Source organism: Ictidomys tridecemlineatus, chromosome 6 (genome assembly GCF_052094955.1).
Source record: "Ictidomys tridecemlineatus isolate mIctTri1 chromosome 6, mIctTri1.hap1, whole genome shotgun sequence".
Taxonomy (NCBI): domain Eukaryota; kingdom Metazoa; phylum Chordata; class Mammalia; order Rodentia; family Sciuridae; genus Ictidomys; species Ictidomys tridecemlineatus.
Window position 1 is genome coordinate 159,446,203 of NC_135482.1, and position 66,300 is coordinate 159,512,502.

At 40.1% G+C, this 66,300-nt stretch overlaps 1 protein-coding gene across 4 annotated transcripts; it reads left to right on the forward strand.

Moving 5' to 3' along the window:
- Positions 1 to 20,743: 20,743 nt before the first annotated feature.
- On the forward strand, positions 20,744 to 57,130 carry Slc25a30 (solute carrier family 25 member 30). Of its 4 annotated transcripts, XM_078015976.1 has the most exons (12): positions 20,744 to 20,910; positions 21,143 to 21,296; positions 26,214 to 26,321; positions 27,714 to 27,861; positions 28,565 to 28,659; positions 29,507 to 29,592; positions 32,621 to 32,716; positions 33,404 to 33,528; positions 35,296 to 35,434; positions 36,593 to 36,673; positions 37,989 to 50,847; positions 53,752 to 57,130. In XM_078015976.1, the coding sequence occupies exons 3-11, from the start codon at positions 26,258 to 26,260 to the stop codon at positions 38,028 to 38,030; spliced, it is 876 nt and encodes a 291-aa protein (XP_077872102.1). In that variant the 5' UTR covers positions 20,744 to 20,910; positions 21,143 to 21,296; positions 26,214 to 26,257; the 3' UTR covers positions 38,031 to 50,847; positions 53,752 to 57,130. The 4 variants fall into 4 exon arrangements, with proteins under 4 accessions (XP_077872102.1, XP_077872101.1, XP_077872103.1 ...); XM_078015975.1 differs by lacking the exon at positions 21,143 to 21,296 and having other exon boundaries at positions 20,745 to 20,910; XM_078015977.1 differs by lacking the exons at positions 20,744 to 20,910; positions 21,143 to 21,296 and adding an exon at positions 27,446 to 27,474.
- Positions 57,131 to 66,300: the final 9,170 nt, after the last annotated feature.

Consider the following 66,300-nt stretch of genomic DNA (forward strand, 5'->3'; position numbering starts at 1 on the left):
CCTTTTCTTTATTCTAATTTTCAAAAAGCTTTACAAGGTATAATTCATACACAAAAACTGCACATACTTAAGGTATGCAATTTGATGAGGATATAACTGATATACCTGTGATACCATTGCCACAATCAGGGTAACAAACATATCCACCGTCTCCAAAAGTTCCTCTGTGTCCATTTGATTGACTGTGTGTGTGTGTGTGTGTGTGTGTGAGAGAGAGAGAGAGAGAGAGAGAGAGAGAGAGACAGACAGACAGACAGACAGACAGACAGACATGCCAGATGAGGTCCCAGTTTTCTCCACCAATCCCTAGAAGGCAGTAGGGTATCAGCTCAGCTGTGGCATGACCTACACAGCACAAGAATTTCAGGGTGGGTCACAAATAGAGCCTTATTTAGGGAAGCAAGGAAATTTATTCAGGAGAGCAAACAACAGAGCAGGATGTGTACTTTCTGGGAGAGGAAGGGTGGGGGAGGGGACTGTGTGGCTCTCAGTCTTCTTTTAAAGGAAACTTTGTAACTGATGAACATGACAAGCAAAACCTGGGTGGTGACAGCCTAAAGAGCCAGACTCCTGGATTTGGATTGTGGCTTAGCGACAGAGCATTTGCCTCGCACATGTGAGGCACTGAGTTCCATCCTCAGCACCACATAAAAATAAATAAACAAAATAAAGATATTGTGTCCATGTGGAGAATATCACAGAGTCCTTTACCCCTCCCCTGCTTCTCCTAAGGGCGCCAAGCTAAAGAACACAAAATTCAAAGTTTACAGTGTCCCGCACAGTGTCCTCTTGCCTTTCCTGAGTCACCCTGCCAATCAGCACCTGCCCGTCACCTATACAACTCTTCTTAAGCCAAAGCTTGCCTGCTCATGCTCTCTGCCCTCTTCCTCTTCTTTCTCTGCTCTCTCTACTCTCTTTCTCTTTCTCTCTGCCCTCCTCCTCTCCTCTCTCTGCTCTCTGCCTCTCCTTTTCTTCCCCTTTGGGCAGCCCCCCCATTATTCTCTGGTTGAATCTCCATCTCCAGTGAGTCACTCGCCTTTTATCCATGTATAACTGAAAAAACATTTAAAGAAAAGAAGAAGAAAGCAAGCAAGCTGGAATCCTTTTGTTGATGGAGGTCTGGTTCTTTTTAAAATCTTAAGGTTGACATTATCAAGTTAATATATAGTGCTTGGACTATAGCCATATCCTGGGTCTCTAACAATAGCTCCCTGTTGGCTTCTTTTAATCATTCTATAAGATAACAAAGTATATGAGCACTAATTAATTGGACGTTTAGTACTCTAGATTTCTTGGATCTTTTAAGGATTTAGGCCTAGAGGAAAACAGGCCTGAGATGATGGTGAGGGCATTTGTGAGTTTATAGATTTTAAGTTACAGAGCCTCTTTCCTCTTCTGCTTCTCTCTTCTTTACCTAACTTTATTTATTTTTTATCCTTGCATAATAAGACCTTTTCTTTGGGGGAGGGGGATACCAGGGATTGACCAGCCTTTTAAAAAATGTTTTATTTAGTGACAATTCTTGCTAAGTTGCTTTAGGGCATTGATTCATAAGAGAGGGAGTAACGACACAGCAGGCTTCATTGCATGAATGATTTAGATCTCCACTTTCTTACTGCATGGAACTATGTCACCAGGCCACATGAATACTGTCCATGTAAGAGGAGGTTCATTCAAATAGAAATCAGCCCTTTTCAGGCATATCTGAGAGCTTGAGCATTGGCATGTGACAAGGCTGTATCCCCTGTAAGCCTCTCTTTAACAAAACCTAAAGTGATTTTTGAAAACTTGAGATTGTATAGGAAATAGTTGGAGTGACTGAATTCTACCATGGGATGATGATGTGATTTGCTGAAAAGTTGACTTAGGAAATTATAAATTTATGAAATATATTTTATCAATTTTACATGTATAGTGCAAGTTTACAATACCCAGGTAGGTATTTCTCTCATGGAATAAGAATTCTGGAGGTTGGAAGTTTTTGGTGTTAGCTTAGATGCCCAATAAGAATCTTGACTCTTGCTATTTTTCAGTCCTATACTTCTTAGTTCCTGGGACTTTTTTCTAAAAGCTTGTTATTTTACAATAGTAAGATGGTGGCAACTATTCCAGCTACCATATTTGTGTTCAAGGCAGGCGTTTGGGGAAGGGGCAGAATCAGGGCACATTGTTCTTGTACCTGGCCCTTTTATATGCAGTCCTTGGTATCCCAAAGGCATTGGTTCCAGGACCCTCTAGGACAAAAAAACTCACAGGTTTTTTATATAAAATGTATTAATATTTCCATATAACCTACACACATCCTCCCATATACCTTAAATCATCTCTAGATTGCTTGTAATGCCTAATACAATGAAAATGCTGTGTACATAGTTATCATACTGTATTGTTTAGGGAACAATGAGAAGAAAAAAAAGTGTGCACATTCTCAATATAGACACAATTATCAGAGCCAACTGCCTGGTACACAAATGAGATTCAAGGCAAACAGAGCCCAAAGAGTGTTGGAGAGACTGAGGACCTGTGAAATGCCAAGGGGCCACAGCATAATGTGCCTACCATATCACTGTATTTGTCTGAATTCAGCCAAGGGCTCAGCACATGACAAATGAAAGTTTTTCTTTCTGGAGATTTCTGGAGTTTATTCCAAGTAATTTTTATCCCAAATTGGTTGAATCTGAGGTAATGAAACCAAGGATACTGAAGTTACAGATAAGGAAGGGTGACTATAGAAGAGAAACCGTTTTCAAACACTCCCTTCAATATCCCCCTAAGAGTTTCACTTTTGTCTCCTTGGGCAGGACTTGTCACTTGGCCATACTTAGCTGCAAGAAATGCTGGGAAAGAAGTATTTGGTGTTTTCTAGTGGAGACTGGCAAAGCAGAGGAGGAATAGGAATTGAGCTGCCCTACCAGTAAATGGCTACCAAGTTACAACCAATCCTCCATTAGGGAATAAAGGAATGGCCAGAATCCTTTTGTTTACTTCCTTTCATGGCATTTAAATGTAAATTAGATTCTGGGTTTCAAAGTACCTACATCCTCAGATTATTTCTGGGAATGAGGGTCAATTGGAAGGCTACATAGGGAAATAAAGGAGTTGGAAAGTTGTCCCAGGCCACAGTGGATTGCTCTAGGTTGTACTTGTAGCCCCGTTACTCCAATAGCACACAGTCACAATTCCTATTGGGCGACTCCTCTGAATTGGACAACTGTGGAGCCCAGCTCTGGGGCTCCACCATGATGGTGCCTCTAATATTTTGCCTCTGAATTGACTGCTCCTGCCCTATCAGAAGACTTTTTCCTTGTATTTTACAGCAAATATTCCAAGTGAATTTCTATAGTTCAGTCTTCACCAGGCAGTAGAGGTGCACCTGTTGCAGAGCTCTGAAGGCTACCTCCAGCTGCTATCAATGGCCTCCTTGGCTCATGTGTGTGGCTGTTGTGGTGGATTAATTGTCTAACCACTCTTGGTCCCTCTCGAAGGGGACATGGGTGACTTAAGCTTCCTGAGGCTTTCCAGATGAGCTAATGGAGCTAATGGAGCAAAGGCTAGCCCTAGGCCATCTGCTGGGTTTTTTTGTTTTGTTTTGTTGTTTTTATATTACAGTGGTTCCACTGTTGATTCATCTTTATTTACTTGTTTAAAATTAAAGCCATAAAAGCTTTCTGCTTTTACTATCCAGAGTGCCAGAAAGCCACTTCAAAATAAAACAAACTGTGATGTTATTGGATTTTTTAAAATTGAAGTGAAATTTGCATAAGATAAAGTCTAATTATTTTAAAGTGCACAAATTTGGCTAGGTGTAGTGGTGCACCTGTATAATCTCAGCAATTAAGGAGGCAAAGGCAGGAGGATTGCAAGTTCAAGGGCAGTCTCAGCTTCTTAATAAAGTCTTCAAATTAAACATAAAAAGGTTTAGGGATGTGTCTTGGTAGTAAATCTCCCCTGGATTCAAACTGTAGCACCCGAGGAAGGGGAATGCATAAATTTGGTGGCATTTAGTGCATCACACTGTTGTATGATCAAGATCCTTGAATTTGTGTATTAATGTTAGGGATGATCTCATCTTCTATATGGAAAAGACTGTCAATGCTGCCTGTCAGACTGACCCCAGTAGGGATAGTTTATGAGACTAACTAATCTTCTTGATAGGCTTTAAGGAAAAGGTATCTTCCTGAGCAAATGTAATAAGGCCACCCTGTCAATTTCTTGCTGTCTATTCTCAAATGGCTCTCGCAGTAAGATGCAGATTATTTGCTGGTCATTTATTGTTTAATATTTTATGGTGGCTTAGCCAGCAATTAGATTCACACAAAAGCAAACCAAACGATGATCAATGTGAGTCACCATCAAGGTCATGGGTAACTATGTCTGACATGAAAATAGAAGCTCTTCTTTCATTTACTCATTGGAAAAGGAATTTTCCAGCTTAAAGCCTCAATATGAGTTAGCAGAGGACCAGCTGCCACTCAACGTTTTTGTTTTTGTTTTTTTAATGGTAATGGGGATTACCCAGGAGCATTCTGCCTCTGAACTACATCCCCATCCCTTCTAAAAAATACTTATCTAGTGACAGGTTCTTTCTAAGTTGCCCAGTCTGGCCTTGAACTCATGATCCTCCTGCCTCAGTGCCCTAGTAGCTAGGATTATTGTAGGGACAGACAAGGCAAGGCACCAAAGATAGCAGGAAACATTTTTATTTGGCTGCAGCCAAGTTCAGAGGGCACAGCTTTTACTGTCATCAATCAATCTCCTGAACCCCGAGTTCAGGTAGTTTCAGAATTTTATACCCAGCATGTGAGGGGAGGGGCTCAGAAGTTCACAGTCTGCAGAAGTGAAAGAAAAAGCTGCTTTTATGTGAACTATTAAGGGCAGCACCTGAGAAGGGGAGAGCTTCTTCTCCCCCTTTTTTCCTCCCTCTGCCAGCTGTTACCGTGGAGCCCAATTGGTAACTTCTCTTATCTTAGAAATGTAAACATCTCTGTGAAGCCCCAGCTTAAGGCCAGAGGCCTTGTTTATACATTTCTACAAACTACTATACTGGATACATGTCTGTGAAAAACTAGTAAGGGGGTGTCCAGCACCTGGAGTGCCGATTTCTTCCCAGCCAGTGGCCAAGTTAAGATAGGCAACACGAAAATAGGAAGTTTATCTACACTGAACTCTTTTGTAGAGACTCTTGCTGACAGTCCTAAAATCAGCCACGGTGAAGATTTCTGGAGAAGCCCAGTTAAGACTTTTCAGTGGAGAAAGGGGGTGCCACTTCAATGGCCCCGTCAGAACTGCTCAGACTTTTCCTCCTTGCCAGCCCTGGGCCTCAGCATGCTTCCTCGATCCTTCCAATATCACCCCGATATGATCAGAGTCCTCCTGCTAAGCTCATGTTCACTTCTTATCAGAGGTAAAAACTGAACACGGTGATCTGTTCCTAGGGTAAGTTCCAAGAACTGAAAACCCAGTCCTCATAGGATCATATAACTTTTCAATTTTCCAACTGTTGAAAATAGTATCAGTTCTGACTCTGCTGTCCCTGGTTGTTCTGTGAATGTACCTAACCGACTTCCCTTACACTAAGAGGCAGGCTGCAGAGCACACTGGCTAAAATTACCCCATGGGAGCCACCTGTTTAATTCCTTTTCTGCTGTGTCTCAAATCTCAGATCACTTACAGTTCCCTAAATTCTTTTTCATGGAAAAAGTCATTATTCCATCTATTTTTGGAGGTTAAAATTTGCCTTTTAAATGTGGTTTCTGAAAAAAATTAAGTCCAATAGTTTGCTCTGGCAAGTATCTAATATGAAGGCAAGCCAGAAAGTTGGAGAATCAAATATTTAGCCAGATATTAGGCTAAAAAATAATTCAGACAACTCGATGGAGGCTTAACTTGATTTTTTTTAACATGTTAGATTGGTTGGTTTTCTTAATGTCTCATGGATATAACTAACCACAACAATATTTTGGTTTCAATTAAGATTTTTGAACTAGGACTGCTCAAAAAAATATTTAACAGTACTGAGTATAAACTAATGAGACAAATTAAAATATTGAACTCTTTATAGCAATTTTTCTGGTCTAAATAGGGTGGATCCCTTGAATGTAACATGATAGAGACATCTGGAATAATAATGGTAATAATAACAATGGTCATTGGAATGTTTATTATATGCAGAGTATTATTAATTATTTCATTTATTTCCTTTAATTCTTACAAAATCCACCTAAGAAAGTATAACTGCTCATTTTTAAGAAACTGAAATAAAGAATGTAAGTATTCTTAAGTTTCTTACTATTAGAATGCTAAGTTCTCTTGCAGAATCTACGTGGAGGGAAAGAATTCATTTAGACAAGAGTAGCCCTCTTGGCCATTTTTCCTGAGGGGACCTCTACATTTTTGTCCCCCCTCTTGCCTGTTTTGCTTGTCAACTCACTGGGTGCACACAATTTGGTGTGTGGGTGGGGGGAGGAACAGACTTCTATGTGTTTAGGGTGAAACTGGGTGAAGGTGAAGGTGAAGGTGAAGGTCAGGTTCATTCCCAGAAGGTGCAGAGAACCAACTGAGATTTATGCCTGCAAAGGGAGAACAAAGAAAATAAGATGTACATCCAATTAACATGGCAGAGAGGTGGGGAGTCAGGAAAAGTGCATACATTTCCTATTGCTGCTATAATAAATCCCCTCAAATTCAGTGCATTACAATAATATAAACCTCCTTTCTTTTAGTTCTAGATGTCAGACATCTGAAATGGGACTCACTGGGCTAAAACCAAGGATTCTGCAGGTCTGTGTTCCTTTCTGGTGACTCTCTGAGGGAATCTATTTTTTTTTAACTTTATTTTCTAGAAACAAATCTATTTCCTTAATAGCTTTAACATTGTTACAGGTCTTTTAGCAATAGGAAAGCTTGATCCTGATCTCTGCACTGTAGAGATGGGTAGGAGAGAGAAGAGTGGAATGAGTTACTAGTTACTATCATATGCCTGTCCCTATTCATTTCTTCTCATTAAATATATGGTTAAACCATGTCTTCCAGCGTCCTGTATTTAAGTGAGATTTTATGATTAGCTTTTGCCAGTGGACTGTGGCCAGAGGTGGAAAAGGAGCCAGTGTCTGTGCTCCATGTTCTTTTTCTTCCTGTTCTATGGAGATCTAGGATGCCAGGTGTAAAGATGATTGCATTATAAGAAGAAGCCTGGGCCCCGACCCTGTGTAGCAGAACCCCATTACCATTATGATTGGTGGGGGTGAGAGAGAGAGCAGAAATTAAGCTCCAATAAACTATTGAGATTTTAGGATTATCACTCATGGTAGTTATCTAATCTGGATTAATACACAAGCAGCAAACAAGTAAATAAAGTAATTTCAAGTTTTAATAAGAGCTATGAAGGAAACAAGAGCATAAAATAATACAGAATAACCAGAAGGGATGCTATTTCAAAAAGTGTACTCATGAAAGGCATTTCTGATGCAGTGACATTTCATCTGAGGCCTAAAAGATGAGAAGCAATAGTTCTGAGAAGAGCTTTCAGAATAAAGAAACTAATAAATGCAACAAACCTGAATGGGAAAAACATGGGACACTTTGGCAGGAATAGAAAAGAGGCCAGTGTGGCTGGAACCAGAAGCTTAGACAGAGGCTCTCCTTAGGGAAGGGTTCATGGCAAGCTACCAGCTTTGGCACAACTCCTTTCATGCAACCGCTTTTGTGTAAACATTCCATTTCTAAGAGGGTGTCTGCTGGAGAATGTATGCACAGGAAGCAATGCCTTCATCTGCTCTTCTTTTTTTTTTTTATTGGTTATTCAAAACATTACAAAGATTGCAGAATCACATGGGCTACACATTCACATTTTTACATAATGCCATAATGGTAACTGTTGTATTCTGCTACCTTTCCTATCCTCTACTATCCCTCCTCCCCTCCCCTCCCATCTTCTCTCTCTACCCCATCTACTGTAATTCATTTCTCTCCTTATTTTTTCCCATTCCCCTCACAACCTCTTATATGTAATTTTGTTCACAACCTCTTATATGTAATTTTGTATAACAATGAGGGTCTCCTTCCATTTCCATGCAATTTCCCTTTTCTCTCCCTTTCCGTCCCACCTCATGACTCTGTTTAATGTTAATCTTTTCCTCCTGCTCTTCCTCCCTGCTCTGTTCTTAGTTGCTCTCATTATATCAAAGAAGACATTTGGCATTTGTTTTTTAGGGATTGGCTAGCTTCACTGCTGAGGGCCATTGCCAAGTAGGAATGACGCATCGAAATTTCCTTGCTAGCGTACCCCATGTTAAATGGACTTGCCTTGGAATTTCGCTGTTGACATTGCATGTAAGATGACCTTGCTCAAGGACCAGGGCGGATCTGGGTTTAGAGCTGATCAGGTTTGAGGAAGTATCCCGCTCCTTGAGTTTAAGGCATTCCCGGTTTAAGACAATATGGGTTTTAGGGAAGTTGGAGGTTGAAGATTATTGCTGCTGGGATTAGGGTGTTCCTGCTGCTTGTTCCCGTTGAGTTCTCGTGAGATTCAAATGGGATTTGGAAAAAAGCCTCATGGAGTAGGTGAATTGGTGGGCAGATTTTGGATTTCCCCTGAACGTGTGTGGAGGCCGGTGTGAGTTCGGGAATAAAGAATTGCTGTTTGAATCTAAAAGCTGTGAGTGGCTCGTGATTCAGTGCCAAGCCGAGACATTGGCACTTCACTTAGCATAATCTGCTCTAATGCCATCAATTTCCCTGCAAATTCCATGATTTTGTCATTTCTTAGTGCTGCGTAGTACTCCATTGTGTATAAATGCCACATTTTTTTTATCCATTCATCTATTGAGGGGCATCTGGGTTGGTTCCACAGTCTAGCTATTGCTTCACCTGCTCTTCTAACTAGTGCCACCAGGAGGGGCATAGTGAGGAAGAGTGGCACAGTGCACAGTTGGCAAGAGAGGAAGCAGGGAGGTGGCTACTGCAAAAGTCTAGACAAGTGATTGTGGTGGCATAAACTAGGTTGATTGCCGCATTGATGGACAGAAGTAACCAGATTTTAGATACAATAATTGTTGTTTGCAGTACTGGAGGTCCAACCCAGGGCCTTTGCTTTGTAAGTAGTAACAATGATTCTATATTGCCATCTAGTTCAGAATGGATATGACCTTAGGTTGTTTTTGTTTTGTTTGCACTGCCAGAGATCAAATCCAGGGAGTCCCACATGCTAGGTAAAAGCTCTACCGCTAAACCACACACGAGCCTGAGTGCATTTTAAGTGCAGAGCCAGCTGGACATCAAATATGGATACTGAAGTTGAAAGCGAACGAAAAAATTAAGTATGATGTCTAATTTTTGGCTTGCACTTGAGAGGATGATGTAACATTTACTAAGAGACAATGTGGAAGGAATAGTCTTCAGAAACAAGATGAAGAGACTCTTAGCTGTGTTGGGTTTGAGGCTAAGTACACCCAATAGGAGGCATCTAACAGGAAGAAGGATATGGGTGTGGAGGATCAAACAGAGCAGTACTAGATTTAAATGTGCAACTGTCAGGTGTTTTCATAACCACAGTACTAGGTGAGACCATCAGAGAGAGTGTGGCTTGAGAGAAGGAGCTCAGTAGAAACCTTAGCATTCTAGTATTTAAAGATCTATAGAAAGAAGATCAGTGAAAGAGAAACTGAGCAGGGTGGGTCCAACCAGGGATGGCCAAGGAGGAACATGAGAAATGTATTATTTTCATTAATAAAATAAAATTTAAAAAATAATATGTGTTCTTAGTTTTAAAAGTAACATTACTCTACAGGGTTCACAGTAAAAGTTAACAGTAGCCTTCTCCACCCTTCTCCCTTACTGATTCCTGATTCCCAGAGGGAACCACTTGCACTTGGTCAGCTTTCTCTTCTGGCATTGCCTCCTTAATCTCTAAACAGCTGTTGTATCTGTAATTTCTTGCCCTTTCTCTTGGCACCAATACCCTTTCTTTCACTAAAGGTGGTTTCTCTTTATCTTGTACATACTCACTCCCACATGTGCTCACATGTGCACACTCATAGACACTTCTTCACTATCCTCCAATTCTGGTTAAAGATGGCCCCTGGTTTACCTTCACAGACTTTAACAATGGTGTGAAAGCCATATGCATTCAGCAAAAACCCTACTTTGCATTGTGATCTTTTCCTGGGCTGGCAATATGGAGCATCACATTCTCTTGTGGTGTAGGCAATGGAGACGAACCATAGCTCCCCTCAGCCATGAAATCGGCAGGGGACACAACACTAATCTACAGTGTACTGTGTTGCCAGCCTTTTTTTTTTTTTTTTCAGATACAGTTATTCAATAGATTACATAAGATATTCAAGCTTTTATCATGAAATAGGCTTTGTATTAGATGATTTTGCCCAATATAGATGCTCTGAGCAGGTTTAAGGTAGGCTAGGTTAGGCTAAGCTATGCTGTTTGGTAGGTTAGATTCATTAAGCACATTTTTTGTGGTAAATATTTATTTTAATTTGTTATATATGACGGAAGAATGCATTACAATTCATATTACACATATAGAGCACAATTTTTCATGTCTCTGGTTGTACACAAAGTAGAGTCACACCATTTGTGTCTTCATACATGTACTTAGGGTAATGATGTCCATCTCATTCCACCATCTTTCCTACCCTCATGCCTCTTCCCTTTGCCTCCCTCCCCTTTGCCCTATCTAAAGTTCGTCCATTCCTCCCATGCTCCTCTCCCCATCCCCATTATGAATCAACATCCTTAAATCAGAGAAAACATTCAGCATTTGTTTTTTGGGGATTGGCTTGCTTCACTTAGCATTATATTCTCCAACTCCAACCATTTACCTGCAAATACCATGATCTTATTCTCTTTTCATGCTAAATAATATTCCATTGTGTATACATACCACATTTTTCTTTATCCATTCATCTACTGAAGGGCATCTGGGTTGGTTCCACAGTTTAGCTATTGTGAATTGCATTAAGCACATTTTTGATGTGTGATATATTCAGCTTATAATGGGTTTACTGGCATGTAACCTCATTGTAAATCGAAGAGCATCTGCACCTCACAATTTTTGGTTAAATCAATAGTATAGTCTTTTTATTACTCTGACTTTATAAATGGTATTCATAGCTGAGCCATGTAGTATACCATGATTATACCTCCTTTTTTATATAACCTCTAGTTTTTCCTGGAATTAATAATTGCCTTCATTATAAAATAAAATTGGAGGCTTAATTTCCCAGGTATCTATTTCTAATTCATCTTTGAGCTCTCCTATCAATATTTTTACAGACATCAGGTAATGAAGATGTTGCATGGTTTTTCTTGGCAATGAATTTCCAGGATCTCATCTACCCCTGCTCCAGTCGGGACTATTTGCTGTTGTCCTCTGAGATTTCTTTGCACTGCCATCTTGGGGATTCCTCGCCTCCCTGCCTGTGCTAATCTCCTATTTCCTGAGCTCCATATCTTCCTTTTGTGTTTATTCTCTAGTCTTGTGAAAGCATAGACTCCTTAGCTTCCCTGATGATAAATGCATGAAAAAATCAGTTCTTTAACTATAAATTTTAAAAAATTTCCCCATTGCTACTTTGGGTAGACAAGTATTACAATTTGACAATAATTTCCCCTCAAGTTGAGGCATAGCTCCCTTGTTCTCTAGTTTCCAGTATTACTATTGAGAAGTTTGAAGTTATTCTTATTTTTTAATCCTTTAAATGTGATATCTATCTCTCTCTCTCTCTCTCTCTCTCTCTCTCTCTCTCTCTCTCTCTCTCTCTCCACCTAAATCATTCTGCAAAGGTCAAAGCAGGACACAGACAAATTGGGTAAGTGTATAACTGAGGGTACCCAGAGGTGAAGGGAGAGAAAATACTCCAGTGGAAAAGCTCAGACCTGAGATCCCTGCTTATGTTTCAGACACTCTGTAGGAAAGGCCATACGACAGTGTTGCTCCCACATCCTGGGCTCCATTCTCACATTTCTTCAAAATAAATAATTATCATCTATATCCTGATTTTTTCCCCATCATTCATTTATTCAGATGATCTGACCTGGTAAATCTATTGTTAGTTATATGATTATGTAACTCCAGAAAGGTTTAGGATTAAATATAGAAACGATGATCTAAATTAAACTCACAGTACTAATATTTTTAGTACTGGCTATAAAGTGTAAGACAATCTGCATGAGTTTATTATTTATGTGAAATATAATAGCAAAGGTGGAAGTTATTCTCCTTAAACAATCTAACAATTTATCCTATTATTTTAATTTGAAATGTGCAATTGATTTTTATACTTGTGGTTTTAAATAGAAACTGCAAGAGAATTTGGCTAAGTATATAAACTGCCTCGATCATATTCAGAGTTTGTATTGACAGCTGGTTTGTCCTATCAGGCTGCCAGGATGAGGAGAGATTTGCTGGAGGAGATGGTGTCCCAACAGGCCTGAAGGATGAGAGGGGATTAGCAAGAGAAAGAACTCAGTAAGTGCAAGGTAGCATATGCCAAGTTCCACAGCTGAAAGTGACTATTGGCCTGTTTGGGAAGCTGTAGGTGTTTTACAAACACTCTCTACACACACAAAATAGGCATTCCTGCTTACAGATTTTAAAAAACAAAATGAGGATGCTGCCTCACTTTGTTGTTCAGGTTTGTCTTGAACTTCTGGGTTCAAGGGATCCTCCTGCCTCAGCCACCTGAATGCTGGGACACAGGTGCATCTATAGCATCCTGATAAATATATGTTTTGTTTTGTTTTGTTTTTAGTACCATAAATACGAGTTTATAACAAAGAACCTGAAACCAAGAAAACTTACCAAAAGCAACATTCTTATAAAACAGTATTTCTCATACTTCGGTATATTTCCATTTGGATAATTCATTGTTGTGGAACTGTCCTAGGCATTGTAGGATATTTGGCAGCATCTCTGGTCCCTACCCACTAGATGCCAGGTTATAAAAACCAAAAAGCTCCAGACATTGCCAGAAGTCTCCTGGGGAGCAAAATCTTCTGATTGGGAACCTCTTCTATATGATATGACAAAGAATTTTACTGGCTCAATCCCAGTACACCAGCTGGGAACTCTTGTCAGTATAGGTGTTCTTGTTAGGAGCAGCAATCTCTAATTACTCAAAGGGAGAAAGTGACCAGATGTCTCAGTCAGATACAACTTCCTCCCTCCACCAACCACTGAAGACTCCTCCTAAAAGGAGTCTGATTAAGGCCTTTCAATGTGCATTACACCAAGCATCCAGGAACACCCAAGAGACTCTTTCCTGACAAGATGGGGGCCATATTACAATGCATCAGCTTCGTTTCTGTAGCCCAATGTAGTTGGACACACATCTATTAAATTTCAGCTAATTCCAAGGCATTTGTTATTCAGTGTGCAAATGCAGCTGCAGAGATGATGAGAGTCACCATGTGGGTGAGGACTGCCTAGCTCTTCACAGGGATGGCCGCTGTCCACCTCAGGGAATGCAGTGCTGGCTTACAGTTGTGCCACCTTGCTGTACCAATAATGGCATGCACAGTGTGTTAATACAAGGCCTAAATGAAAAGAAGCCTGAAGGTCCAGCTTCCCCACTAAATGGTCAGACTTCAGAATACAGGGTTAAAAGGCAAGTGAAAGGGAAAGGAGGATGGGAAACAGGATCCCTATATACCTAGAAAGCTGAGGCTTGTAAGGCAGCCTCGGGGCTTATCATAATCCTGAGCACACTGGAGAGCCATTGAAGACTTTTAAATTGGCAAGTGACACAACAAGATGAATTTCGAAGATATTTCTACAGGACTTAACATTTCACAAAACATGCACACTCCTATAGTTTAGATCTGAAATATCTCCCAAAGGTAGATATGTATTAAAGGCTTGGTCCCCAGCTTGGCACTTGGGATGTGGTGGAAACTTTTAGAGGTGGAGCCTAGTGGGAGGTCTTTAGGTGATTGAGGGTTTGTCTTCAAAGGGATTGTGGGACCTCGGTCTCTTCCTCTTTTTCTCTTTTTCTTCCCGGCCACAAGGGCAGTGGTTCTGCTCTACCACGTACTCATGTGGTACCACATGCTCCTTCTCAGATTGCTCTCTCTTGCTTTCTTTCTTGCCGCCCACACCACTAGAATCCTGAAAGCATTGTGAACTGGGACCTCCAAAACTGTGGGTCAAAATCATCTTTTTCTCTTTGTAAATTGATTGTCTCAGGTATTTGTTAGGATGACAGAATGCTAACAAACATACATTATCTCATTTAACATTCTCTAATGTAAACATTGTTTCCATTTTGCAACTAAGAATTTTAATTAACTGAGACATTAATTAACCAAGGTCAGAGAGCTAATGGGGTTGTAGCCAGAACTGAATAGAAACAAAGTCTTCATTTAATATTGCCATCTGGATGTGTTTACTGTAGTTAGATAAAAAAAAAAAATACAGAGTTGGAGATGTAATTCAGTGTGGAGTGCTTGCTTTGCATGTGCAAGGTCTTGGATTTGACCCCCCCAGCACCATACACACACACACACACACACACACACATACACACACACACACACACACACACACACACACATACACACATAGCTGGTATAGGGGTAACATTGAAGGCAAAGAATAGCTACAAAATAAGTTGTGTCCAGCAGGAACTAGCATTAAATATTTACTAGGAATATTTCTAGATTATACTGCTTTTTGTATTCTGGATATTTCTAAATTGGTTATGCTACCAAAACCAAGTTACAAGTCTTTGGAGAAGTGGTTTCCAACCCATGCACTAAGACCATCATGGGAACCCAAGTTTACTTCAGGAGATCTTCAGATTCAATATGCATTTTCATAACAGATGCTGAAAATACTACCATCTATTTTACGGAAACTTCGAGATTTTTAGAAATTCAGTTTACTCTCAAAGGGATTTTTATACTATGTCACAAAGTACTGTGCTATGTGTGTATGGGCACAGGCTATTGGGGCTGAGCGCGCCCGTGGTGGTGCAGTTTGGGTGACCAAAGGCTCTAGAGGAAAGGGAGGAATCTAGCATCTTTGTATGCATGTGCCGCAGAGTCAGGACTTGGTGAGGGGAATGTAGGGGTAGACAGAGGCATGTACTTGTTTCCCTGCTCTGAAAAAGAAAGCATTCCCATGACTTTCCCCACAGACTGGGAATTGTGTTTGTTTTTATGGTGATACCTTAAACAGACCTAAGTTGTATTGATCAAAACTCGGTGTGGACAAAAACACAGGAATTCACCTAGAGTTCAAGTTGGAGAGCAGGAAAGGGGCTCTTAGCCCAACCTAAAATCTAAGCTAGAGAAACAGTAGAAAGGAACAAGGGAGAGAGATGGCTCCAGGCCCTGGCCATGGCATAGGCCAGTTACCACCTTAAATCTTCTCTTCCCTCATCTGAAAAATGGAGCTAAAACTTCTTTGGCTTAAATGAACCAATGAATGTATTCCTGGAGAGTAGCACTATGCATCCATAGTTAAAAGTTTTTGCTTATGTGTTTATTCTGACCTAGCAATCCCACTCCCAGCAATTTATCCTGAGACTGTGCCTCCTCCAATACAAACAATATGTGTGTATATTTATACATATATGTATGTGTGTGTGGGTGTATATATATATATATATATATATACACCCACACACACATACATGCATTGTTTTTATTCAAGGAGGTATAGCTTTATTGTGTGTATATGTGTGTATATGTACGTGTATACATATATACACACACTTACATATATGCTTGTTTATTATGCCATTATATTGCAAACAACCTATAGGCCATCTATATTAATTTTTGATTACTGCATAATGAGTTACTAGAAATTTAGCAGTTTAAAACTACATCCATTTGTTAGCTCACAAGTCTGCAGATCAGAAGTCTTACTTGGCATGATTGGATTGTATACTCAGGGTACCACAAAACTGTAATCAAGGTGTTGACTGCACTGAATTCTCATTCTGAGAACTGAGGGGGAGAATCTCCTCCTCCCAATATTCTTTTTTTAAAATTTTTTTAAATATTTAATTTTTAGTTGTAGGTGGACACAATACCTTTATTTTATTTTTATGTGGAGCTGAGGATAGAACTCAGTGCCTCACATGTGCCAGGCGAAATTAATGCTGTCTCCAAGAGTGGTTGGGTCTCAGGAGACTAGATTAATTCCTGGGAGAATGGATTGCTGGAAAGTGAGTTTGGCCTTCTCAGCTTGCTCTCTCTTGCTTTCTTTCTTGCCATCGAGCTCTCTTTCCTGAGCTTCCACCAGATGTCCTAACCATGTGATGCCACCATCATGTTGTGATACAGCCAGGGAGCCCTCTCCAGGTGACATGTATTGTGTCATATGGCCACTAACATGGCATCCAAAGGTTCCTATCTCCTGTACTTCATGCTTGAATATAATTCCTTCCCACTTGAATGTGAGGTGAACTTATTGACTTGCTCCTAGTAAACGCAACAGAAATAATAAGATGTCACTACAGCATTCTCACTAAATGACTGTGATTTCTGTCTTGAAGGCTCTCTTTGTGTGTGCATGTGTGTGGTGGGGTCACTGAGGATGGAACCCAGGGGTGCTCTACAGCTGCAGTATGTCTCCAGACCTTTTTTCAATTTGAGACAGCACATCTCTAAGTTGCCCAGGATTGCACTTGCAATCCTCCTGTCTCAGTCTCCCGAGTTCCTGGGATTACATGCCACCATGCCTGTCTTGAAGCCTTTCTTTCTAGGGTGAGACAAGTTGCTGTGTTGTAATTTTATGGAAAGTTTCATGATGCAAGAAAATGAAGTGCCAGGAGATTGACAAAGAGGAGTTTTTCCCTTGAGTCTTCAGAGAGAATGTGGTCATTCCTGAAATATTGATTTCTGGCCTTGAGCCTTTGAAACTGTGAGAGAATAAGTTCTGATCTTTTCAAGTTTATAGTTAATTTGTGATAGTAGCCACAGGAAACTATTACATCAGCCAGTAGCCAGAGAAGACCTGAGTCCTGCCAACAGCCACTAATAAGCTTGAAAGAGGATCTTCTGAGGCCTGCCAGCAGCCAGGTTGAGTGAACTTGGCAATGGATCCTCCCTAGGTTAAGCCTTGTGATGACTGCGCCCCCAAGGGACACCTTGACTGTAGCCTATGAGAAATGTGGAGCCACCCAAGTGGCTCCTGGATTTCTGACCTGCAGAACTGTGAGATAATATAGGTTTACTGTTTTAACCAAGTTTGGAGTGATTTGTTATATAGCAATCGCCCTCCTCCCTCCTACTCGGGTTCTCTCTCTCTCTCTCTCTCTCTCTCTCTCTCTCTCTCTCTCTCTCTCTCTCACACACACACACACACACACACAACACACACACATTTTTTTTCCTCTCTCCTCTCTCAATTTTTGGGAGACAATCTATAAACTAATGGTGGTTGGTAACTGATAGGAGATGGTGTTTTGGTCAGTTTTACATCACTGTGACCAAAATGCCTGACAAGAACAACTTAGAGGAGGACAAGTTTATTTTGGGCTTGCTGTCTCAGAGGTTCAGTTTATGATCAGGCAGTTTCATTGCTCTGGGCCCAACATAAGGCAGAAAATCATGGTACAAGGCTTGTGGAGGACCACTGCTCCGCTCATCCAGGAGGCAGAAAGAGAGGGTGTGGGGACAGACACACACACTAGGGACAAAATATAATCCCCAAGGGCATGCCCCTAGATAACCTACTTCCTCCAGCCACACCCTACTTGCCTAGAGTTACCACCTGGCACAATAGCTCTTTCAAATTATTGATCTATCAAATGGGTCGACTCCGGTGATGAGGTTACAGCTCTCATAATCTACTCATCTCATCTTTGAACATTTCTACATTGTCTCACATGTGAGATTTTTGGGAGGCACCTCATATTCAAACCATAACTGATGGTTACTGATTGTGGATGGTTTCTGATAGGGGTGAATAAGAAGGGAGTTCAGAGAATGGGAATAGGAGTAAGATTTCTCAGAGTATAACTTTATAAGATTTTGTTTTAATCTATATATGAGTGTTTTATACTTTAAAAAAATAAAATTAAGAAGATGAAAAAACAAAATTCTAAAATTGACACAAATAAAAATGAAAACATAAGTTGATAATATAGCCATATTAAAAAGCATGTAATAATTCAAGCAATCTCAAAATATAATAACTAACTGAATGATTTAAAATGATATATTATAAAGACAAAAATGAACAGCAAAGAAATCTTAAGCCTAGAAGATTTGTTGCTGCTGGTGGTACTGGTAAGTAAGTTTTGTGTAAATTGTAGAATAGAACAAATGAGTAAATTTGTTGATGCTGATGGGAACCAGGATTTTTACTGGAGGAGATGGAAGATACAAACATGGAAAGGAGGAAGTAGAGAGGGGGTGGGGACATACCTGAGGGACTGGGGTTTTGGCTCAGTGGCAGAGCGCTTGCCTCACACATGTGAGGCACTGGATTCAATCCTCAGCACCACATAAAAATAAACAAAATAAAGATATTGTGTCCATGTATAACTAAAAAAATTAAAATGTATATATACATATATTTAATATTTAATGTCTTGTTACATGATATTTTATACACACACACACACACACACACACACACACACACACACCTGGGATCTGGGATCTGGGAAGCCAGTGGTAGTCGTGTGTACCTATAGCCCCAGCTTCTTGGCAGGCTGAGGCAGGAGGATTACTTGAGCCCAGAAGTTAAGGCCAGCCTAGGCAACATAATGAGACCCAATCTCAAAAAAAAAAAAAATTATAGACCTATATATACACACATATATATGTATCTGGGTAAAGGCTTGTATTGTTCATTGTAGTGAAGTATAAAAAGAACTTTAGGGCTCACAAAACCCTAAAATTATAAATATAAAACTAAAAGTGCACAATACAAGGAAATTTAAGGAGAACTGGTAGATCTCTTGCTAGAAAGCAAGGAAGAGCTCAAAGATTTTCAGACATTTGAAAGGACATAGGAACCAGGTCAGGGGGCTTCTACTGGTCAAATGTGAGCAATTTGAGCACCAACAAATAATAATAGCATTTGATTGTAAGGACTGAACATAAAAAGAATCCAGGAGTCCATACCATTTCTCAAAAACAAAGAAGAGGGAAAGTGTGAAAGGGGAAGAGGATGGGAAAGGGAGAACTCCTCTTTCATTTTTTTAAGATTGGAATGTCAGCTAAAAAATGTAGAAAAAAATGGTAGAGTTGGAAAGCCACCATATTACAATGGATATAATGTGTTCATAGGTGTATACTGAAGTCATTTAGTTGTACAACATTGTGAATGCCCTAATGCCACTCAATGGTTCACTTCAAAGAGGTTTATGTTATATGAATTTCACTTTTATAAAAAAGTTGGAAAAAATCACATGCATGCTATCTTTGTATATTATTTGTTGGGATAAATTATTGTTCTCTAGAATGACTTCAACTTCCGAAAATTTTAAGGTTCTGTCTGAAATTAAGCACATTTTTATTTTTTAGAAGACACATACTATCAGCAGTAACCTTTTTGATTGTGCTCCTTAATTAAAATTAATAGAATCTCTTTAATCATCACAATCTCTTTATGGGTTTGTTTTATTTTCAAAATGTTCTCCTTCCTTTATGACAGTGTAGAGCCTCAGGCTGCATTTGGAATGCTGCATTTGGAGTCAGAAAATGGGGACAAATATTCACTGGGGTTCAGCCTATCCCTTCAGATATTAATACAAATGCAGCAGATAGCTTTGTTGACAGATAGAAGCAACCTTGAGCAAAGGGGTTGGACTTGACATGGTGTATAATGATGTCAGAGGAACACTGTGGGCCTCCTGAAGTGAAGCAGTGGGAAGTGCACACCATCACTCCTACTTTTCTCACTAAAATATTTAACCTGAATTTAATCATGAGGAAACAATTCCATAAATCCAGAAGTGATGCAGTCTGCAAGGCAACTGACTGGACTTCAAATATGTGAAAGCTATAAAGAATTAAAAAAAAAAAAGTGAGAGTATTGTTCCAGACTGAGTTTAGGGATGTGAAATCAACTGCATCAAGCTAATTCTCCGTAGATCCTGAACTCTGTGTGTGTGTGTGTGTGTGTGTGTGAGAGAGAGAGAGAGAGAGAGAGAGAGAGAGAGAGAGAGAGAAATTTTGGGACAGGAGAGGAAATTTAAACATGAATGGTACATTTGATATGATTGAAAATATATTTAATGTCTTGTTACATGATGTCAACTTTCCACTGGTTCAGTGGGAAAATATATAGTGAGAACGCAAACGTTGAAAAATGTTAGCATTCTGATGACTCTGGGTAAAGAGCATTCTTTTCACAGTACGGTTCTTTCCATTTTTCGGTCGGTTCGTAGATTTTTAAACTAAAAAGCTGGGGTATAAAAATAAATGCAAATTTACTTCCTTCCAACAGTGGAGGTTCCCGCAGACCGGAAACTACCCCTGAGAAGGCTTCCTTTCCGCGGATCTAGCGGCTTCCCGGTTTCTCTTTCCCTGCGAAATCGAGATGTGAGGGTGAACGTGAGCTGTCCTCGCTTTGGGGGCAGCTTGCCGCGGAGCCCGGAGGGGGAGATCTAGGTGCAAGTCGGGCCCCGGCCCCGGCCCCGCCCCTCCACACTCGGCTCGCGGGCAGCCTGCGTCCTGGGCGGGGCTGGTGCCGGCAGCGACCAATGGGAGCCAGAGGCAGGGGCGGGGCCGGGGCGGGGTTTGCGCTGGCTCCTAGACCAGCCCCAGCGCTCCGCTTTCCACCTTCTGCGGCACCGCCCTATCAGGCCGCGTGCGAGCCTGCGTTGGAGGTGGTGGGAGGCCCTGGTGCTCTGGTTAAGTTCTTGGGCCGCTTCTCTTCGCTCACGTCCTCTTTACAGCGTGGTGCCCAGGACCCGAGGACTGGAGGTATCCTGGGGCCCTGATCTCCTGAGAGCTGACGCAGCTGGGCGTGCTCGGGTCTGCGGGTGTTCTAGGCTTCGCAGGCAGGATTGGGCTCCGTGGTGCGCGAGGTTTCGGGGGCAGGATCCGCTGCCCGGCTACTGCTGCCGTGGATCGGGAGGGTTGTGTTGTTGGTGTGGAGTGATTCCTGTTCTCCAGTCATTGGGATGCAAGCGTGAAACCAATTCTGGCATTTCAGCGTTTGCGCCATTGGTGGAGCAGTTAGCTCCTCCTGCCTGTGCGTCTCTTCCCCTCGTGGGCTCCTTCAGACTGTAGAGCCCCAGCCCTGCCGGCCGGCTTCGTGGGCTGAGAAAGAACACTCTACTCTTTGACTTGCTGGTGGAATCAGCCAGGTTGGTTCATACTTGCAAAAACCGGTCAAATGAATTTGATCAGAAAGTTCAGGTAGCTCTGGGTTTTAAAGTCTTTCCAGGTGTAATTTTATATAAAGCAATCGCAATGATCAGTAGTATTGTTCTGTCCAAGAAGAGCAAAACAGTGTTGAAACTGTTCTTGGATTCTACATTCGTCTCTATTTGTGCAGTAAGAAAGTTGACAGGCATGAATTTTAGCCCTGACTTTGCTACTGCCAATCTTTGTGACCTTGGGCTTAGTTAATTCATGGGAAATGAGATGGAATTTCCAAGATTCCTTTTAACTCCACGTTTGGTAAACTGTATTGAGCTTATTTTTCGTTTTGCACTTTTAAAAAGAATAGGAAAAGGGAAAAGTTCATGAAAAGGCAGTCCAGCAGGGAACAAAGAACTTTGAGAGCCCAAAAGTTTAGAAACTGATTACAGCTTAAAACTACAGATGGAAAAGGAAACACAAGTGAAATTGAAAGGATTTATCAAGAATTAGAGAAACTTGAAAAGCATTTCAGAAGTACAGCTATATTTAATTACCACTCCTTACACCTATACAAATAAGGTCAGGGGAAAATAAATATTAAGTAGTCATGTAAGAGAAAATATCATCAGAGAGGATGGATAACTTAGCATGTATCTTAAGTGTAGGAAGAATCTTTGGAATTTTTAAATTTGTATGGCCATTTCCATTCAGCAAACACTTTTTTAAAAATCAGAGGTTTTCTATCTTCCGTGCAGAAAAATCCTGCATTTATTCTGAATGTTAGAATTCCCTCCCCTCCCACCAAGATGTATATAAACACATAACACACACACACACACACACACACACACACACACACACTGTGTGTGTGTGTTGGGAAGTGCTGTGGATTGGATCCTGGGTTTTGTACATATTAGGCAAGTGTTTTACGGCTTAGCCATACCCTCAGACCCCAGTATTTTAAAACAGCCTTTGGAAGTTAGTGTTTTGCTGCAAAGTAGTACATGGCAGAAAGATCACACTATCTTCAGAGGCACATATGGTTTGAATACCCTGTATTCCTGAGTGAGGAAAGTTACTTTTCAGAGATTGAGTTGCTTCAGTTGTGAAATGTGGATAATGATACCTGTTTCTTGGGGTTGTGAGGATTCAGTTAAATCCTTTGTGTGAACAATGTGTAGCAATGCCTGACATTGGAATTTTTTTCAAACTTATTGGAAAGTTAAGCATCTCCAAAGAGTGCTCATAAACAAAGAAATGAGTTAGTTTACTGAACAGAGATCCAGCTCAAGATAACTGCTATGGCCAGTACAGGTTATCAGACACAAGTGACTAATTCTAACCTTAATGGGGACCTATTTTGTTTGGATGTTTGTCGACCTCCTGAGGCTTTCTGGTTCTTAAGCCAAATTATTTTTTCTTTTCAACAAACATTAACTTGGGACGTCCCAATGGTCTTAACTGCTTAGTGATTTAATCTTAAGGATTTAATTTTCTTTTCCTTAGGAAAAAAAAAAAGACCCACAAAGTTGTTTTTAACCTCTTACTAGATAGCTTTGAAACACAATGTAATTGAATAGAAAGAACTTTCTTATAATTTAACCAGGGATGCTGACACAGGAGTGTACACCCATTTTGGAAGATGTTTTATTTTGGCAGTACTTCTGAAAACTAATGAGATGTGATCCATCCCTAGTGATTCAAAATGGCATGGAGGCAGTTGCACAATGACTTTAGTTGAGTATTTGCATTAGTATTAACCCAGACCCTTTGGATTATAATCTAACTGAAAACTTAATATCAAAACTGACAGAGGAGGTGCTGGGGCTATAGCTCAGTGGTAGAGCGCTTGCCTAGCACGAATGAAGCACTGGGTTCGATCCTCAGCACCATATATAAATAAATAAAGGTATTGTGTCCAACTAAAAATAAAAAAATAAAAATAAACTGACAGAAAAAAAGAAAGTAAAACAACTGTAACAATAAGCTAAAGTTAAAGATCAGTTATAATCTCACTTCCCATAAATTTTTGGAGGCTGTAGTGTGTGTGTGTGTGTGTGTGTGTGTGTGTGTGTGTGTGTGTGTGTATTCATGTGGAAAAAAACTCATTTGTAAACAAGGTGAGTGAAAATGACAATCAGCTATAATGTCTTCATTGAAAAATTAATTCCTTAAAACAGGAATTTAAATGATCGCCATGTCCCATGGTATAATTGGCCACCATTTATTTAGTTTGCTGATTTTTCAGTAGCAATACAGATCCTTGGGCTGTGTTCCTGTGATCCTGGTTCAGTAGGTGAGGCCTAGGTGGCTGTCCTATTAAGAAACTCTGCAGGCAGGTTCAGAACTACCAAGGAATCCCAGGTTCCACAGAGGTGCTTAATGTGTATATGGTGTCTCATCCCCTGAAATTCAAATCATTTAGGAGGGTAGGAGTAGAGGGGAAGGGGAGCAACTGCTTAATGGTTTCCTGGTGAGATGATGAAAACATTTTGGGACTAGATAGAGTAGTAGTTGCACAATCCTGAAGTGCCACACAGTGTGAGTTCACCTCAAAGAGGTTTGTTCATGTTGTATGACTTTCATCTCAGTAAAAAACTTGCTGAAAAAATGAATACATGAATACCATCTTCGTATACTGTTTGTTGAAAAAAAATAAATTATTTATTTTTAGAATGATTATCTTCTGAGTATTTTGATTTTTTTTCTCTGAAATGAAGCACATTTTATTGTTTATAAGATATATCCTGTTTATACGATGTATTCTGCTTAGCAGATATTTCTGCCCTCATTAAAATTAAGAGAATATCTTTACCCATCACAACCTTCTTATGGGTTCTTTATTTTTAATGTTCTCACTCCTTTGTGACTGTAGAGCCTCAGGCTGTAGCCGAAAGAATGCTGCATCTGGGTCTGGACACTGGGTTGTCAGGCCAGTTCCACCCCCACCTGCTGTGTGGATTAGCCTGAGAGCAACTTGGTCCAACTGGGTTTTATAACCTGTGTGTGAGAATGATATATTTGTTTTCCTACCCCAAGCTCTTTGGGGTGATTCACTGAAATCATTTACATAAGACATTTTGTTAGTTATGGTATTTCATATGCCAGTGTTATGTAATCCATGTTTTGCTTTTTAACTTGGCAATTAGCAAAACCCAAAAATGAGTTGAAGATAAAAAATGAATCATTAGATTTATTATTAATGTGTTCTTAGAGTATATAACTTCTAATGTTAATCATTATATTAGTTATGTTAATAATCATATTATTATAGTTATAATTTATAATGTTAATTATTATATTAGTGAAGCTAAGAATTAGTTAAGTGCAGTTATTAAGTGTTTTCAAGGATAATAGGGAGATTAGAGGAATTTGGTGGGGCAGAGCTCGCTCTTTAACATGAAAATACATAAAAGCATGATGACCTTCAGGTTCTATGCTTAGGAGCCTTCTACCTTACTCATTTGTAACTATGATTTTTTTAATATTCTTAAATGAGGAATTACTATTATTAGATTTACATAGGGTCCTCTTTGTAAATCAGGTGTGTGACCCTGATCATGGCTCTGCTAAGAACTGACATTCTAGATTGTAGTGATTGGGGTAGGCTTCTGGGACATGTGGACTTGGGAAATTCCTAAACACATGCAAAATAAAAACTTTGGACATATTACCACCAGTAATGACTGTAATAAATTAGAAATTTTACTTTAAACTGATAAAAGTTATAGTTGATAGTATATACACTCCTATGTATTAACTTGTGTTTCCTGTTAATGGGCACAAGGCCTTTGTTTCCAACTCAGATCACACAACAACTGTTGTACATACCACAGATGTGCAGGAGCTGGGCTGTGGCATGTGAGTGTATTCCACATTGAGTGGAGACATATAAAGGGAAGAAAGTTATTGAGTGTCTTTCACATATATATATAATATTTAATCCCATCAGTTGGCCTATAGCTGGCATATGATTCATCTTGGTGAATAAATGTATATGCTCTACTCTTAATTGTTGTTTTGGCTATTGTGATGGTGGTGGTTGCTAAAGAAAAAACCTAGACTGAGAGGTTAACAGGAACTTCCCTACAAATAGGAATGTGGCCCTGACCCAGGTCTGCCTCTTTCCTTCATGCCAAGCTGCCTCCCAGCTAGTAACATCATGTGGCCAAGAGAACTGAGTTGGCATTTACTGAGTGTACATTTGAAGTAGGTGGTGGTGGGCTGGGGTTGTGGCTCAATGGTAGAGCACTTGCCTAGCATGTAAAAGGCATTGGGTTCAATTCTCAGCACCACACACAAATAAATGAATAAAATAAATGTCCATCATCAACCAAAAACAAAATATATATATATATAATTTTCTTTTAAAAGAAATAGATAGTGGTGACTTTTAAGTAATTATCATTTTACCATATGACACAGGTTTGGGACACTTTTCTGCTCCAGGGCACCTGAGGAATATGATGCCTCCCTTTAGGGACGGGCTAAGATAGTGGCAGGTGAATAGCAAATATTTATTGCATGAAGATAAAATAGACTACTCAGAAAACAGCCTCCCCTGCCCTGCACTGGATTCATAAGCACACATTGAGATATTAGCCTGGCAGATGACTTCTTGAAGCTGGAGTAAAAATTAAGGCCACTTGGGCTGGGCATATAGCTAAGTTGGTAACCCCTGGGTTTGATCCCCCCCACCAAAAAAAAAAAAAATTAAGACCACTGATGAAATGAGATTAGAAATTGCTGATTTGGGGCTTAGGGCACAGGGGTGCTTTGCTTTATTAAGGTGAGGCTCGCCCTGGGATTGTTGGGGGCGGGGGGTAATAGCCCTCATAGTTCCAAATAAAACCCAGGAAAGAAAAGAAGTTGTCTGTGTGAAAAGTTACAACATTGCATCCTCTTTCTTTTGTGCCCAGGAAAAACCCAGTTTGTGTAAGTCAAAGGAGAAGGGACAGCGAGAATGTCAGCCCTTAACTGGAAGCCATTTGTCTATGGAGGTCTAGCCTCCATCACAGCTGAATGTGGTAAGGAGCGCAGGTCCCCAAGTCACCTTGCCTACTTCGTTGGGATGGAGTTTTAATTGCCATTTGTTGTTTGATGTGAATGTTGCTCAAGGGCAGAACGTGAATTTAGGAAACATTAATCCCAGAATTTAAAAACACCTCTTTTTAATTAATTTTAAAGACAGATAAGTCATTTTGGCTACTTATTAGCAGTTTAGGGTTCAGAGTTCAGTGGGGACAAAGTTGAGCCTGCCAGCCAGACAGAAGTTTTACGAATCCTGTTTGGATTGCGTTTGTTTCTGTTTTCCTCGCCCTTTCCCCTACTTTTTCACAGATAACCCATTTGGCAGTAAAGAGGGAAGTTCAAGGGTCTTCCCTGATCCTGAGGAGATTGATTTATTAGATCGACTTCATTCAGTCACTTCCTAGTTGTGTATTGTCTGTATCCTATCAATCAATGACTTCATCATTTGGGTTCCACATCTGATTCTGTTGGTTTTTTTCTTTGGAATCAGTCATTCAGCACATGGATTGAGGCCTTTTTTGTGACTAGTGCTGGGCTGGATGCTTCATTTACTCAGTTGCCATAGAAGACATGTTAACCCCCAACCCAGTTTCCTGGGTCTCTTTGCTGGGGGGCTTTCAATGAATTAATTGATGAATTTCAGTGAATGTTTCATTATACTGAATTAATTAATCTTGATTCAGTGAATCAAAGTTACTGTTTGAAGAATGGGTTTTATATGTTTGGATTAGCTGTTAGATACTATGTGAAACATCTTTTCCTGTGTTATGAGATTTAATTTTAGACTATAAAACACTGCTTCCTAAGTAAAGATTCTTTTAGAAAATGAACTTTTTTTGAACCTCTTTGCAGTCACATTGTACCCAATTTTAGTTTTTTTACATACATTCAGAATAGTCACTTTGATTTTTTAAGTGCATTTCTTGTTTGTAATAGTAATTCTATTTACTTTCTATAGCAGTGCAATCTCCTCAGACCCTTTGTAGAGTAAGATGAGGTGTGAGTAAAAATGTAAAGAAAGAAAAATGTATTTTTTGTGTAATTGTTTTCTTTTTTAGTTGTAAATGGACACAATAACTTTATTTTATTTATTTGTTTATTTTTTTTATGTGGTGCTGAGGATTGAACCCAGAGCCTCATACGTGCAAGGCAAGTGCTCTGCCACTGAGCCACAACCCCAGCCCCATTTGTGTATTTTTAAGTTATGCTAATCTTTTGGTTTCTTATTTTTTTTTTAAGTAGAAGATTACACAATATCTCCCATTTCTTAATGTTTCTGACCTCATATTATAGTCTGAATGCTTCCTTAGTAATATATCACCATGGATACTTTATTTAGTGGAATTTCTTTTTATTAAGTGAACTATTTCTTTCTTTAACATTTCAAGGCACATTCCCCATTGATTTAACCAAGACACGGCTTCAGATTCAAGGCCAGACAAATGATGCCAACTTTAAAGAAATTAGGTATCGAGGAATGTTGCATGCTTTGGTGAGAATAGGCAGAGAAGAAGGGCTGAAGGCTCTGTATTCAGGGTGAGTGAATTTTTGTGTGTTTATTTTTCAAACAGATAGACCTAAGACTAAGCGTTCATCAAGAAAAAGTAAAGATTCAAGGTATATTTGAAGATCAATTAGCATGGTAGACTTTTCAGTTTTAATTTCAATGTTGTTTTCTAAATATATTATGTAGTGTATGTTTTGGTGAAATTGTGTTTTTCCTGTATTCAATAGCCTCTTGGTATTCTTTTTCACACTTTGAAAGAACAGTCCTTTTCCTTAGCTCTCTGAATTATCTAGGTTTTTTTGCCATCATGAAAATGATATAGTATGGCTGAGTTGCATTGAACTAATTTTCACTATTTAAACACTGTTCAGTATTTAATGAATAGTGTTCTGTAGGTGCTGGGTGAGAGGGTGAATGAGCCAAGGTCCTACTCAGTCAGTTCTTGCATGAAACAGAATTTACTTGGATAGTTTAAATGAAGAAAAAGGAAAGCCCTTGCATTTTCATACAAATGGGCAAATGATCTCCACTTACATTTTCATTGAGGTTAAATATGAGGGGCCAAGCTTCCACTTGATGAACTTACTGGTAATTGGCACAAATTTTACTGAACCGACTTGTATTTTTGTTGGATCTTGACTTTTAAGAAATCCATTTTGGTGTAGTTTGAGTGTGTCTCTGCATGGTTCTCCCAGAGGATATCAAGTGACCCCTTGCCTGTTGGTTTGGCAGGATTGCCCCCGCCATGCTACGCCAGGCTTCCTATGGCACCATCAAGATAGGCACTTACCAGAGCTTGAAGAGATTGTTTGTTGAACGCCCAGAAGGTGAGTGGGGAATCTATTTTTCACCTGGGGTCCTCCAGCAGATGAGGGTTTTTGATCTTTTTATTCACGTGGTTTTGGAAAGAATTTTTCTTTTTGACTTTACTATGACTAAAGAGAAGTCTGAGTGTAAAGTCTAAAAGAATTGTGCTATGTCAAGTCAGGCACCAGCTGAATTGAGAGGAGCAATACTTAAAAGGAACCATCTCTATAAACGAGATGGTTTAATTAGTTGTCCTCATTTCCAAAATGCCTAGACTACCATTGTTGTTACCATTTAATCTGGTTTAAAATTTTTAAAAATCATATTATTATCACCCACTTTTCAGGACACCATTGAATACAGTTCTTAGCATTAAGAGCTCTTGAGTTCTAATCCTCCATGTCTAATTGGTTCCATGACTTTGTTTTAATCCACAGAATTCTCTTTTCTCTCTCTTTTTCTCCCCAGTGGGATGAGTACCAGTCACTTATATGAGAGTGGTGAAACGCTTTGGAAATGCTTTGGCATATTTCAAACTAAATACACATGATGTGCTTTTAAAACTGTGCCAAACAAATCTCCATGTTACCTCATAGCAATGTGTCTTTTTTTTGTTCTTCTAACAGATATAGCTCATCTTAATTATGATGGTCTGACTTTACACACAAAATTGAATTTGTAGATGGTAACTCACTTTGCATGATCATTATTTTTCAGATACTAAGAGTTAGCTAGCAGAATTCCTTTGAAAATGAGTTGATTCATAAAGGATAAATTTATCTTAAAGTGAATAAGTCACTTATTTGGGTTATGGACAGGAAGAATTCTGTATATATGGAAAGTCAAATACTATGCCTTTGTTTACAGATGAAACCCTACTGATCAATGTCATATGTGGAATTCTCTCTGGTGTCATATCCTCAGCCATTGCTAATCCAACGGATGTTTTGAAAGTAAGCAGTGCTAGTTACATCTGAGAGGAACATTCTATATTTTCTTACTGAGAACAACAGATTTTAGATAATGAAAATCTGTCAATATAAAATTCTGTGTATGTGCAAATCCATTTATACTGTAAAGGTTATAAAGACTAAATATCCACTAAGTGCATTTTCCACTGATAGAGATGTGCTCAAAAATAGAGCTCATTTTGGAAACAAGGATCTTGGTGACTGAGCAAGAAAAAAAATTTAAGCTTGAATAGATGCATTTGATTTCTTTTTTCATAGAAAAATCTTCCTTGTCTTATTGATTTATTAACAATAGATAGGCTAACCTGGTGTGGTGGCGCAGGCCTGTAATCCCACCGACTGGGGAGAGTGAGACAGGAGGATCACAAGTTCCAGGCCAGCCTCAGCAACTAAATGAGACCCTATCTCAAAATAAAAAAATAAAAAGGCTTGGGACTTAGCTCAGTGGTAGAGCATCCCTGGGTTCAATCCCCAGTACAAAAAAAAAAAAAATGGGTTACAAATACAAGCTGCTCATTAATAACTATTTCTAAATGCATTTTCTTACCTTTTAATTTGTTTTAAGAAATACAAAGATATTTACTTATTGTAATTAGATGTAACATATTAAGATGACCTTAGTGAGAATACTAGTATTTTAGGCAGGTTTTTTTGTGAATGTGACCCAAATACCTGACAAGAACAACACAGAAAGTTAATTTGGGGTTCACAGTTTCAGAGGTCTCAATCAGTAGACAGCTGACTCTGTAGCTCTGGGCTCAAACTGAGGCAGAAAATCATAGCAGAAGAGTATGACAGAAGAAAGCAGTTCAGGACATGGCAACAGGAAGCAGAAAAAGCATATCGGGAACAAAATATAAGCCTCAAAGGCATTAGCTCCCCCTCCCCCCCAGTGTCCCTCCTCTTCTAGCCACACTTTTCCTATCTACAGTTACCATCACTTGGATTAATGCACTGATTAGGCCAAGACTTTCATAACCCAGTTATTTTACCTATGAACTTTCTTTCATTGTCTCACACATGAACTTTTGGGGAACACCTCATATCTAAACCATAACAACTAGGGACACAGCACCTGCCGGGTTTCTGTTCTCGTGACTAAAAGTCTCAGGGGTCACTCCAGTTGAACTGGGCTAACTGGGATGCGCAAAATAACCACACAAGAGACACAAATACCTTTTTCTTTGGGGGCTGTGACGGCTCCTCTGACCTTAAGGGTCTGCAGGAAGAGAGAGAGAGAGAAAACACACACACACACACAGCTTTTATTGAGGAGAAGCTATTCAAATGAGGCAAGGGGTCAGGTTTCAGGGGGCTGAGTCTATCTTCATGATGTCCACTGTCAGCAGGTTGACTGACATCTGGTTAGGCCACACCCAAGGGCACAGTAAGAGAAGGAGACACACACAAGGCACTTCCAAGGAACATTCTAACCTAAACAGGGGAGGAGTTATATTACAAAGGAACAAGTGAGCATGGCTCCACCCCTGAGGCTATAAGAAGACACAGTCACTAGAACCCTAGAAGAGCAGGGCAGTTTAGCAGCATGGGTGCCTGATGCCTTATCCCCAGCAGGGGAGTTAACTCAGTCACTTGCTAGGTTGGTCTCCCACAAGCACTCTTAAATCCTTTTTGGAATAAGCAAGGGCATAAGTAATTAAATAAAAACTCAGTGATAGAGCGCTTACCTCGCATGTGTGAGGCACTGGGTTCGATCCTCAGCACCACATAAAAATAAATAAATAAAGATATTGTGTCCATCTACAACTAAAAAATATTTTTAAAAAGGGGGACTGGGGTTGTGGCTCAGAGGTAGAGCGTTCGCCTAGCATGCGTGTGGCACTGGGTTTGATCTTCAGCACCACATAAAATAAAGATATTGTGTCCACCTATAACTAAAAAAAATCAATATTAAAAAAATTAAAAAATAACAGGCATGCATTATTTTCTGAACCCCCTTGAGTTATTCTTTCTCCTATCCCCACATTTAATTAAGTATTCTATTTAACAAAAACTACATGCTTAGCATCTCAAATGACTAAGAAAAGGTTCCTGCTCTCAGAGACTTCGGTCTAAGATTCTAAGAAGCATCAAAGCTATATGCAGCTTGTTGAGCATACCACATGTTAGGTACATGTGCTATAGTGAAGGTACAGCATGTGTGAAGAAAAAATACAAGGCTCTTTTACCTTCTGTTTGAGGTAAGAGAGCTAGAGCAGGATATCTTTATTTTTTAAACATACCCCCGGGCTTAGGAGAAAGGCAGTTCCTGTATTTTGGTTTATTTTGCCATGTTAGTGTGGCAGTTAACCATTTCTTTTAGAAGCTGGTGGTAATGTGTTTGCTCCCTAAACAAATATGAGTAACCACTTTTTTAGTTGAAATCTTTTTCATTTTAAAGAAGGCAAGGAGCTACATCAAACATGATATTTTGGTGGAATCTTGGTCATGTGGATCACATGGCCTTTTGAAGTTCACTAGTAAGTTCAAGTGTAACAGAGTCTAACAGTATCATGTGGTCGTCATGTGGCCAGCTTGCCTGCATACCTTTTCGTTCAGCGGGCTGGAAATAGTAGTGACTTGGAGCATTTTAAGACCCATGCTTGCCTGTGCTTCATGCAGCGAAGTGTACTGGATAACTCTTATTAATTATATTAGAATTGCCATCACTTTCTTTCCTGCTTAGTCACCTACAGGGAAATATGTTATTTTCTGTCCTTCCCAAAGACTTTTAAAAATTTAATTTATTGAGACTTAATGAAGTGCTGTATGTAGGACCTCCTGGACTCTCCTTGGTGCCTTTTGGAGATTCCAGAGTTCCCAAGAACCAATCATTGTATGTTTTTAGTCTACTGAGAACCTTTAAGCAGCATTACAATAATAATTTATATTACAGTTTTTTCTAAGGTTATCAAGCATGAAATTGAATGATTTTCAGAGGCATACAAGGGTGGTGGTGGGGAGAATGTGCAATTTTCCTTCACTTATTGGTCTTTAAAATCATCTCTAGATACGAATGCAAGCACAAAACAGTAATATTCAAGGTGGAATGATAGGCAACTTCATTAACATTTACCAGCAGGAAGGGACGAGAGGACTGTGGAAGGTAAGCTTAAAGAACAGATCCAGCTGACTTAGTTCTTACCATTTTTCCTTTTTAAAATTTGTCCTATTTCCATCATTTTATTTTAACCCAAGTGGCATAAAGGAATAACGAAAGAGTGGTGTCTTCTGCCCTCAAAGATATGATCTTCCTTATTTCCTTATCTGTAAAATGGAAATGTAAAGAATATATCATGATTTTAAAATGCCTTTTGAATAATTCATATGTAAGAAGTTTTGTGAAAGTTGAGCATGTGTTTTCTTTTTGTTGTTTAAATCCTTATAGAGAATGTATCTTGGTTTGAGTTCTACTGGCGCAACATAGTTTCAAGGCCCTGAAGTGAAGTCTGGGTATTAGGCAAGTGCTGGTGTGGAGTGCTAGAATTCTAATGACTTGTCTGTTCATAGAAGAGACCCTAAATATCACGTAGTATGATCTCTCAGTATGACAAGGAGACTTTAGGCTCTGAGAGGTGACTTGTCCTGGCCAACGTCTGGCCCAAGATCGTACAGAAGGTGCCAGAGTCAGAATTAGACCTTAGAGCTTTGGAGTGCTTTCTCTGTGGCCTTTTTAGTCTGTCAGTCCACAGGAGGAACACATGAAAAGTGGTTATAGTGTGTGGAATAGAACTTTGCACGTTTGCATTCTATGGAGGGCTATCCAAATCATCTTATTATTATTTTTATACAGGGTGTATCCCTTACGGCTCAAAGGGCTGCTATTGTTGTTGGTGTGGAGCTGCCAGTCTATGATATCACCAAGAAGCATCTGATTCTCTCAGGCCTGATGGGAGACACTGTGTATACCCACTTCCTGTATGTTTATGGGGTTTTTTAAAAATTAATATTTTAGGTATGCAATTTAGGGTGACAATTTAATATAAATTTATAGACACTTTAGAGAAAGTTTATTATAAAAGTATTATATTTTCACATTTGAAAATATGTAGCACAGAAGTCAAACAGGACAGAGTATAAGTTCTTATCCCTATACATAGGCAGCTATTGTTAACAGTTTCATATGTACCTGTGTGTGTATAAATGTGCATATAAATGTCTATAAAAGTATGTTACATGTACTTCATTACTGGGATCAAACCCAGGGCCTTGAGTGTGCCAGGCAAGTGCTCTACCGCTGAGCTTTACCTCCAGCTATTTGTATATGCTTTTTAAAACTTAACAATAAGTTGCACACGTCTTTCCATGTCAGTTCTTTCAGACTTAATTTATTTTTAATAGCTTCAGAATATCATGTTACATAAACATATTATAGATTATTTAATACTTCAGTAGCAGGGGTGACTGCCCTGACAGGGACTTTTGGCAAAGCATGGAGACGGATCTGTGACCACTAGGGAGAGCACTGCTGACCTCTGGTGGATAAGAGCCTCCATAACAAAGAATGAACTCATCCAAAGTGTGATTAGTGCTGAGGTTTAGAAACCTTCTGTGAGTAATTGATTCTCTTGAAAGAAACACCTCGGACAAGTAAACCTTTAACATTGTTCTTGAGCAGGAAAAAGATTCATGAACCAGGTATCACACTCATGACCAAAAGTGGTTCAGAGAGCTCTGATTCACAACGTGTGCAGGCAACATTTATAGTCAGAGAAATGGAAATGGGATACATACAAATGGTTTCATTTAGTCTTTTTCAACTTCACAATAGGAAGAAAGTGTTCCCATACAACCATTCTGTTTTTCACTTTGAGTACAGAATTCAGTAAATTATATGAGATATTCAACCCTTTATTATAGAGTAGGCTTTTAATTAGACAGTTTTTCCCAAGTGCAGGTTAATATAAGTGTTCTGAATATGTTTAAAGTAGGCTAGGCTAAGCTGTGATGTTCAGCAGGTTAGGTATATTAAATGCATTTTTCACTTATAATTTATATTTCCAATTAATGATGGGTTTATTGGAACACAATTCCATCATAAATTGATGAACGCCTGTATAGAAATAGCCTGATTGACTGCAGTTCTGCATTGACCCTATTTGGACACGTTTTGGCAGCTTTCAGCTTATGATTGTCTGAATGTTTGGCTGAGACTTGGCTACTTGTTACTAGTAGACTGTCACATTAGTTTGCACGTTTGTTTGCAGGTAGGTTTCAGTTAGTCATGTACAGAGGCAGCTTTAGGGTAAACACAGTTCAATCGAATAATACCTAATGTGGTCTGTGGTAGTCTTGTGAGAGTGGAAGTCTAGCAGAACCTAAGACCCCTGATAGTTATTCCAGTAAGGAGAGCTTGTTTTTTCATTTTCATGAATAATATGAATATAATATGGCTAGAATACTCTGATGCCACTTACAGGTAAATAGATGAAATAGTTCATCCTTGGAGTATGTTCTCAGATTACTCTTAGCTGTGGCTGGAATTTAAAAGCCAATAAAATCAGTGCTGGTATTTAAGGAAGTTTGTCTAGCTTTCTAGATATGGACCTTATATTTGATATATTTCATGTCATTACATGTCACTTCACTTTTGGGAGGAGGTTGTTTCCTTCTTTGATGGTATTGATGTGTGCTGAGTGGTGGCTAACTTTTGGCGACTTTTTTTTCCCAATTAAATCTTCATAGCTCAAGCTTCACCTGTGGTCTGATGGGGGCCCTGGCCTCAAACCCTGTTGATGTTGTAAGAACCCGTATGATGAATCAGAGAGTTATTAGAGATGGCGGATGCTCTGGCTACAGGGGTACCCTGGATTGCTTGTTACAGGTGAGAATGAATGAATGTTTGTGCAGGGTTGAAAATTTTTTTGTGTGTGTGCCACACACACACACACAAATATATATATGAAGTAACTAAATTTTGACAGCTATTAAAACTAAGATGGTTGATACTCTGTAGGCCTTAGATATACATATGGCACTTCACTTTTGCTACACAGGGGTAAACTATTATAAATATAAAATCTAAACAGATATTTGAAATGAAAAGCTCATTTTCTATATGCCTCCACTCTGCTATGAAGAGTAATAAAAAGGTATTTTTGTATCTCCTTCCAAAATATACATTCTTCAGGGCTGGGGATGTGGCTCAAGCAGTAGCGCGCTCGCCTGGGATGCGTGCGGCCCAGGTTCAATCCTCAGCACCACATACAAAGATGTTGTGTCCACCGAAAACTAGAAAATAAATGTTAAAAATTCTCTCTCTCTGAAAACAAACAAACAAACAAAAAACCTTTTTCTTATGTGTCTAACACATAGAAGTCAAACTGGAATGACTATCCCTTGTCCAGACATCTCTCTCAAAACAGTACATCAATCTTACTATAATTCTCAGCTTAAATAACTGGGCCTCCTGTTTATGAGTACGTGAAAGTTTTCATCTGTCTTTCCATTCACTTGGCAGCAGCCAATGATTAAGAACTACTTTTGTGGGTCCTATTCTCTGGCATGATCTTTCTACTATTTGTTTTGTGTAGGGTTTATTCAGCCCTTTGTGTGGGGTCATTTGGCCTAGGCAAAAGCCTTTATAGGGATAAGGCAAAGATTATAAAAGTCCTTCCACATAGGATTTAATTTTTTGTGGAGCTGGGGATCAAACCCAGGACCTCGCACATGCTATGCAAGTGCTTTACCCTGAACCACACTCTCAGCGCTAGGATTTAATTTTTAAAAAATTAGATGGGGGCTAGAGTTGTGTCTCAATGGTAGAGCACTTGCCTAGCATGTGTGAGGCACTGGGTTAGATCCTCAGCACGACATTTAAATAAATGAATAAAACAAAGGTCCATCAACATCGTGTGTGTGTGTGTGTGTGTGTGTGTGTGTGTGTGTGTGTGTGTGTGTTGGATGGCTGCAAACACTATTAATGCATTTGACATAATTGGAAAGTTGGAAGTTAATTCCATTTTTCTTTTGTTTTTAACAGACATGGAAGAATGAAGGTTTTTTTGCTCTATATAAAGGGTTTTGGCCAAATTGGTTGAGACTTGGTCCTTGGAATATCATTGTATCCTTTTATCTCGTAATAGATCTGAAAAAAGATAGAGCCAAAGAATATTGCTTATGTAAACTGTCATTATCAATTATAATTTGGAAGTGGTTTCTTACCCTTTTTGAGTTCCTCTCATTCTAAGAAATAACTACTCAGTTTCTTTTTTAGAGTTAGTTTCTACTCAAGTCTCTGCTAGATACTATGGTCTTAGTTTAATAATGGTATTATTGAAAGGTAATTAGATTAGTGAAATTTCTCATCAGATTTTATGATTTCAGAGAGAGACAAGGATTGAGTTTATATCTAACTGCTCTGGAGAAGGATACGGTTGGCAACAGGGTCTAAAAATGCTTATTGCTGAGGCTACCTAGAGATAACAAGAAATCAACTCTGGAATTTCCAAAGTAGGAGGCAGAAAAGGAGTGTGTTTTATTTGACTTTCTTATCACTATGACCAAAAGACCTGACAGTGGAAAGAAAGTTTATTTGGGGCTCACAGTTTTAGAGGTTTTGGTCCATAGATGGCTGACTCCATCGCTCTGGGCACAAGAGGAGGCAGAAGTCCATGGCAGAGTCAAGCAACTCAGGATGGGGCAACAAGGAAACAGCGAGAGAGCTCTACTTACCAGGGACAAAATATAAACCCCCAAGGGCATGCCCCTGTTGACCTATCTCCTCCAGCTACACCCTATCTGCCTGCAGTTACTGCCCAGTTAATTTGTATCAGTGGATCAATCCACCAATTAGATTGCAACCCTCATAATCTAAACATTTCACCTCTGAGTTTTCTTCATTGTCTCACACATGAGATTATTGGGGATATCACATGTCTAAACGTGAATAGAGGTGAAAAGGCAGAATGAAGAAGCAGAAGGGTTGGATCTTGCCCTTCTCTTAATTCTCTTTATCTGCTCCTTCCTCACAAGAAAGGCTGCCTAGAAGAAACCCAGAGGAGAGCTTCCCAGGGATTGCTAACTGTCTCTGTCTTTCACAAAGAAGTTTACTGTTCCAGAAAGCCTTCATACTAATCAAAATCACATAATCACATACAAAATGACAGAAGATAATCAGGGTAGGTGTCTTTCCAGAAGAGGCCGAGACCGGGGGATTTGCAGATCTCAGTCCTCAGCAGTGACTTTCTGTTCCATGCTGACCTTCTGGGCAGGCTTTTGGGAAGATGGTTAAGGCTGTAGCTCCTCGTATTTAATCGTGCCTGGGCACAGGTCTGCCTGTACATATTTATTAGCAGGTGTGCGAGTTGTAAGTCTGTTTATACTAATTGAAATTGGTAAGATGACATTTTTTTGGCAGCCTTAACCCATCACTGCAGTTCTTTGTGACATATGAACAGCTGAAGAAATTGGACTTGTGACAAGTGAGGGCTACACAAGACATCTGTCTGAAAACGCTAACTTCTGCAATGGTAGAGCTTCCTGTGTTTCACTCTGCTTCTCACTGCTCAGCTCATCACAGATTCTGGGATGGCAGCAACAGATGAAGAAGGCTGGGGTGGTTCAGACTGCTGCTGTTGGCATTGGATGCTCTTCATCCGTGTTTAATGGCCTAAATTGTAACATCCAAACACTAGTCCTTACCATTGAAGTGCCCTTCAACATCAAAGATAATATACAAAGAAATTTTGCAAGAAAATCAGGTACCATGTACTGTTTTCTTCAGGGAGAGCAGCTTCTGCTGCCTCTCAGCTTATAGCTGCAGATGTCTGCTGCTTTAAAACAGCTCATGGAAATGATGCAGTGGAGCCTCCAAGACAGTGTTATTGTTCCTGAAGTGCTGGGAGCTTTTGCTTCTTGGCAGCTGAAGACATTTCATGTATGGAGACCTGGACTTAACCCCAGGAATAGACAGTGCAGGAAATAGATCCTTGGGATATTGCACTGCTCTATAATCTCCTATCTTTTCTGGATCTTTCACTTATAATAAGTGATTTTAAACCATTGAAGACTTGACCTTTGTGAGGAATTGTTACAGTGTATTAATACCAGTGCTGTGTTGGCTTCCAAGGTTACAAGGTCTGTAGGTGGAAGATGTTTTCAAGTGCTTGCCTCCTGTTTTAGATAATGTGAGTAATTTGCTCTGTGATTTTGGGCAAAATTTATGACTTCCCAATCTAGAAAATGGGAATAATTATATCTAATAATGTTGGGGTCAAATGAAGAAAAAAGAGCAGGTGTTGCTATGTGGCCTGAAGTGAAGTATGTTTACATCATGATGAAGCTATAATCTCTAAACAGTCTGCGGATGCGAAGAAAGTCATATTGCCATGGGCTTCTCACAGTAATAATGAGTGAAGCCCTCTGTTAAAAGAAGAACAGATAAATGAAGGTTTATATTAACAGAATGTTGCTAATGAACTGAGTTGAGTTGATTTTTCCAATTTCTAGCTTTTACTTTTAGTTCATGTCATGTTTGTTAAAATGTTTCCTAGTGGATGGAAAATACTTGCTTGAAATTTTTTAGATTTTTTTTTTTTTTTTTTTTTGTGATGCTGGGGATTGAACCCAGGACCTCAAAGACAGCTGAAGAAGACATTTCATGCATGGAGAATCCATATCCCCAGCCCAAAATAGTTTCTTTAGTGTACCTGTTTATCTCATTTCCAATAAAAGGTACATGATATTTTCCTTTTTTCTTTTTTTAGTGTTGTAGTAAATCATTCTCCTTCCTTCTTGTCTTCTCTGTATTTTCAAAATAAAAGTGTCCCTCAGAGCCTCAAGAATTTTCTGTTTCTAGAAGGTAGCCTAAGAAATAGGGGTGGATCCTTTCTGGTTCAACCTTTAAGAACCATAATAAATTCTAACTTGGGCTCCAGGGCAGGCTATTTCTACAGAATGTGCCAGAGAGATTTCCAGTTTGTCTAGCCCCAGGACTCCTTCCTCCTTGGAAGAGAGGGAATATGAGTTTTCTTGAAGGATCAGGCAATTTTCCTCCAAGCCATTTTCACCTTCTCGTCGTCTTTATTAGAAAACATTTTGGAAACAGAAATTGGAAAACATTTTGTGAAACAGAATTTTATTTTCAAATGTAAAAGTCATTAAAAAAAAAAAAGGAAAGAAAAAAGGTCACTGATGGTTTGTAGGTATTGACTACCTAGACCAAGATGAAAGGCCACATGCCCCTGGCTTCACTAGATGGCAGCAGAGGACCCTGAACTGTCTGCAGGCGCTGAATGTATCTTATAGGAGATTTTTTCTCCTTAGCGGACATTCCATTAATGTGAGAGACTTCTGTAAAGAGACTTCCACCTTTGAGTTGAAAAGATTGCTTTTCTCAAACCCCTCTTTGTTTAATGTTGAAAACATTTTATTTTTAAAAGCATACATAAAATTTCTAAAATGGAAACAAGTTGTTTTGAAAACCATATAGAGTGAATGTCGGACAATTTGTCATTATTATACATTTATTCAAATTATGTGTGTCTCTACCAGGTGAAAGGAAATTGAAACCTCATGTATAAGACAAAAATGTAGCATAGGTTTATTAAGTGCCTTATAGAACAGGATCCTAACCTGCTTTTTTTTTTCAGTCTTCTCTTTCTTAATTATGAAAATTAATGCAATTGTGGAAGCGTCTAACCACGAAACAACTTAAGGAACTGGGAGGCTTGGTCCCCTTATTTTCAGGGGATGATCACTAGTACCCACCCCTTGGATGTTGCTTACGAATGGCAAAAGAACTTCTAGGTTTTATAACCAAGTTGAAGAAAATGTTTTTGTAAGCTTATGAATTTGTGTAATTGATGCTAAATGTTGCTGATCTGTCATATAAAAAATGGCTCCTGTTCATATTTATTCATGTGCTAGAAATAGTATTCATTATTCAAAGAGTACACACGTCACAAATATCTATATCTCCAGCTCTTTATTTAAATGTTGTTGGAATATGTAGTGTAAATCTTTTGTTTCATTTATTTAATAAATTAGAGTAATATATAATAACAAAACAGTTTGTGGTTATTTCAGATAATTAGAAACATTTAAACAAAGGTAATACAGAGTCCAAAAGGCTGGAGAAGAAACCGTGTCTAAGGACATTTCTCTCTGCTGGAGAAGTTGAGGGATCATCTTGCTCAGTGCCTGGTACCTGAGTGGAACATCCCTGCCCCCACCATTGTATGAAATGTCCTGCAGCTCAGTAGAGGCCAGTGAACTTGATCCTGCGGCTGGTTTGGCAAGTCAGCAGCCTGGACATTTAAAACACCAATATGACTGAGGTCACCATTGTCAATTGTCAAGTCCCCTCAACCTGTCTTCCAACATTGGGTGTTGCTAGAAGCAGGACTGGGCTTCTTGATCCACTATGGACCAGGCAAGGATACCCAGTTGGCAGAAAATAACCAGTGAATAAATGTGAACTTGGTTCATTAATTTTTTATTTAAAAATATTCTCTAGGTGCCTGTCTTAATATTTGGATTAAACAGTGGTTTATGGAAACATCAATGGGTAAAATGGGGAAACTTTTTTCTTATAGACTTCATTTTTTAGGATTAAACTGTGGTTTATAGAAACATCAGAATGGGTAAAATGGGGAAACTTTTCTTATAGACTTCATTTTTTAGGTCCATAGCAAAACTGAGTAGAAAGTACAGAAATTCCCTTTTGTCCTCTGCGTCCCCCAGTATCAGCATCCCACACCAGAGGGGTATATTTGTCAGAACTGATGAACCTGCATTGACACATCATTAGTACCCAAAGTCCATAGCTGACATTAGGGTTCACTTGGTTTTGTACATTCTGTGGGTTTGGACATAGGTATCCATCACTGTTGTATTTTGCAGAATAGTCTCATTGCCCTAAAAAAGGGAGATGTTTACAGTGCTGATAATCAAACCCAGGGCCTCGTGAATGCCAGGCAAGCACTCCGCCATTGAATCATATTTCCAGCTTAAAACCTTGTCCTTGTTCTCCTATTTAAGCATTGGATGATATAGCCTTACATGGTTGACTACATATGAAGTTCAGTGGGAACAGCTGGCTGCTGGTGTGCCTCAAATGCCTGTGGACAGGGGGACTTTCACTTGTATGATGGCACCTGTTGGACATTTGGCTTTCAAGCCAGGGTATGAATTTTTAAAACTGGCAGCTGGGAAAATGTGACAGGGTAAATTTTTGGCACATTATAAGGATATCCGTTCTGGAGCAAAGCAGGGGAATGCAAGGCAAAGCTGGTGTAGTAATCTGTCTCACAAACTAGATGCAAATAATGGAATTGAGAACACCAAGAGCAAAAACTTGGAAACCAAAGCAGGAGTATGAAGTTTAAGTGGTAGCACACTGCATGCTTTATGCTTAAGTTATATTGTAAAAAGGCCTTCCCAACTACATACATTGTTTAAAATACATAACAACAAAAAAATCAAACAGATACAAGGAGATCTTACCACCATCCCTTCATCAAAGTAGCTGGAGACCCTCATTGAAACACATTTTCAAGTTAAAAGATATGCCCAGGACAGGAGATCTAACCAAAATTTTATTTATTTATTTGTTTGTTTGTTTATATATTTATTCTTATTGGTTCTTTTTAGTTATACATGACAGTAGAGTGTATTTTGACACTATACATACAAGGAGTATAACTTATTCTAATTAGGATCCCATTCTTGTGGTTGAACATTACACAGAGTTTCACTGGTTGTGTATTCATATGTGAACATAGGAAAGTTATGTCTTGATTTGTTCTACTGTCTTGCCTATTCGCATGCCCCCTCCCTTCCCTTCATTCCTCTTTGTCTAATCCAATCAACTTCTATCTCCCCTCCTCCACATTGTGTGTTAGCATCCACATATCAGAGAACATTCAGCATATGATTTTTTGAGATTGGTTTATTTCGCTTAGCATGATAGTCTCTAGTTCCATCTATTTACTGGCAAATATTATACTTTCATCCATTATTATGACTAATATTCCATTGTGTGTGTGTATATATATATATATACACACACACACACAATGGAATATTAGTATATTGCATATATACATACATATTGGTATGGATGTGGATATATATGTATATATACATGTGATGTGTGTGTGTGTGTGTGTATCCATTTTCTTTATCCATTCATCTGTTGAAAGGCACCTAGGTTGGTTCCATAGCTTGACTATTGTGAACTGAGGCTCTATAAACATTGATGTGGCTGTGTCACTATAGTATGCTGATTTTAAGTCCTTTGGGTATATGCAAAGGAGTGGGATAGCTGGGTCAAAAGGTGGTTCCATTTCAAGTTTTCTGAGGAATCTCATTCTTCTTTCCAGAGTGGTTGCACTAGTTTGCAGTCCCACTAGCAATGTATGAGTGTACCTTTTCCCCCAAATGCTCACCAATATTTATTGTTACTTGTATTCTTGATAATTACCATTTCAACTGGAGTGAAATGGAATCTCAAGTGTAGTTTTAATTTGCATTTCCCTAATTGCTAGTGAGGTTGAACATTTTTTTATATATTTGTTGATGATTCACATTTCTTCAGTTCGTTTGCCCATTTATTGATTGGATTATTTGTGGGTTTTTTTTCCGTGTTAAATTTTTTGAGTTCTTTGTGTATCCTGGAGATTAATGCACCTGAGATGCAAGTGGCAAAGATTTTCTCCCATTCTATAGGCTCTCTCTTCACATTCTTGATTGCTTCCTTTTCTGTGAAGAAGCTTTTTAGTTTGGTACCATCATATTTATTGATTCTTGATTTTAATTCTTGCACTTTTGGATCTTGTTGAGGAATTTGATTCCTAAGCTGACATGATGGAGTTTTGGGCCTAGTTTTTTCTTTTATTAGGTGCAGGGTCTCTGGTCTAATCTGATCCACCATGAGTTGAGTTTTGTGCAGAGTGAGAGATAGGAGTCTTAATCTCATTTTGTTACATATGAATTTCTAGTTTTACCAGCACCATTTGTTGAAGAGGCTATCTTTTCTCCAATGTGAGTTTTTGGCAACTTTGTCTAGAATGAGATAATGGTATTTATGTGGGTTTGTCTCTGTGTCTTCTATTTTTAAAAAATTATTTTTTAGTTGTAGTTGGACACAATAACTTTATTTGTTTATTTTTAATGTGGTGCTGAGGATCAAACTCAGGGCCTCACACATGTGAGGCAAGTGCTCTACCACTGAGCCACATGTGTCTTCTATTTTATACCATTGCTCTAAGTCTGTTTTGATGCCATACCATGCTGTTTTTGTTACTATAGCTCTCTAGTATAATTTAAGGTCTGGTATTGTGATGCCTCTTGCTTCACTTTTCTCACTGAGGATTGCTTTGGCTACTCTAGACCTCTTATTTTTCCAAATGAATTTCATGACTGCTTTTTCTATTTCTATGAAGAATGTCATTGGACTTTTAATAGGAATTGCATTAAATCTATATAGCGCTTTTGGTAGAATGGCCATTTTGACAATATTAATTCTGCCTATCCAAGAACATGGGTGATCTTTCCATCTTGTTATGTCTTCTTTCTTTTGTTAGATTGATTCCAAATATAAATATTTTTGCGGCTATTGTGAATGGGATACTCTTCCTAATTTCTCTTTCAGTTGATTCATCACTAACATATAGGAACACAATTGATTAATGGATGTTAATTTTATATCCTGTAATTTTGCTGAATTGATTTATGAGTTCTAGAAGTATTTTAGTGGAGTTTTTGGGGTCTTCTAAATTTAAATATAGAATCATGATCAGTAAATAGAGATACTTTGAGTTCTACTTTTCCTGTTCATATCCCTTTAATTTCTTTCTTCTAATTGCTCTATCTAGAGTTTCTAGGACTATGTTGAATAGAAGTGGTGAAAGAGGGCATCCCTGTCTTGTTCCAGTGTTTAAAGGGAATGCTTTCTATTTTTTTCCATTTAGAATGATGTTAGTCTTGAGTTAGCATTTATAGCTTTTACAATGTTGAATATGTCCTACTATCCATAGTGTTTCTACTGTTTTGAGCATGAATGGATGCTGAATTTTGTCAAATGCTTTTTCTGCATCTATTGAGATAATCATGTGATTATTTAAGTCTATTGATGTGATGAATTTCATTATTGATTTCCATATGTTGAACCAACCTTGCACCCCTGAGATAAACCTCACTTGATTATAGTGCACTGTCTTATTAATTTTCATTGGCTTTAATTCACCAAAATACTCATGTGCAGGAAGCCATCCGTGATTTACATGAGGGTCTTCTCTGGGTATGGTAGCCAGGGAGACTTAGGTTTGGAATTGCAAACTATCTGTGGCTCTCCCAGGCAATAGATTGCCCAGTGCATGTGACCTTTATCTCAGCTCTAGGAAGATTCCTCATAGTAGCTCCAGAGGTGGGCGTAACCTTTGGGAACTAGACTGCCCACCTTTAACCTTTTTTGGTGAAGAACATGCTATGGAAGGCCTTTGATGTTTCCCAATATAAATAAAGCAGGTGCGGGCTCCATTTTGCCATAGTATAGAAGCTGGATCCATATGATGGACATGCCCATCCTGCCCCAGCTTTTGAAATTATTCTCTGTGTCCTGTGATTTTTTTCGTGGTTCTGTTTTTCCAGGCTTTTATTTCTCAGCCAGCTCATTCTACCGAGGGGAACCCCATTTCCACCGCCCGTGCAGGACATGGACGGGACTCATGGCTCACTTAGTGTCAAGGCTAAAGCCATCCCGAAGTTCTTTTATTCCATTCCAAGCTTCTTTGCTAATATCCGTAAAACACTCCACACATCTAACTTCACACAGTGATTTGTGTCAGTTACAGGAAAGCTAAGAAAGTTTTCAAAAGAAGTGAAAGCAAAGGCAGGGGACTGATCCAGATGCAAAGTCACTGCAGGTGGTCAGATAAAGGTAAGAAAACCAGACAGCTCGCTTAGGAGAACAGGACTGCAGCGCCAAGAACTTGTTCAAGTCAAAGATGTCGAAGCTGGCAATTTTGAAGTGGGCTAGCTACATCAAATAGGGAGATCAAGCTGAAATGAAGACCCCGGGGACAGTCAAAAGTTTGTCACTGAGGACCTCAGGACGTGTTCACTGAGTGGTCTGATAAGATGATGGGTCCGTGTGTCGCCATGCCACTGTCTCAGGTAGCCCCTCCTTTTATGTGTTTGAGGGGACTGTATCATTTGGTGGTCTGGGTTCCTTGATTTGGGTTTCATACCCTCATACATCCATGTGATTCTGATTTAATTCGGTAAGTTTACACGTCATTTTTTATTAGCATGATTAATTTATCGGTTTGTGATTTTTGCCGTGCAAGTCTGGGGATTATTCTTTTCAATAAATTTTGTTATGTCCAAAATCTGGTGGTCATCTGTTTTGTTTGCCCAGATGAGTCTCCACATCATTCTGCTTTAGAACTTGCACTCAAAATGGAGCAGCTCATGGCAAACTGCTCCTTTATAAAAAAGAAGTTGTAACTCAGGCACTCCTTGTTTTTACACCATGGAGTAACTCAGGGCACAATCCACTCTCCTCACCGTCAGCTAGTGTTCAGCTTAGTCTGAGATGAAGTTTAACAATTTTTTTGCTAAATTAGTAAACATTACCAACTAGCACAGTGGCACATGCCTGTAATCCCAGCAGCTCAGGAGGCTGAGGCAGAAGGATCTCAAGTTCAAAGCCAACCTCAGCAACTAAGCAAGACCTTATCTCAATTTTTTTTTTAAAGGGCTGGGGTTGTATTTCAGTGGTTGAATGCCCCTGGATTCAATCCCTGGTACCAAAAACAAAACAAAACATTTTAACCATTTTTAAGTTTGGCATTAAGTACCTTCTCATTGTCATGCAACTGTCACCACCACCCATCTTCAGAACTTTGAGATAAATGGTTTTGGGGGGGATCTAGTTCCTCAATTCATCGAGCAGTATGCATCCTTGTGATCTTGGTAAAGGCCTATGCTCAAACTTGCTTCTGAATACTTAAGAATTTTTCATACTTGTGAGAGGTTCCCACAATTCCCCAAACTGATCTAGAAAAAGAAACTACCATATGTCAGGTGAATGGTTTTCATTCACCCAGGCTTCCTGTGCTTCTTAATTCTTACATATAAGGAATAAAGCCAAATACTAGCAATTAGTGATTACCATTAGATCTTCCCCAAAGTGCTGCCCAAGTATTTCTATGTCTATCAAGAAGATTTCACTGAACAAAAGACAGCGATTCAATTCATTGCTCCTTTTGAGTTCTTGAATATTGATGGCTGTAGCCAAGAACCTCAGGGAGTCTGCCCACCATGCTTCAGCTGTAACTATCTTTGCTGAGCAGCAGGGAGAATTGAACAGAGGCATAAATCCCACAATTGGGGCAGGGACAATGGAGTGCTGGACCTGATTCACAGCATGTGTTCTGCCAGAGCAGATTGTCAAATTTCCAGGAATTTTGTGAACGGGTGGTGACAAACTATTAAAAATTAAATCATGTAGACTTAGAGTTAAATACATTATATGAAAAGCAAAGGTAATAAATGCTCAAAGTTTACCATTTCCTGATTTTCTGGTATCTGTGCCATTGAGATGATTCCCATCTATCGTGGCTGTACGGTGGAAATACCGTCTCCTGACGTGCTGTTGTGCATCTTCTTGCAACTCCATTTTGGGCGATGTCTTGTTGGTAGCTTGATATCGACCACAACGGGAGGACTTACACTGCAGGTACCAATAATGCTGCAGATCAAGGCTTTGTCTTGTTTTTGCTGCTGTTAAACATTTACCATCACACCTCTTCTCTACGGAGTAGGAGGGGAAACAGACCCACTTAGAATACTCAGTCACCTGCGCCTGGTAGGAGCATGCTTACACAGTCATTCTTATTGTGCACCCTATGTTTACCTCCACATTAAGATTATCAAAAAAAAAAAATCCTTTCCCTGTGTCCCCCAAGAGGGCCCAGAGGATATTCCCTTCAATGAGTTAACTTAAATGTGCTGAGGGAAGCCCCATTTCCTTTAGACACTTTGCAGTAAGTGTCCTCTGCCTGATTGACTGATGATGAGAAATGCAGCCATTTCAAGGTGCTTTCTGATTTTAGAGACCAAGTCACCCTAGCAGTCAGCATGGCCACATTGGTGAAGGGAATGCTTTGACTTGTGAAGGTCTTTGGTATGTCCCTAGGATGGATAGTCAGCCTACTAAAATATAATTTGTTCTGAATAATTGGGAATTCTCAGGTGGCCAGAGATCTAATTGGGGTCACCAAAATAGATTCCTGGTCACTCACCCAGTTCCAAGATCTGAGCAAGTTCACAGACCTGGAGCCCTTTGGCATTGCTAAAATATATATGAAAGATCTTTCCTCAAGCCCTTGGAGCTCCATGCCATGGGGAAAGAAAACACTTGGGACTATTTAGGAATTACTGAATGTTGGCTGATGCTAATCTCCAGGAACCTTACATAGTTGTTAGGCCAGGTTTCTTCGGTAACAACCCAAATGGTGTATAGTAATGAAAGTTGATTTCTTGCTCATACTATATGCCCACTGTAGTTTAATTGCAGCTGTTTTTCATGTTGTGTTCTAAGATCCTGGCTCGTGAGCAGCCTTTTTGCGGAACATTGCTAGTCTTATAGTACAGGGAAAATTCATCACAGCAAAGAATACATCAGTCTTCAGAGCTTCTGGCCAGAAGTGACCCATGTCTCTTCTGTTCACATTTAATTTTCTCAAGCAAGTCACATGACAAGATCTAATGGGGTTTGGGAAGTATATGTTTCTTCCATATGGAGGAAATCAGACTATTTGGCATGCAGTGATACATTTTACCACACAGGTTATTTCTCTTCATTTAACTTGCTTATTTGGCCTGTGCAAAAGCAAATGGGTCTTAAAGAATGAGATCCATTTGGAGAGTATAGAAAATTTGATTGATTGCTGCTGCTCTTCTGAAAATATTATGCTTATCAGAGTAAATCAAGATGGTTCTTGGGCTGGGATGTAGCTCAGTGGCAAAGTGTCTGCCTTGCATTCGCAAAGCCCTGGGTTCGACCCCCAGTTCCAAAAAAGACAAAAAAAAAAAAAAAAAGAACCCCACCAAAAAAAAAAAAAAATAAGATTAAAAAAACAAAAAACAAAAATCAACCCTTTGGGCTGGGGATGTGGCTCAAGTGGTAGCGCGCTCGCCTGGCATGTGTGCGGCCCGGGTTCGATCCTCAGCACCACATACAAACAAAGATGTTGTGTCCGCCAAAAACTAAAAAATAAATATTAAAAAAAAAAGATGGTTCTTGGCATTTGTGATGCAGTTATTGATCTAGAAAAGGCTTTTCTCTTTTACAGTGGTTAGCAGGCACCCCTGGAGACTGCTTTCATGGGTCAGGAATGGCTTAAGCCTATGACAAATCTCCTACTTTGTCATCACCAAGGTTTTGGTGGTCTTAATAATCACATATTCCACAAAACGTAGAACTGGTTCACTATGTAGATAACATGATGAGCATGTGACATTTGTAGGAGTCTGGTGGCCTGAGGCTGGTATCCCCCATCAAAGTAAAGCCAAGTTGCTGTACTACACACCTCCTACACTTGAGTGGAAATACTTGATGGTCATGTTTGGACATAACACACAGCACAGTTGAGCATGCTGCCTTCACCCATTCATGAAGCAGTTTGTACAACTTGCTGATTTTGAGTGGGACCCAGAAAAAGAAAGAGAGAAAGAGAAAGGTTGCAGTAAGTCCAGGCTGTTGTACAAGATGATCTATCACATGATCACATGGGACATTTGCCTAAACTGGTTAACAGAGGTGGAAATGCTATCAGCAAGCCCTGGAGATAGGAGACTCACAGTGCAGACCTCCAGGGGTGTGGAACAAAACCATGTCTTCCTTTGCAAATAACTTTTTCCTTTGAGAAACAGCTCTTCACTCATTACTGGGCCCTGGTAGAAACCAAACATCTGATCACATGACCTGAGCTGTCTGCCATGAACTGGGTGCTATGGAATCCCCCAAGCCATGAAGTTGGGTGTGCACAACAGCACTTTGTCAGCAAATGGGACCTTGCAAGCTTGTTTGGAGGTTCTAGCAGGGGTGGGCAGCTACTCATATACCCTTGACAGAAGAAAGGTCCTCCTGTATCGGGGAAGGTCGTCCTCTTCCATCGAGCTCACAGCTTCAGGAGAGAAGCACGTGGAGAGGTGAGGGAGGAAGCAGTCATCTGCCTAGCCAGCCAGATCAGCCGAATCAACCCTGGCCATCAATGCGGTGACAGATGTCACAGGCAGATCACTCTCACATCCGTTTGTCAGCAAATGGAAGTTGTATGGTATACAAAGTAGTAAGATTGAGCACTCCCTGAGGCTAGAGTAGGTGGCTCAGACCACAGCACACGGTTCCGCTGACTGATGTCTTTCTCTCAGATCACCCCTGTGGCATCACGGGGATTTCCCTGTGGTCAGTTCACAGAGGAATTAAAAAGGAAGGCCCAGTTTATGGATGGTTCTGAACAATTTATGAGACATAAATGGCCTCCTGGATTGCGACAGCCCCTATCAGATGTGTCACTGAAAAAATAGTTGGCAAAGAAAATTCTTCCAAGTGTTCAGGACTTTAATAGCACACGTGTACTTCCAGGACTGGAACCTTGAATCCATGATTAAGGACAAGGTGGTTGACCTCTATTTTCACTCAGATCCAGATCCAGCACATCTCTGCTCGGTGCTTTTGGATGCTGATGCCTGGGTGTAGACTGTGTCACTCGGTCTCCCTCGCTCTCTAGCTTCTGGTTAGGTTTAGCTGGTGAAAAATTACCAGTAGGAAACTTGAGGGGGAGGAAAAAGAGGGCATTTGGTTTTCATTTTCTTCCATCTTCACTGCTGAGTCCCTGGCAATAGATGTGTTCCTCTACTGCCTCCCTGTCAGCAGCTGTAACTTTCACGAGGCTCTGGTAACACTATTTTCTCTTCAGCTCTACAGGTGGTAATTTTTCCCACTGTTGCTCTTCCTAACATTCATTACTCTTGGTCTCTTTAACTCTGTGATTACTTCTTTCATTAAAGTCTCTATTGAAATCATCTCAATAAATTCTGTTTCTTGATGGGATCCTGGTTAAATGTAACCTTTCCATTCTTTCCTCCCGAGGATTCAACCTCTCATATTTTCTATCCTCTTGTCTTGTGCTGGGTTTGGAGAAATTTCTCTACATTTTGGTGCGTTGGCCAGGAAAAACGCATCGCCGGACAGGGAGACCCTAACAATGGACTGCTTCGGGGGTAAGTAAGGCGCCTTTCTTTCTCTCTCTCTCTCTCTCTCTCTCTCTCCCCCTTTCTCCTTCTTGTCTTTCTTTTGCGATCGCTCGGTTTGGTGTCTGGCCCAGTGGAGGACGTGAGTTCTCAGGGGGCATTCGGGTTCGGTTTCTGGCTCAATGGTGAGCGTGAGCTTCCAGGGACCGTGAGGTCTCAGAGCCTTTCTGGTTTTGGGTTGGTAGCGTGTGGTTCCCAGTGGAAAACGTGAGTTTTCCCTGGCTGTGGCTGGCTGTGACGGATGTGTCTTTGGAGTCATGGGCCACGATCCCCAGAGGGACGCCCTGGGGACACGGGGAGGGACAGAGGTCCCTCGTCTGGGGGGGGTGAAAACACCCCCGTCGGTGCTGCCAACTCGTCTGGTTTTGCCGGCAATTCTTTTGTTTTCTCTCAGGTTGAGTTTACTGCCTGTCTTTAATCTTTGCTTCTGGACTTGTGTTAAACATTTACTGTGTGTGTGTCCGTGTTTGCGTCACGTTTGTGTTGTCTCTCTGCGCTTCAGAGTGGCCCATCCTCAGAGCTGAATGGCCCCCAGGAGAGTCCCTCCATCTCTCTCTCTCTCTAATCTGCAAAGTCAGAGATATTGTCTTTCAGCCGGGCCGCATGGCCATCTAGATCATGGCTTCTAACCTTTCAGGACCTCTGCGAATCTCTTCCTGCATGGGTGGGGTCCTCGCAGTCTGCTGGGAGGATTCCACCAGGTGGTATGGCGGATCTGTCCTGTCCCTTTCCGGCCCCTCCACGCGCCTGTCCTCTCCGCCCCCTGGCCGTCTCCGGGAAGGGGGGGGTGCTCCGGAGGGTGCGGGGACGGGCGGACGGAATCAGGGGTGAGGTCGGCGGGGGACCGCCCCTCCTCCCGCTCCTCTGCCGGCAACCGGCTGCCACCACAGCAGGGCGGGAGGGGTCGGAGACGGAGTCTGCAAGGGACTGCCCCTTGTCCGCCCGGCAAGCAAAAAAAATATATATATGCCTAGTGCCTAAGGTCAAACCAAACTGGAGGAGAGCTAATATTGCAAGTGAAAGAAAAAAACTGAGGAATTCCCAGCAGCTGCCAGAGCCTTTTTCCGCTTTGGGGAAATTTCCTCATTTTTTTTTCTGCACTGTAAGGATTACTCCACCTAAATGCAGTAAGTCAGTCACACTGAGAATTGCCTCTATGTGAAAATATCTGGTCCACTCATGGGAAATCTAAGGTGCCACTGATGGGAGTCATAATTAAATGAAAGTTCAAAACCTGGAGAGATATTTTCTTATCTGGTTGTCTGATTGTTTCTTAGGGATAATCTAGGTTAAATGTGTGTCTAAAAATTAATTTTTATTGTAACAATCTGGCATCTGAATGGGTTTCTAAGGCACTGCACTATCTTGCAGTTAAAAGTTGGGTTTAAGCAATTGTTTAGTTTGATTTCAGAAAGTTCATGCTAAAAAAAAAAAACTTAAATACTTGGGATAAAAAAAAAATTAAAGGGTTTCAATTTTGAACGGGGTAGCCTGAAAAGATTTCACTAAGGTGTATCAGTGCATTAACTGGGATAAAAATAGTAAATTGTGATATGATATCTGTTCCCCTCAGCGTGTAAGATTCAGGAAAAAAAGATGTTAAATTACAACGTTAGTCTGGCTTATTACAATAACATTAGATAATTAAATACCAACAGTCTTAGAAATTTTCAAAGCTTAATTTCAGATATACATGGTAGTGTGTGGGCAAATTTAATGTAACTTAATGCTACTTTAAAAACTTCAGAAAAAGCAAAGTGGCTTAGAGGTCCTAAAGAAATTTCTTCTGATGGTAGAGATCCTATTTCTAGTTTTATGTGAACGAGTTTTTCTAGTGTAAAAAGATATAAAATTTTGGGAATTGCTTCTTAAAATTGTATCATAATTTTCAACATCCAAATCTGGAAAATATAACTTGAGGTTAAAATGCCTTAGACCTAAAGTGTCTGCTCAAAATAGCAGTTTTTCCCTGCTCCTTCCAGATCTTAGCCAGGGCTTAAGCCGGTATGCAAACAGAAGCAGCTTGGAGCTCAGGCCCAAGGAAAAAAAAAAAAAGAGTAAAAGTGTCTTTTTACCTGAACTCAAACTAGACCAAACCAAGAAGTAAATTGTATGGTATTTATCAACTACTGGCCAGTCATCTTTTTTTTTAGGACTCTTGTTTTTTTCTTAGTTCTGTATTTTTTTTGAGCTTGTGATTCTGATCCTACAGACCTAGGTTAATATTTTTCTGATCAGTAGAGTTTTTTGGAACATTGCAATGGAGATTTCATCTGCGAAAAACTACGAGGCCTTTATCATTTTATGTGTGCACACTCCTGTTATGTGTTGTATGTCAGTATGTCTGTATGTGTGTATGTCCATATATCCTGCAGTGATATAACAATTGACAGATGGGGAGCGCTCATAAAAATTAAAAATAGATCCAAATATCTTTAATTCACGTGATTCAAATGGTTCAATTTAGATTGGGTAAACAGATAAAAGTAAAGATGTCCTTAAAATTAAACTTATAAGTTTCTCTAGGTGTTCAAAAAAGGCCCTAATAAAATGTTAACTCTGCTTAAATTTAAAGGCTTGCAAGTATTGTTTCAGAATGTGAACAAAAGGAGGTTGATAGATAAAAGAAAAAAACTAAATGGTTCTAGGTATGGATCTAATAAAAAAAAATTTGTGTCTCTAGATAGGAGAGTCTATGTGACTAAGTAATCAAGAGGGTTTAAGAAGGGATAAAGGAGGTTTATGTAAATTGGTTATGTGTATAAGTTTTTGAGTAAGTTACACAACTATGGTTAAACAACAACTGTTGTCTTTCAATACTTTTCTTGTGCTCTCTTGCTCTGAATAATGAAGTTCCTTCAAATCCGATTGCAGAAAGTCTCAAATCAAACTTCCAACCAGCTTCTGCTTAGGCACTACCAGCCCCTGATGACCGATAGACCCCCAACATCTTCAAGAGAACAATTCACTCAGTGCTGAAGCTCACTACCAGGCACAATGGAATGCAGCAGACATGGGACAGCGGGAAACAACAAGTTCAGAGAACCTCTTAATCTGCCATCCTGGATTCATGAGTCTTTATGTCCTTTTGAGCTTCCTCATGGTCCTTGGCCTCTTTTCTGTCAGCCCCCCAACATGGAACTTCTGCCAGAAATTGATCTTTGCTCTAATTTTCATCTTCATTCTGTTTTTATTCGCTCTGATCTTCTTCAGGTGCTGGTGATGATATCTGGAAAAACTTGCCAATAGACGGGTTGCCTGCCATTTATCCAAGCCCTGCCATCTCCCCCTTAGTCATTTCTTTAAAAGCCAAACTTGGTTAGCATAAAATCATCAATGTAATTGTGATGTTATTAATGTGTTCATATCTTCCAGGTATACAAGTCTGTAAGATAAAAGCTTTGCAAGCTGGTGTTCTAAAGTTGTATGGTAATTTTAGGCTCAAAGAAAAAAAAACATGTTGGAAATTTATTTATCATTTGTGTTCTATAACTGGACTTGTTATCAGTAAGATATGTAAAGTTCTATGTTACTTTCTACACTGAGATATAATTTAAATGTATTTTTAAGTCAATGAGAGCCTAATCTGGGTAAAGGTTTTATTGTAAAACACAGAAGTACTTTGCTACTTTCCTACAAGAGGTTAAAAGCTTTCAGCCTTCCCTTAATTCATGTTTTAGGTGTGATATTATGTTGTGGTAGCTAATGTCCATGTAAACTTGAGCAACAATTTATGTAGGCTTTGTAAAATGATGTCTAAAAAGCAAAGATCAGCTTCAGAACTATAGTATTTAAGATTTATAAAGAGACCAGCGTTACTTGAGATAAGACTCTATGTCCCATCTCACTGCATGTGAAAGTGACTATGAAAAAAATAGACCAGATTTCAGTGCATTTAAGGACATGTCCAAAAGTTGGTTTCTGTCACGATTGCCAGGATCTCAAACAGGGGATTATAATGTATAACTCTGCCAGAATTCAAGGTAGCTATTACATAAACTAAATATGTTTTTATCCTAGTTAGTTTTGTTTTGTAGTTTGCTTTTAGATGGTCTAAGGATTGCCTGTTAATGTTTTAAAGAGGTACTGCTTTAAGAGCTCACAACCTGGGTTAACTTAGGATGGGGAGTTATCACATACAGGATAGAGAGGTAGACATTGAGGTTCAGTGCCCTTAATATAAGGCTGTTGACTTATTTGCTGGATGTTTAAGATTAAGTTTTTTTTTTTTAAACTTTAATATTTATTTTTTTAGTTATCGGCGGACACAACATCTTTGTATGTGGTGCCGAGGATCGAACCTGGGCCGCACGCATGCCAGGCGAGCGCGCTACCGCTTGAGCCACATCCCCAGCCCCCTAAGATTAAGTTTTAAAATTAAAAACTTGGCTCTTGCCCTCTGAGTCAGTCTGAGTCAGGGAATAGGGAAGTTTTCCAAAGGGCTCTGCAACTCTAGGCCACATAACCTCCTGATCAGGGAGATTAATGAGACCAGTGGAGGACAGAAAGCCAATCAGTGCATTTGCTGTGAAGAGGAGGGTCATAAGAAAAGGGAGACATCCCTGATGCTTCTGAGGGAAGCCGTATGGTCAAGCAAGGCCTGGACCCATCCTAGCGCAAATGGCACTAGCAGAACTGAGAAGCTGCTGTGAAGTTCCCGAGGATTCCCAGGAAACTCAGCTGACTTAACAATAGATGGAAACAAAGTCAGTTTGACTTGCTTCATCTTAAACACTTAGCAAAGACAGTTAAAGAGCCAAAACACAGCTATTCCTGGACGTTTTAAATGATATTAATAGTTAAATGTAATTTCCACAAACAAGTAGACTGGAGACTACAAAAAAGATTCTTAGACAGAAATGCCTGATAACTGTCAAAAAAACTGCCAGAGTAGTTTTTAGTTTAAGGCCCACAGATATTCTAACCAACGCAGGTAGGCTTGATGCTTGCTAGTATGGTTATCCAGTCCTGAGTAGCAGAATTAAAGATTTCTCTATTAGACACAGAGGTCATACTGGTAAAAGGATTTTGCAGGATCAGATGGCATTAAATTAGATTATATCTTAAAAAAAAAAAAGATATCTGTAACCCTAGATGTTGGTGGTTGTGTTTATATCCCTGACATTTCTGACAATGTGACAAATATCCTTAAAGATTTATATGCTCAGATGGAAGCCATGTCCTCAGCAACTTTGTCGTGGAAACAATGTCTTAGCTCCTGGTTCTTGGTATTCCTGTGCTATGGCATTCATTGCTGCGTCAATATGGTTCCAGTACTAATGAATTCTTGTTTCTCTTGTAGACCAACCATCACTCAAATGCCCCTCCAGCCTATTACTCCTCAATTGGACTTTTATCATGGATCGCTCGATAGACCCGATACTTTTAAGGGGGACTCCGAACTGCTTGCCCCACGCCGTCCCTTTTCAGCCTGAAGAAGCCAGAAAGATTCTCTTCGTCCCCCTTCCTCACAGCAGTAAGGAGTTCCCAAATTAGAGGGGGGAATGAAGCCAGATTTAAAGTTAGGTAGTCAGTGTAGCTAGACAAATCGGGATCTAATACCGAGTGAAATCTAAAATGGAGGCCATGCTGAAATTGATTCCAGGAAACGCAGAATAACTCATGGTAATCAGGCAGCAATATGCCCCACTGGCGGAAATGGAAAATGAGACCTTCCAATAATTATGATTCAGTACTTTTAAGTTTAAAAGTAGTCAGAAAAAGGAGTGGGGAGTGTAAAGGTAAAATTTCCAAGCTGATTCTAAGCCGCAGAGCCTGAGTTAAAGTGTAAAGGACCAGGCTTGTAAACCTGCTTCTAAAACTGCAAAGCATGGGTTAAATTCCTGAGGCAGTTAGGACAAGGCCCTACTGGCCATTTAGTGATTTATGGACTGGGGTCCTGTGCAACTCCTCACGTAAGCATTCAAGACCCTGTGCAGTTTGTCACGTAGATATTCAGGGTCCAAACCAATCAGTTTCAATGTGTACCCCACCTAGGAGCACCAATCATTCCTGCCCTGATTGTTCCCGCCAATATATGTACTAATCATGTTTCAGAATTGTTGTTCAATTTTCCTGCACCTCATGATGATTTGTTCTGATGTATGCAAAGCCCCCCACCCTCTCCCAAAAGTGTACTTAAACTCCGCTTGAACTCTGCTCTGGGCTCTGAGCCACTCTCCCTTCTTGAGTGGGCACAGAGTCCCAGTGCGCTGGAACAGGATCCTCAATAAACTTCCCCCTTGCGATTGCATGAAGTGAGTCTCTTTTGTGGTTTCTCCCCTCCGCCGCTCCGCTGCACCCCAACAATCTGTCTTTCAGTTTACTAATTCTCTCTTTGACTGCTTCCCCATTTATTTTAATTCCAACTATCTGTTTCAGTTTTAAGGTTGTTTTAAAAAATATTCTAGTTTTTTGGCATGGGGCTTTAACTCAGTGGTAGAGCACTTGCCTAGCACATACAAGGCCCAGGTTTTGCTCTTTAGTGCCACAAACAAAAACTATGTATTTATATATAATACATATAATGTATATTACATTTATTTCTAAACCTATGATTTTATTATAGTTTTACAGGATTATTTCATAATCTGCTTGGTTATTTTTGATAGTCTTCTCTCCCTATTTGGTTTACTCTTTCCATTCTATATGCATATGACAGCCATGCTTTTATTTTTTTTCCTAGAAACTATTCTATAACATGCAATGGAGAAAGGATAGCATCTTCAACAAATGGTGCTGTGAGAACTGGAAATCCATATGCAACAAAATGAAATTGAATCCCTTTCTCTCACCATGCACAAAAGTCAACTCAAAATGGATCAAAGAGCTAGGAATCAGACCAGAGACTCTGTGTCTAATAGAAGATAAAGTTGGCCCTAATCTTCATCATGTGGGGGCAGGCCCCAAATTCCTTAATAAGACACCTATAGCACAAGAGTTAATACCAAGAATCAACAAATGGGACGAATTCAAACTAAAAAGTTTTTTCTCAGCAAGAGAATAATATGTGAGGTGAATAGGGAGCCTACATCCTCGGAACAATTTTTTACCCCTCAAACATCAGATAGAGCTCTAATCTCTAAGAACTCAAAAAGTTAAACAACAAAAAAACAAAAAACCCAATCAACAAATGGGCCAAGGACCTGAACAGACACTTCTCAGAGGAGGACATACAATCAATCAACAAGTACATGGAAAAATGCTCACCATCTCTAGCAATCAGAGATGCAAATTAAAACCACCCTAAGATACCATCTCACTCCAGTAAGATTGGCAGCCACTATGAAGTCAAACAACAATAAGTGCTGTTGAGGATAAAGGGAAAAAGGTACACTCATACATTGCTGGTGGGACTGCAAATTGGTGCAGCCAATTTGGAAAGTAGTATGGAGATTCCTTGGAAAGCTGGGAATGGAACCACCATTTGACCCAGCTATTCCCCTTCTCAGACTATACCCAAAAGACCTACAAAGAGCATACTACAGGGACACAGCCACATCAATGTTTATAGCAGGACAATTCACAATAGCTAGACTGTGGAACTAACCTAGATGCCTTTCGATAGATGAATGGATTAAAAATGTGGCATTTATACACAATGGAATATTACTCAGCACTAAAAAGTAACAAAATCATGGCATTTGCAAGGAAATGGATGGCATTAGAGCAGATTATGCTAAGCGAAGTTAGCCAATCCCTAAAAACCAAATGCCGAATGTCTTCTCTGATATAAGGGGGGTGATTCAAAATGGGATAGGGAGGAAGAGCATGAGAAGAAGAGTACCACTAAATAGGGAGGAGAGGTGGGAGGGAAAAAGAGGGAGAAGGGGAGTTGCACGGAAGATGGAAGGAGAACCTCATCGATATAGAATGCATATATGATGTTGTGATGAGAAAAAGAAAAAAAAAGTGTGTCACATTAGATTGGATAGAGAGAAATGATGGGAGAGGAGGGGCGGAGTAGGGGGGATAGGAAGGGCAGAATAGAATAGACATTATGACTGATGTGTGTATATAGGTGACTCTATGACCAGTGTGATTCTGCAATCTGTACAATTAGAAAAATGAGAAATTATACCCCAATGATACAAATGTATGAATTGCCAAGATCATTGTAATATCATGTGTAGATAATTAAAAAAGAAAGAAAGAAAGAAAGAGAAAGAAAGAAAGAAAGATAGATAGATAGATAGATAGATAGATAGATAGATAGATAGATAGATAGATAGATTGAGATATTATTCCTGTAAAGCTTAGGGACTGGCCTCTAGATAAATTCTGTATTTGTGTTCATTATGTGTCCTAAGGAATTAGCCTTTCTCCTGCAAGAAGATCCTTAGCTAGAAAACTGTGATATTTTAAAATTCCACAGAAGCTGCCTGGTGAGTCCTGAGATGGTATAGCCTGTGCTTTTTGAGAACCTGACCTTTTTTCTACCCCTTCCTTTATCTTATCAGCTGCTGCCCATGAGTCATCTAGCAAACAGGCAAAGAGGGAAGGGGATCATGGCAAACTCCAATGCAAAGGGGACATGACAGCCCTGGTCAGTCATGTTCAGTTTAATTCTGTCATTTCCAGTTTAAGTCCTAAAGCAGTAAGGACTAATTCTTGGGATTTCTCCTCCTGCTTCTCTTTCTTTCTTCCTTCCTTCCTATCTCTGTGTGCGCCAGACGTTAAGATCTTTCTGGGAAAAGCAGCCCTGTCTATCAGGGGATTCTTAATGTGTTACTCCCCCCCACACACACACACTTTTTTTTTTAATGGTCACTCAGTAAAATCAGGAAATAGATGTGAAAAGTATGTTGTGTGCTCTGCATAAACAACTATCTAATTCATCCCCAACCAGACCAACTTCAGTTACTGCAATGGGATGATTCGGGACACCCTCATCAACGCTATTGATGACATCCAACTTGCGGTGTGGTGATCCATGGTGGGGAGTCACAACAGGAGAGGCAGCTTTGAGCAGGTGGTGGTGGTGACACAAATCCTGTAAGGCCCTTGATTCTCATCTACACTGTGTGTGGGGAGGGAGTAGGTGTGGGCCGGCTGGAAATAAAAAACGAGACAAGCAGTATTAAGAAATAAACACAAAAGATGTGAAGCGCATATTCAAAGCCAGGGCTTGACTGGTGGAAGAGACCTGATGAGTCTGATCCTAACAAAGATAAAAGCCCTTGAATTCTTTATTTATAGTGAAAGACATCAAAGGGATTCAGTGAGGAGCTTCTTCAGGAAAACAGAATAAGAATGGGGAAAACAAGATGTTTGGGACTTGGCAGGTGACGCCCATCTCTTAGCAGCTGCGTTTGAACCTAGGGCTGTGAGCTAAGGTAGGGCTTTGGCATGACTTGGGCTTTCTTGAACTGAGGCATTTCACCCGGGAGTTCCCCCAAAAAAGCAGCTTCCCTGCTTTATGCTGGCTCAAACAAACCTACAGTTCATACATGGCTTCCAACATCTGACTACAGGACAGCCCCTCTAATTCCCATAATCAGGTCTTGTTCCTGCCAGAGCTCAGGAGATCAACCCAGAAGCACAGCCTACAGGGGCTCCAACCACCCAGAGAACGGGAGGACAAACTGGGTTCGTGGTAAGTTCTTCGTAAATCCACACATTTCTTGGATTATCCTTCAAAATGTAGGAAATGGTTTTGAAAAGGAAAAAAAAAAAAAGAAACTATTCTATGAGAGGAGTAAGTCTAGGTTTCCAGAGGAGTATATGATGAAGGCGGAGCCTCACCCAAGGTGCAGAGAAGACCTCCCTGAAAAAGATATTAAATTTGAGAATAAAGGGACACCTAGCCATTTGTAGCTGCATCCAAACTGCTGGACCCTAGGCCTCTCTGGGCCCAAGTATGACTTCATAGTCTCTTTTACCATCCTTGGAAATAGAGCAGATCTGGTTGTTGCCTGTATCCTTCTGGAGTCTCTGTGGAGGGTCTCTGTGAAGCTGCCTCCAGAATTTCTCAGGCATGTGTACCCCACCACTCACACTCTACACTAGGAGTTAGGGATACCTTAGGATTTTTCTGTTCTCTACCATTATATTTAGGAAGAGCTATATTGTCTCCAGTCTTAAAATTTTCGTGAACAACCCTCGTCCCCATCACCCAGAGAGGAAGACCTCTTCTCAAAAGCACTTGCAGCAAGAAACTGTCCTGATCCCTTCTGTTGACTCCCGTTCTTCTCTAAACAACTTCTTTTCCTGAGGTAGGACAAAAACGGATGCTATGTTTTTCCAATGTCTTGTTTTATGTGCGACTGATTTTGAAGCTCAAAAGTGGTCAATTTGACATGGTTGTTTGTTGATTCTTCCCTCAGGCAGGGGAAGATACTTGGTCTAGCTCCTTAGGATGGACAAGGAGATACGTGTGAGTGGACAAATAGTCCCTTGGCATACTTTATGTCAAAACTGGACTTGTCACTCTCTGCCAAGCCATCTTCTGTGTGCCCCTGAGTATTGAATACACAGGTGAGCATGCAACCTGGCACACAGTAGGCACAACATAAATGTTAAGTAAATGGAATAGTGAATGAATGAATGGGAAATTGATAATGTTATGAGATGCTATACAACGTGTGTATACATTCATGCATGAACACATGCTACCAATGTACATAGGGATGTGATGATATATGCACATCATTATAAATATGCATGCACATGTAAAATGCAAAAAACTCTAACAATACAAGTAAAATGTAAACATAATTTAAATGACTTCTAATATGCCACCAAACCAATAAATCTCAGTTACTATATATGTATGTATGTATGACTTTTGCAGGACCAGGGATTGAACTCAGGGACAGTCTACCACTGAGCTGCACCCACAGCTGTTTTTATTTTTTATTTTGAAACAGAGTCTCACTAGGTTTTCAAGACTGGCCTCAAACTTGAGCTCATACTGTCTCAGCCTCCTGAGTCACTGGGATGTACCACTGCTGCCAGTCTCAGTACTATTTCAATAAATGATCAAATTTACCATGGTTCCAAGTATTGAACATCTTTGTACATAAAGCTTTTTATTTGTTATTTGTTTGTTTGTTTGTTCTGGGGATTGAAGCCTGTGACCTCATAAAAGCTAGGCAAGCACTCTACCACCGACCTCAGCTTCAGTCCTTTTTTAAAATTTTATTTTGAGACAGGGTCCTGCCCAGTTGTCCAGGCTGGCCTCAAAGTTTTGATCCTTTCTTCAGCCTCCCAAGTAGCTGGGATGTACATAAAGCTTTTTAAAAATATGTTTGAAATTATCAATTTATGAAAAATACCCAGAAGAGGAAATTTTTTTAAAGTGAGCATTTTAAAGCTACTGATAGACATTTCAAAATGTTTTACCAGTGTTTATTCTTATCAGCAGTATGTGATTTTTATTGCATTTGTTTTCATTTTATTACTAGCAAAGGTACAGCTCAGAGCTTTTTGAGGTTGAAATTCTTGGGAGTCAATTATGTCTTTCTTTAAAATATGCCTTGATGCTAAATTTTGATTCATGGTTTTGATCCAGGTTTAAGATGATGTACACAGCCCACTGATGTGTGAATGAGAACTTGATAAAGCAAGGAAACAATCTGAAAAGGGAAATGGATCTTCAAACACTTGATGAAGCCATAAAGAGCAACACCAAGAGAAATGCTTCTAATAGTAGTCGGGAGAATTGTACATAAAGAAACTCATCAATTTCAAATGAATATGCTTTAAAATCCAGGAAGCCATTGCAAACACACAGCTATGTATAAGGATAATTTCTTTTTATTCCATTTTGTGGTTTCACTGCTTTACAAGCAATGAAATAAAATGGGGCGTGATGTAGAGGCCGGCGTGCCGTAATGTTCCTCCCTGTTGGTGCCGTGATTAGTGCTTTACAGCACAAGCGGGGGCTCACAGGCATTTCTGGGTGCCTGCAATGCTGACCCTCAGGCCTCATGCCCCATAACAAACAGGTTCTAATAAGGTCAAATGTCCATGTCACATGGTCCACATGCATCCATAATGGTGACAAGGGGGAAGGAAAAAGTCTTGTCCAGCATCTTGGTTCTAACGACAGGTCTGCCTTTTCCAATGGTCATCCTGAGCAAGTTGCAAACACTCCTGGGGGTTGGTTTTTCCATTCATTAGATGGAGATGATAATAATAGCCACCCATCTCCCCCTGAATTTAAGTGAGGGGCAGAGTGAGAGGCACTTTGGAAGCAATAATGTAAGCTATTCTGGCAGCGCTCCATGGGTACCAGGGTCCTTCAGAGTGTCCAGCACCACATAAAAAGAAGTAAATAAAATAAAGGTATTATGTCCGACTACTTCTAAAAAATAAATGTTTTAAAAAATGCTATTTAAAAAAATTAGTAAAATAAGGTACTTTTTGAAGTAGTATTTCGAGCTGGAAGAGAACTTAAAGATCATGATATCCAACCTCCTTATTCTACAGATGAGCAAATTGAGACCTATGGAGGAGAGATGATCAACTCAGACTCCTACAGGTCAATGTCAAGACCACGACTGGAACTTAGATATCCCGGCGGTGGCAGATGTTCTTTGTACTACAGTGAAGTTTCTCCAAGTGATGTGTAATGCCCTTTAGAAAAAACTGCAGATCTCCAACGTTGAGGTACATAATTGTATTATGATGCCTATGTATGAGCAATAATAAAACTTGGCATAAGCTTTGCATATTTATACCGTAATAGAATTACAAGTTCTATGCCAACAGAAGCATAATATACAACAATGTGCAGCCAAAAAAATTCAAACTAGCCCCATTACTGAGGTAGCAGGTATTGTTTTGCTGGAAATTAGATCACTGCTGGCACCATGAAGACAGTGTGGATGCGGCCACACAGCTGCTTTAGGGTTCATTCTGCTTAGGTTACTCCAGCAACATGCTCAGCACCCCAGTCACATGAATTACCTGGAAGCTTCACTCAAAGTAGATCATCATTTTGCCTTTTACTGACTTGTACATACCCTGTACTTATTAAAACAACCCTGCTCTTTTTTAGTAGCTTAATGAAAATAATCTGTGTGCACAGATAGGCGGGTGAAAGCTGAAGTCATGAAGTAATCCTCACCTATAAAAAAGTCATGTTAATGATCCAGAATATGCATGATTATAATTTTAAGAGTATATTACACATTTTAGAAAGTTGTCTACAGGCTCTTGTTTGAGAATATTGCACCATATCCTATTACTAGTCCTCTGAAGGCACATACAGTGGTGAAACTTCCCTACTATCTGCTACAAATGTCTGAAATTTGAATAAAGGAAATATGGTATATACACACAATGAAATATTACTCAGCCATGAAGTATGAAATTATGGCATTTGCTGGTAAATGGGGGGAAACTGGACAATATTACGTTAACTGAAATAAGCCAGTCCCCCCCACCAAGAAAACAAAAACTGAGTGTTCTGATATGTGAATGCTAACCCACAAAAGGGAGGGTGGGAGGGGAAGAATAGGAGTTCATTGGATTAGACAAAGGGAAATGAAGGTAAGGGGCAGAGGATGGAATAGGAAAGACAGTAGAATGAACTGGACATAACTTTCTGATGCTCATATATGAATACATGACCAGCACAATTCCACATCAGGTACAACCACAAGAACAGGATTCTAATTGGAATGGGTTGCACTCCATGTATGTATAATATGTCAAAATATGCTCTACTGTCATGTATATTTAAAAACTACAAATTAAAAAATGTCTGAAAGTCCACATTCTGGAGCCATGACTGTCCTTAGTAATGTCTTAGAATAGGCCCCGGACATGGAAAAATGCCTCAGGGACAGGGGGCAGGGATATTCCAAGTCAGAAGAGGGCAGAAAGGAAAAAGGACAGAGGAGGGATCCATCCTTACAGGGGTGCTTCAGAGACTTGCCTGGCAGCCCTCCTCAGTGCCGAGATGAAACCCAGTGTCTCACGGGTGCTAGGCAGGTGCTCCACCACTGAGCTACAACCCCAGCTCCCCAAGTACCATCCATAAAAGATCAGAACCGTCAACTGGGAACGTGCCAGGCACTGGCTGGTGCCTTTTATACTCTGAAAATAAAGCCTGAAGTCGCTTTTGCCTGATGACTCTTGAGAAGCTAGGAAGGTGCTTGTAGGTGCCCTGACCCTCCAGAGGGGAGCAGGAAGAGGTTTCCCTACTGTTGCTGGAGGGGTCGGCTGCCTGGTGTCCAGAACACAGGCCCCTGGCAAACCACAATGACCACAGACCCCTGCTGCTACTGGGGATGAATGCCTGTGGGGTACAACATGGGAAATGGGGGGAAAGCAGTTGGGGATGTTGTCTTTGGAGATTGCTGAGTGCACCTGGGAAGATGCCCACAGGCAGCCAGTAGCATCGTGGGGACCAGCTCCTAGGAGCTTTGGAAGACGCCTGGAGAATTCCAGTGGGGTTAGATTCCAGACAACCTGAAGGTCTCTCCTTCTTGCCTCTTTCCTTCCTGCTGCCTCCCTCTCCCCACCTTCTCCTCCTTCTCCCTTCTTTCCCTCTCCTTCTCTCTTCTTCAGTAGCTGAGATCTAGGGTCGAAGGCTCACTCACTTCACCTTGTTTTATTCTTATTGCATCCTCAGGCAGGTCCTTCGTTGTATTTCGTGCACATTTGACATCAGGCTCCCAAGGCCCAAAGATTCAAGTTGCCCACGTCAGCACATGGAGGGGGGCCAGGGAGCACTCTTGGTGGTGAGTTCTGGGACTTTTACAGACTCCCAGGTGCCTCACAAGTCCAAAGGTGTGGCTCGAAAGGGCCCCTGGGACAGTGCTGACTGCCCTTTGGTGCTGTCCTTTCAGGAGCTGGGCTGGGGCTGGGCGGAGGCTGTCTTAAGCCGCAGGGGCAGCAGAGGCCTTGGGTGTGGCCCGCTACCCAGGCCCTGCGCTCCTCTCCTGCAGCTGGACAGGGTCGCACTGGGCCCCAGTCACAGCTCCCATCCGGATCGGTGGCCGCCACCCATGAGCGTCCTCACCTGCCACCATCTCTGGGCGCTGAGTGACAACCTGTAAGAGCTCAGAGTTGAGGCTTGGGAGAGGCGGGGAAGGCGAGCCAGGAACCTCCACGTCCCTGGGCTCCACCCACAGTGTTTTTGTTTTTGTTTTTGTTTTTTTAAGGATCTCACATTACATAAAGGAACTAAAACAATAAAAAAAGAAACTAAAAAAATTTTTCCCCACGTGTGGTGACATTTGCAAATGAAAATTTAAAAGCACGATGTAAGGATGCTCAGATTATTCTGGGCATCTGCCTGCTAGTCTACACAAAATAATGAGCGTTTCTTAGCTTGGGAAAAGGCTTGTTTTGTCTTCTTGTTTTGTTTTCACTCACAAAAAAATTCACGGGGCAGGCTGTTCAGCTGAAGGCCAGGAGCAGGATCCAATGCGCAGGCGTCAGGGAAGATTGCCACCTCACCTCCCGGGA

Excerpts from the sequence above, each read along its gene's own strand:
- Slc25a30 (XM_078015976.1), top strand. The coding sequence starts at position 26,258 with ATGTCAGCCCTTAACTGGAAGCCATTTGTCTATGGAGGTCTAGCCTCC. Across the intron at positions 26,322-27,713 it reads CTCCATCACAGCTGAATGTG|GCACATTCCCCATTGATTTA; the intron begins GTAAGGAGCGCA and ends TAACATTTCAAG. Across the intron at positions 32,717-33,403 it reads GGACGAGAGGACTGTGGAAG|GGTGTATCCCTTACGGCTCA; the intron begins GTAAGCTTAAAG and ends ATTTTTATACAG.